We start from the raw sequence: 72,089 nt of genomic DNA, 5'->3' as shown, positions 1-72,089 counted from the left end.
AATCATTTAGCCGGAATTAGCACTCATACGATTCAACGGAGTCTCTGTCATCAAAAATGGCACTTGTCAGGATAAGATGATACTGATCTTGGACATAGAATAGATGATTCAAGGAATATATGACTCTGCAGAGTTTGTACAAAAATTTCCCACAGCCAACGGATTTCCGTAGTCACGAAGGACTAGTTCCATTTACGGTATTTCGGAAGAAACACAGCTAACCAGTACACACCCATCCTACCTCTCGATGCTAGGAATCACCCTAGACATCGTCCAAGAAAAACTTTTGAGACGGGGAGATCACAATCTCGAATGGCATGGGATCAAATTTATATACGCGCGCTCTAAGGGGTGCCCCCCTCTCGATCCCAACCGGAAACACCCATGCCCCCTGACCGGATGACTGGCTTTAATCCAGGGCCATGGAACCATCATCCCAGCCTCTCCTTTTGGTGTGTACCAGGAAAGCGATTCGCAACTTACTAAACCATATTCCTTGCGGAAAACATGTGGTAGTACAGGGAAGGAAATGGGAGGAACTGGACCGATACGGCTTGACACTGCAGTCACTTAGCCTGGCATAAGACTGGCATGCTACAACACTGCCATCTTACCCATCCTCATGCCAACACATGGCCATTCATATTCGCATCCATCCACTTAGGGTTCATCGAACTCACTTACCTCGACAATGCATGGAAATAACGTTCATCGGTATGCTCATCAACATGCCATGAGACTAACTAAAATGCAAAACATGCCAAGACACTCATCATATCAAAAGTTCAAACATGCTTGCCTGGTTCGGAGTAGTCGGAGCCTAGCTCGGTGAAGTTCGCGGCTCCGTTACCTCCTTCGGTATCTACGGTATAAAGAAATACATGCGCTATCGTAAATACCAAGAGGTGCACAGAAAGTTATACCAAATATTTTTCAAATAAATATGATAAAAAACTAGACAAAATTTTGAAGAGGACAGAAAAAGAATCAATCAAAAATACTATTCTGTTTAAAAGTTATAAAGGTTTTTGTCCAGGGACTTATCTGTAATGAAACAGAAAGTTTCCAGGGGCTAGCTTATAAAAACAGAAAACGCTTCGGCAGAAACTACGCCAGCCCAGAGGGAAAGCGCATTTGGCAGAAGGCGTTTTTCGAAAACGCTTCGTTTAGAACGGACAGAGAGGCTGACAACGGGTCCCACTTGTCATGTTTAAACTTTCAAATGGGAGGGACGAGGCCCGTCGGCGCCCGAGGGCTGCGGTGGTCGCCGGCGGCGATCCACGGCGAGGTAAGGGGATCGGAGGTTATCAACGTGCTCACCGTGTCCTTCCGCAACGGGGGGTGGTGGTGTTGGTCGCCGGGGAGCACCACGTCGACGGCGGTCTCAACTCCGGCGGACGGTGGTTCGGGCGTGGATGGAGCTCGTCGGAGAGTACTGCAAAGGCCAAATTGATGAGGGGGTTAGAGTACTGGGTGTGAGAGAAGGCTACGGACGAGGTTTGGGCGCCGGAGGTGGCCTCACCGGAGTGAATCAAGCTGAAGGCCGAGGCGGAGCGAGGCGGCCGGAGTCGAGGAAGAAGGGCCCCTCGAGGCTCTTCTAGTTGCTGGTCGGGGTCCAGTGAGGTGCTGGAGGTGTGCAGGGGCGTGAGGGAGCTTGGGGGCGTTATATATAGCCGGCTCGAGGCGGTTGCCGTGAACGGGATAAGTCCGGCGAGCGATTACGGTGGCGCTGCGGTTGGGCAGTGGAATTAGGAGTTTGGGCATCGCCTAGGTGGAGTAGTGGTGCCATTCCAGGGTCCAGCTCAGCACGGGAGGGGGTTTTACGGCCTGTCCCAACGGAACGGCCGTGCGGCACGTCGGCGGCAGGGAGCGCGCCCTGCGCGTGCCAGGCCACGGCGGCGGTGCTGCACGCGTGCGCTAGCAAGGGAGACGGCCACGCGGAGCTACCAGATGGCTTGGGCGGCGCTGAACGGCGTTCTACCGTGGTGTGCCTTCTGTCGGCCGCCACGGGAGGTCCCGACGCCGCAGAAGACGCCGGCGAGGGCGGGCCAGCGCGCCACCGACGCCAGGAAGGCTCCACGCACGCGTGTGAAGCTCCGGACAAGAGGGAGGGGCTGCGAGCATCGAGCCAAGCGTACTGTGAGCTTGTGACTGAACTCTGAAGAAAACGACACTGTAAAACTGAATTTTACTGAACTTTACTGAAAATGCAAAGAACAGTGCAGCTCAGGTGTTCGACAGAATGCTTTTGGCATCTAGGGATTTTTCCTTGAGCTGAAATTTGGTGGAGTGGCTTCTCATTGCTCTAGTAGGCTGCATGATTTTTGGTGGAATTTTTGAAGGAGTGTAGATATGAATTTCACCAAATTTGGCAAATCTGGTCCAAACTTGCAGTGAGTGAAATTTGAAATTTTTGAAAAGAAGAAGAGTGGATCAAGACGGTTCTAGGTTGTGGGTACTAAAGACAATCCAGGGAAGTTGGTTTGGGACAAAAACTCAAAGGCAAAATGGCACTTGCTTTGAAAATCACTTAGGCTCAAAATAATTGGCAGAAATGTTTTGGGAGATAAAATAATTGAAATAAAATCCAAAAACTTGTTTGGACTTGTTGAGACAGAGGATTTAAATTGCTCAAAGGTGGAGAGAGGGGTTTTGAGAAGATTTACTATAGGAGACATGGTAAAACCATGGGTGGTTTCAAAAAGAAAGAAGTCCCAAAACTCCTAGGGTTTCTTTATTTTAAATGAAAATGAAAAAGTTTGAGAGGGTAACAACCAGAAGGAAAAGCTCCCAAAACTTCAACACCAAATTTGAAAGGGAAAAGAAAATCCTTGCCAATGGAAAGGAAGTTTTTAAGAGGAAGGATTTCTGGAAAAGAAATTTTTTTTAAAAGCCCTCTTTTAAAAATCCAACAAAGTTTTTGATGAAAACCAAATTAAAATTTTGGAGTGTCACAACACCTACCCCCTTAGGTAAAATCTCGTCCCCGAGATTTCAGCTGATCCTTAAATAAGTGTGGATGCTCTGTCCGAAGAAAATCCTCTCTCTCCCAAGTTGCTTCACTGTCGGTGTGATTGCTCCATTGGACTTTGAAAAACTTGATGGTGTTCTGTCGGGTCCTCCTTTCAGACTCCTCTAATATTCTTACGGGACGTTCCCGATAAGTGAGGTCTGGCTGTACGTCAATGTTTTCATGGGATACTTGTTTCTCTGGGTTGCTTACGCGCTTCCTCAATTGCGAGACGTGGAACACGTCGTGAATGTCGGACAAGTCTTCGGGTAAGTCTAGCTGGTAGGCTACAGTGCCTCTTCGTGCCACTATGCAGAATGGTCCAATGAATCTGGGTGCTAACTTTCCTTTAATATTAAACCGTTGCAGTCCCCTCATGGGTGATACTCGTAGGTACACAAATTCACCGGGTTCAAAATTGACCCCACGATGTTTCTGATCGTAATAACTCTTTTGTCGGCTTTGAGCGGTCTTGAGTCGGTCCCTGATTAGCTTGACCTTTTCCTCGGCTTCTTTGAGCATGTCCGGGCCGAAGATACGGCTGTCTCCGGTCTCTGACCAATTTAGCGAGGTACGACACCTCCGTCCATATAGGGCTTCAAAAGGTGCCATTCGCAGGCTGGCCTGGTAGCTGTTGTTGTATGCGAACTCGGCATATGGCAGACTTTCCTCCCAACTGGTTCCATAGGTGAGGACACATGCTCTCAGCATGTCTTCTAAAATTTGGTTTACGCGTTCAGTCTGTCCATCAGTCTGAGGATGGTAGGCGGTACTGAAGGCCAATTGAGTTCCCAGAGCCTGTTGTAAATGATCCCAGAATTTCGAGACAAATTGAGTGCCTCGGTCAGATATTATAGTCTTTGGGACTCCATGCAGACAAACTATACGGGAAAGATAAATCCTGGCAAGCTTCTGAGTGTTGAAGGTTGTCTTCACTGGAATAAAATGTGCCACCTTGGTTAATCTATCGGTGATGACCCATATGGCATCATTCCCGTGTCATGACCGAGGTAGTCCGACAATAAAATCCATCCCGATTTCATCCCATTTCCACTCAGGTATTTTGTTTGGTTGCAGTAGTCCGGCTGGTCTCTGATGCTCAGCTTTTATGCGTTGACAGGAATCGCAACATGCAACGAATGTGGCTATGTCCCTCTTCATACCGTGCCACCAAAATCTTTCCTGAATATCCTTATACATTTTGGTTCCTCCAGGGTGGATTGAATATGGAGTGGTGTGTGCTTCAGCTAGGATCTGCTGTTTGAGGTCTTCTATGTCTGGCACACAGAGTCTGTTTTCGTACCGTAATATTCCATCATCGCCTATGATGAACTCCGAGGCCTTGCCCATACTCACCTTTATTTTAATTCCTTCAATACTGGGGTGACCAGGCTGAGCTTCTTTAATCCTCTCCACAAGGTCGGGCTTTATTTCCAAGTTTGATATGGTGCCTTCTGCTACCATCATCAAGTTGAGCTTGGCAAATTCTTGTTGGAATTCGGGCCTCAAGCTGTGCGGTTTGTTTTCGTCGGAGTTGGGATTCCGACTAAGAGCATCGGCCACTACATTTGCCTTCCCTGGATGGTAATGGATACCAACATCATAATCCTTTACCAATTCCAACCAACGTCGTTGCCGTAAGTTTAGTTCTGGCTGTGTGAAAATATATTTGAGACTCTTGTGATCCGTATATATTTCACATCGATTCCCAAGTAAGAAATGCCTCCATTCCTTGAGTGCATGAATAATTGCTGCCATTTCTAAGTCATGAGTGGGGTAATTTTCCTCATGCTTGAGAAGTTGCCGTGAAGCGTATGCGACAACCTTGCCTTCCTGCATCAACACGCATCCGAGACCCTTTCTGGACGCGTCACAATATATTTCAAAATTCTTGTGTATGTCGGGTACAATTAATACCGGTGCTGTCGTTAATTTCCGCTTTAGCTCTTGGAAACTTTTCTTGCAGGCTTCTGTCCATTCAAACTTCTTGTCTTTCTTGAGTAACTGCGTCATTGGCTTGGCTAGGGTGGAGAATCCTTCAATAAATTTGCGGTAATACCCTGCCATTCCCAAGAAAATTCGTACGTCAGTTACGCTGGCTGGTGCCTTCCAGTCAAGTATGGCCCTGACTTTTTCCGGGTCCACTGCGATACCGTCTTGGGTCAGCACGTGGCCCAGAAAGCCTACTTGTCTTAGCCAAAATTCGCACTTGCTGAACTTGGCATACAATTGGTGTTTTTCTGAGTTCTCCTAGCACAATCCTGAGATGTTCCGCGTGCTCTTCTGGTGTCTTGGAGTATACTAGAATATCGTCGATGAATACCACAACGAACTTGTCCATAAACTTCATAAATACCCTGTTCATGAGGTGAACAAAATATGCAGGGGCATTAGTTAGTCCAAAAGGCATAACTGTGAACTCATATAGCCCATATCTGGAGGTGAAGGCAGTTTTGGGGATATCTTCTGTTCGTACTTTTAATTGATGGTATCCTGACCTTAAGTCAATCTTTGAGAATACCTTGGCCTGAGCGAGCTGATCAAATAAATCATTTATTCGTGGCATCGGGTATTTGTTCTTGACTGTGACCATGTTAAGTGCTCGGTAGTCTATGCACAATCTCAGTGTTCCATCTTTCTTTTTGGCAAATAAAATTGGTGATCCCCAAGGTGAGGAGCTGGCTCGAATATATCCCTTGTCCAGTAATTCCTTTATTTGTTTCTTCAATTCAATCAACTCGGATGGTGCCATTCTGTATGGTTTCTTGTATATGGGGGTGGTTCCTGGTGCTAGCTCAATGCTGAATTCTATTTCTCGGTCTGGTGGCATGCCGGGTAGCTCTTCAGGGAATACGTCTGGAAATTCACACACTACTGGAACCTTGTTCAGCTCAGAAATGTCCACCTTATTCAATCTTGGTTGCCGGGGTATTTTTCCTTCCTTGGCTGATACTCTTATTGTCTTCCCTTGGTGGTGTGTGAGAATTACGGTCCTGTTGAAACAGTCGATAAAACCCTTGTTGGTGGTTAGCCAGTCCATCCCTAGGATGACATCCAGTCCTTTATTTTCCAACACAATAAGATTTGCGTGAAACTCCAATCCTTCGAACTCAATGACCACATTCTGACAGTAATTTTGAGTAACTTGCTGAATCCCAGGGGACTTGATGATCATGGATTTCTCCAAAGGAAGCATCGAAAAATTATTTTGCAAAGCAAAACTTTTCGAAATGAAAGAGTGAGAAGCTCCAGAATCAAACAAAACCGTTGCAGGTATTGTGTTGACAGGAAACGTACCGAGTACAATATCCGGAGCATCTTGTGCTTCTTCTTTGGTCACGTGGTTTAGATGACCCTTCCTGTGGTTGTTGTTGGGGTTGAAATTGTTGCGCTTGGGCGCTGAATTATTTCCACCATTGTTTGGCTTCGGGGTCGAGTTCCTTGGCTTGGGGCACTGTTTGGCGTAGTGCCCTTCTTCTCCACAAGCGTAGCAAGTAACGCCTGGGCAATATGTGAACTCTTTGTCCCTTGCATGGAAATTCTTGGTTGAGCGTGAGATGTTTGTCGTAGGCTTGTGTGTCCCACCTTTCTGAAAATCTGTCCTGCTTCGGTGGTTGCGAGCATGGTTAGTCTGGTCCCTTTTCCGCTTGCGGATATCCTCCAGGCTGCGTCTCTCATTTTCCAGAGTGATGGCTTTGTCCACCAGTGTTTTAAAATCAGGAAAAGTGTGCACGACCAGTTGGCATTTAAGCGCGGGTGCTAGACCGTCAAGGAATTTCTCCATCTTCTTGCTTTCAGTCATACGCTCTTCATTGGCGTAGCGGGACAATAGAGTAAATTGATTGTTGTAATCTGACACTGTCATGTTCCTTTGCTTGAGGTCCTCGAACTCTCTCTTCTTGATTTTCATAATACTCTTAGGAATGTGTGCACCACGGAAACCTTCCTTGAAATCATCCCAGGTTAGGTCATTTTCGTTGGGATGCATGTGCAGAAAATTCTCCCACCATGATGCGGCTGCTCCTGTGAGATAGTGCGGAGCATACAGCACCTTTTCGGGGTTTGAACATTTTGCAATAATTAATTTTCTCTCCATATCTCGAAGCCAGTCCTCGACTTCAAGAGGTTTGTCTGTATGAGAAAATGTTTGGGGGCGTGTCTTCTGAAGCTCAGATAACTTGGATTGCTGCTGATACTGTCCATGGTGACTCCCCATGTTGATGACTTGGTTCATCATTTCACGATGTTGTTGCTGACTCTGTTCATAAAGGCGGCACATTTGGGAGAGTGCCGTTTCACTGTTCTGCTGACTTGACTGCCCTTGTGTGAAATTGTTGCCTGGTTGAGTGTCATAATCTCCCTCTGGCGGAGTAGGCATGGAGCGAGTCCAAGGACGAGACATTTTTCACTGTGGGGATATATTTTGCAAAACTCATAAGAAAAACGAAAATGGTCGCAAAACAAATCCAAGAAAATCGCACAAGGATGGCAAATAATTTAAATGACCAAGGTCGCTTAAGAAAACAAATTGATTTGCGCACGGAGAAGGACTGCTCATTACATATCTTACACGAGGGCGATAATTATACAATACATCACTCAGGATATGTGTACATAATCCTGACATGTTATTTAGACTAGTGCACTTCTCCAGTTCCTACATGATGCGCAAACAAGCTACTCCTCACAACCTATGTACATATCTTACAAGCGGTACATCGCATGACGAGCAAATGCACTCAGCCGGAAATGTTGACGATCTCCTTGGCCCTGCCAAGGGTGAGGCGTAGTGAGGCTGGGGACTCGACCTCCTCCTCACTAATAGGCTCCAGACGTGAAGAGCTGCGTCGGGTAGATGGAGCGGGTGCCAGGGGCGGAGCAACACGAATAGGAGTAGGCACAACGGGTGGTGCAGTGCGCGCTGGAGTGGGCGCAATGGCCTGGTTGAACTCTTCGGTGGTAGGCAGGCGACGAGTAGGTGCATAAGATGCTGATGAAGAGACAAAAGTCAGTGGCGGTGCGGCGGGCAGGAGCTCCCTCCTGTTGGCGGCACAGCCATGGATTGAGTCCATGCGGGCAGCTACGAAGTCGTCCACCAGGTTGTCGAAGGCTGCCTCCAGAGCCCAGAGATACTCAATAAGCATCTCAAAAGCCTCATCTCGTTCTCCTCTGGGGCAGGAGAATGCATAGTGACAAGCATAAGGCACATGGCATGGAAGATAGCGGTAGCGACGAGTCTTCATCGCGGGAAGGACATCCCTGAGGCGAGCTATCGCCTCACGGGCTGCCATCTGCATAGCATGCCTCTCCGTAGGCATGGCTCTTCCCACGAACCGGAAGCGGCGTAACTCACCACGCCCTCCCCTGAACTGCACTATGGCCTGGTGCATGGTCAGACTGTCGTTGACCTTGTGCTGGTAGAGTGTGAAGACTGGGCGCACAGACGGCCCCATCGCGACCTGAACGATGAAGGAGAGAAGCTTGACGAACCCATCGGGCACGTTGGCGAAGGTCTGAGACTCGCAGCTGTTGTCGGGCATCTACAAAGGTAAGCAAAAATTCTGAATGGTCAGATCATAAATTTATGCTGACAGTCAGAAAATGACTACAATAGCAAAAATATAAATTTGCTCTATCCTGCTAATAACCAATTAGCGATCGCACCTAGTGGCTTCCTACAGTCAGCCTGGCTCTGATACCAAGCCTGTCACGACCGGTTTTCCAATAAAAATATTTATTGAGAAACCAATCTTTTGTGTCCAGTATGGAAAAAAAATTCTCCTTACCGGTGGACAATCTCTTGATACAATAAGCCAGTAACATAAAATATATTACAGGGTCGAGCTACGGTTGCTCAACCAATTTATTGCAAGCATGCCAATAATTATACATAAAGGCGAACATGACACAGTGGTGTGGAGGCATACTACTGACTCGAGGATAGGGCGGTGGTGGAAAAACACAGCGGGGAGTGAGATACATGACTCTAAAACTGGCCTCTCATCGAGCGTCAAGGTGAGGCTCAATGAATTTATTTGGTAGCGGAAGCGGATATAATATAGTGACCAAATCTAGGGTCGCACGAGACTGACTGGGATTCCTCTAGGCGTCGGACTCGCTATCGAACTCTTCATCCATGAGATCGCCTTTGTCAGCATCTGGCCAAATCAACAAGCCAGTGAGTACTTTGAAAGTACTCGCAAGACAGTTCGGACGTAAGATATAACAAATGCATGCATGAATGCGTCACGATTAATTCACCAATGTAAATTCTAAAATTGGCATAACGAAGTAAGTAAAAAGGGAAACGGCGGTAATCCGCCTGAAATCCCAACAAAACATAAATGAAAACCGATCGGGTGTCTGAAGCGACGCCTCGAAGGGTGAACAAATGTATAGAAGGAACTTTAAAAGAAATGCCACAGTCGGACGTCTAAGCGGCATCACGGAAAGGGCTTTAAAAGAAATGCCACAGTCGGACGTCTGAGCGACATCACACAAAGGGCTTTAAAAGAAATGCCACAGTCGGACGTCTGAGCGACATCACAGAAAGGGCTTTAAAAGAAATGCCACAGTCGGACGTCTAAGCGACATCACGGAAAGGGCTTAAAAAGAAATGCCACAGTCGGACGTCTAAGCGACATCACGGAAAGGGCTTTAAAAGAAATGCCACAGTCGGACGTCTGAGCGACATCACAGAAAGGGCTTTTATTCACAAGTAAATAATACTCATAATCAACATTCAATTCATGAAATTAAACGGGTTAGTCCATCCACAGGAATAATCATTTAGTCGGCATTAGCACTCATACGATTCACCGGAGTCTCTGTCATCAAAAATGGCACTTGTCAGGATAAGATGATACTGATCTTGGACATAGAATAGATGATTCAAGGAATATATGACTCTGCAGAGTTTGTACAAAAATTTCCCACAGCCAACGGATTTCCGTAGTCACGAAGGACTAGTTCCGTTTACGGTATTTCGGAAGAAACACAGCTAACCAGTACACACCCATCCTACCTCTCGATGCTAGGAATCACCCTAGACATCGTCCAAGAAAAACTTTTGAGACGGGGAGATCACAATCTCAAATGGCATGGGATCAAATTTATATACGCGCGCTCTAAGGGGTGCCCCCATCTCGGTCCCAACCGGAAACACCCATGCCCCCTGACCGGATGACTGGCTTTAATCCAGGGCCATGGAACCATCATCCCGGCCTCTCCTTTTGGTGTGTACCAGGAAAGCGATTCGCAACTTACTAAACCATATTCCTTGCGGAAAACATGTGGTAGTACAGGGAAGGAAATGGGAGGAACTGGACCGATACGGCTTGACACTGCAGTCACTTAGCCTGGCATAAGACTGGCATGCTACAACACTGCCATCTTACCCATCCTCATGCCAACACATGGCCATTCATATTCGCATCCATCCACTTAGGGTTCATCGAACTCACTTACCTCGACAATGCATGGAAATAACGTTCATCGGTATGCTCATCAACATGCCATGAGACTAACTAAAATGCAAAACATGCCAAGACACTCATCATATCAAAAGTTCAAACATGCTTGCCTGGTTCGGAGTAGTCGGAGCCTAGCTCGGTGAAGTTCGCGGCTCCGTTACCTCCTTCGGTATCTACGGTATAAAGAAATACATGCGCTATCGTAAATACCAAGAGGTGCACAGAAAGTTATACCAAATATTTTTCAAATAAATATGATAAAAACTAGACAAAATTTTGAAGAGGACAGAAAAAGAATCAATCAAAAATACTATTCTGTTTAAAAGTTATAAAGGTTTTTGTCCAGGGACTTATCTGTAATGAAATAGAAAGTTTCCAGGGGCTAGCTTATAAAAACAGAAAACGCTTCGGCAGAAACTACGCCAGCCCAGAGGGAAAGCGCATTTGGCAGAAGGCGTTTTCAGAAAACGCTTCGTTTAGAACGGACAGAGAGGCTGACAACGGGTCCCACTTGTCATGTTTAAACTTTCAAATGGGAGGGACGAGGCTCGTCGGCGCCCGAGGGCTGCGGTGGTCGCCGGCGGCGATCCACGGCGAGGTAAGGGGATCGGAGGTTATCAACGTGCTCACCGTGTCCTTCCGGAACGGGGGGTGGTGGTGTTGGTCGCCGGGGAGCACCACGTCGACGGCGGTCTCAACTCCGGCGGACGGTGGTTCGGGCGTGGATGGAGCTCGTCGGAGAGTACTGCAAAGGCCAAATTGATGAGGGGGTTAGAGTACTGGGTGTGAGAGAAGGCTACGGACGAGGTTTGGGCGCCGGAGGTGGCCTCACCGGAGTGAATCAAGCTGAAGGCCGAGGCGGAGCGAGGCGGCCGAAGTCGAGGAAGAAGGGCCCCTCGAGGCTCTTCTAGTTGCTGGTCGGGGTCCAGTGAGGTGCTGGAGGTGTGCAGGGGCGTGAGGGAGCTTGGGGGCGTTATATATAGCCGGCTCGAGGCGGTTGCCGTGAACGGGATAAGTCCGGCGAGCGATTACGGTGGCGCTGCGGTTGGGCAGTGGAATTAGGAGTTTGGGCATCGCCTAGGTGGAGTAGTGGTGCCATTCCAGGGTCCAGCTCAGCACGGGAGGGGGTTTTACGGCCTGTCCCAACGGAACGGCCGTGCGGCACGTCGGCGGCAGGGAGCGCGCCCTGCGCGTGCCAGGCCACGGCGGCGGTGCTGCACGCGTGCGCTGGCAAGGGAGACGGCCACGCGGAGCTACCAGATGGCTTGGGCGGCGCTGAACGGCGTTCTGCCGTGGTGTGCCTTCTGTCGGCCGCCACGGGAGGTCCCGACGCCGCAGAAGACGCCGGCAAGGGCGGGCCAGCGCGCCACCGACGCCAGGAAGGCTCCACGCACGCGTCTGAAGCTCCGGACAAGAGGGAGGGGCTGCGAGCATCGAGCCAAGCGTACTGTGAGCTTGTGACTGAACTCTGAAGAAAACGACACTGTAAAACTGAATTTTACTGAACTTTACTGAAAATGCAAAGAACAGTGCAGCTCAGGTGTTCGACAGAATGCTTTCGGCATCTAGGGATTTTTCCTTGAGCTGAAATTTGGTGGAGTGGCTTCTCATTGCTCTAGTAGGCTGCATGATTTTTGGTGGAATTTTTGAAGGAGTGTAGATATGAATTTCACCAAATTTGGCAAATCTGGTCCAAACTTGCAGTGAGTGAAATTTGAAATTTTTGAAAAGAAGAAGAGTGGATCAAGATGGTTCTAGGTTGTGGGTACTAAAGACAATCCAGGGAAGTTGGTTTGGGACAAAAACTCAAAGGCAAAATGGCACTTGCTTTGAAAATCACTTACGCTCAAAATAATTGGCAGAAATGTTTTGGGAGATAAAATAATTGAAATAAAATCCAAAAACTTGTTTGGACTTGCTGAGACAGAGGATTTAAATTGCTCAAAGGTGGAGAGAGGGGTTTTGAGAAGATTTACTATAGGAGACATGGTAAAACCATGGGTGGTTTCAACAAGAAAGAAGTCCCAAAACTCCTAGGGTTTCTTTATTTTAAATGAAAATGAAAAAGTTTGAGAGGGTAACAACCAGAAGGAAAAGCTCCCAAAACTTCGACACCAAATTTGAAAGGGAAAAGAAAATCCTTGCCAATGGAAAGGAAGTTTTTAAGAGGAAGGATTTCTGGAAAAGAATTTTTTTTTAAAAGCCCTCTTTTAAAAATCCAACAAAGTTTTTGATGAAAACCAAATTAAAATTTTGGAGTGTCACAGTGGATGCATAGCAAAGTCCGTTATGTCCACCGGGTGCCCTTGTTCTATAAGCATGCTTGGATGCGCACCATACATGCCGATGTTTCTTTTAATCATCCTTATCCCCTTGTCCAATAGGCAATGCCAAAACTGGGCATTGAGATTTCTTCTCAACAAATCTGTGTAAGCATTTGTTGTGACAAGTGAACCTTGTGTGTGAAACTGCCTGGCAACTTCATCTGCTATTTTGAGTAGACGTGGATGTTCTGCCGGGTCTACGCTCCTGAATGCTAGTGTCTTGAATAGGTACCTCCACTCGTCATAAGACATAACACTAAGAAAAATTGGTTTTACGGATCCAAAGCGGGCTAATCTTTGAATTCTACTTATGATGATGATATGGCTTCCTCTGCCCATTGTTAAGAGAAATGAGTGGAAGTTTTTCCAGTCATCATCACTTACATCAGAAGCAAACTCAATAACTACAAGCATCTTCATCCTAGACATGGTCTTTCCATGCCTCAAAAAACTATTGCCACTCAAGTGCAAAACAGAAGAGAAGCACGAGCAAACCCTTTCATCGCCACACACATGAGCAACCAAACTTTTCTTCCCAACTTTGGCACCACCTATGATCGGAAGAATGGCTGGTGCATCACCAGCAGGTCTGTGCTGCAACAAAAAGCACAAGAGTTTTTGCTTTTCAGCATGCCGGCCGAACATAAAGTTGTCGGTGTAAAGATAGATGTCGTATGGCCTACGAGACATGCGCTCGCATCCACCCAGAAATGTTTGTGACCATGTAAATGATAAATGTGCATCATTTATTTGAAGAATGTTCACTGTGTATCAAAAAATGTTTCATGTGCACACTAAAAATTATATTGTGTATTGATAAAAATTAGACCTGTGTTAAAGCAGAGAAAATCATTGAAATCCGACAAAGAAAAAAATGAATAATATAAATAAATAAATAAAAGACCAGTGAAAACAAAGAAAGGACAGAGAAAATCAATGAAAAAGCTAAAAGAAACAGTGAAAACCCAGAAACATACAAAGAAAACCTGTGAAGAAAACTGAAAAACCAGGGAACTTGTGAAAATAAAAGAAAAAACACAAAAAAGGGAGAAAACAAATGAAGATAACTAGCAAGGAAACAAGGAAAACCCGAAAAAAGAAAAAGAAGGAAGAAAACAGAAAATATATAGGGAAGGAAACCGAGCTAATGAAAAAATTCTGAAACAATAGGCCGGCCCAGTAGCTAAACCACGGTGAAAAGGCTTCAGGCAAGACGGTAGGTGCACTCGCCCATAAGCTAGATATAGGTTTTGTAACCTTGCGTCAAGGATGTACCGGTGGGCCAGTCCTGTAATGCCACTTGGAATTACTGGATGGTCCAACTTTTTGGTATTTTCCTTTTTAAGGTTGCTTCATTCTTTTGTTTAATTTTTCTAAAAAAAAGTTTAAAATATTTAATATACATGTTTTCAAAACATGCATTACTTCAAAAAAATATATCATCGAGAAACAGAATTTGTTTTAACCCAACGCAATTGTTTTAGTTAGCAAAAGTTAAAATAAATGTTGATAGCTTTCAAAACTTATGCTTCCTACATTTAAAAAATGCTCATATATATCAAAAAATGTACATGGGATGTTTATAAAATCTAAAAAAATGTCCGTGTAATTCGAAAGAAGTGAAATAAAAATGCTTCAGATGTATAAGAAAAATGTACGATTTGATAGTAAGAAAGTGACTTTGAAAAATATATTTTCAATTTTTTATCATGTATACAATATATAAAAACGTTTTACATGTATACCAAGAATGTACAATGTGTATGAAAACAATAGACATAAAAAACATATATTTAAAAAAGTGTTAATCATAATTAACAATGTTATATCTGTATGGAAAATATTAAGCATGTATAAAAATGTTTCAGATGTATAAGAAAAATGTACGATGTGTACCAAGAAAAATAGACATCAGAACATATATTTGAAACAATATTCTTGTACATGAAAATTTTAAACCTGTATAAAAGAATGTTTTAGACATAATCCAAAAATGTACAATGTGTACAAAACAATAGGCATCTAAACATAAATTTGGCAAAACATGTTGATCATGTATTCAAAAAACAATTAACATATATTAGTTTTTTTACATATATGATAAATGTGGACACGTGTAAGAAAAAACAAAGAATATCAGTAAATTTAGTGCGAAAGAATGGAAATCAATGAAAACTGAGAAAGAAAGAAAGTATGATGAAACAAACGAAAACAAAGAAAATGAAATATAAGTAAGGAAAAAAATGAAAGACCGAAGAAAACCCAGTAAAACATAGAAAGAAACAAAACAAAATCGGAGAAAAACAAAATAAAAAATAAAAAACCATTAAAACCGAGAATGAAATGTAGAAAATCAGTGAAAAACAAATAGAAAACAAAGAAACCGGTGAAGAAAGAAAAAAACTCGAAACTAGGAAGGAATGGAAACGGAATAAGGTTGTACTGCAAACGAGCGCTCGGAATGGGCCGGCCCAGTATTGTTCAGCCACATGATTACACGAATAAGGTTTAAGCAAGACATATGCTACTCTCGCCGTAAGCAAGATATAGCACACGCGTATAAGAGACCTCTTTGGCGCCTCTGGGGTCGGGAAGCCTACCTAGCTGTCTGGGCTGGCCAAACAAAGGAAGAAAGATCGCTCTTGTCGGGTGGGTCGCATAGTAGATCAATCAGTTAATGGTTGACCAGTCAACCGTTCACGGGATAGCCATTGACCATTTGTCTTTCTTTAAATGGAGCGAAATTTTGTAAAAAACTTGGATTTTCAAAAAGTTCATAGACTTGAAAAATGGAAAAAGTCCAAAATATCATAAAATAAGCTCATCAATTTGAAAAAAGTACATCATTTTTGTAACATAGTTCATGAATTTTAAAAAAGTTCATCAATTTTGGAAAAAAAAGTCCAAAACTTTTAAAACAAAACTCGCCGACTTTGAAAGAAAAGTTGATCGTGCATTTTGAAAAAAAGTCCAAAAAAATGAAAAGAAAACTCACTGACATGTAAAAAGATCATGCATTTTGAAAAGAATTAACTTTGAAAAAATTTCACCCATTTTGAAAAAAAATCATGGATTTGAGAAAAAGCTCATGAATTTATGAAAAGAAAAGAAAATAAAAAGGTAAAAATAATAAGGAAAGACCAAATTAAACCGTTCGGAAAACCAGAAAAAGAAAAACCCCTATCAAAACCTTCTAGAAGCTTCACAAATAAATCAGAAGGTTCTAGAAGATTTACAGAACGGGTTGGGTCTTTTGACGAGAAAATAAACAACGTTGCTGGTCTATTTCACCTGTATGTGGTCAAGAAAGAAAAAGCTATGTCGACGGACCCTGTTAGCTAGCTGTGTCGGAGGGGGTGGGCACCCGTTTGCTGAAACTCCTTTAAACGGTGCTACGGGCGCCAAATAGATTTCGGGTAGGATCTGCCTATGTTAACTAGTCGCCTGAAGTTCTTCTTTAGGTCCTCTCGGGCCTGTTCATTTAGAGCCGATCACAAGCAGTCTTCTTCCCAAATTGACCGGCTGAAAGACGAAACGGTAGCACAAGCGTATGGGATTTCCTGCCTATCTCTTGATTCGATTGAAATTGATGATCTGTCTCGTCTATAGATCGACAATCTGTAGGCAACCGGTAGCACACCGGAACTGCACAAAAAGTTGTAAGCACCGGCTCACGCCATTGCGTCGGCTGACATGGCTGCATTGTCCCGAACTGAAGACCATCGTTCAAGTAATTGGTGCCCTACAGGCTAAAACTCCTCCCTCTTTAATTTTTTTACTGATATAATATATAAAGCCCTACCGCTGCTATCCGAGTTTAGTAAAAAGTTGGAACAAATTAGGATTGTTTGGGGAATATAATGTCATGCACCCAAGATTTTCAGTGGTTGATCGTTTAAAATCAAGGATCATTCTATTTCTATTGTACTATCTTGTCAAGTCTATAATACATGGAGTTCCAATGCATTGATTCTATTTTTGTTTGGTTCAAATGCATTAATTTTTCATGGCCGCTAATCATGAGGACGCACTTAAGAGTGGAGAACATAGAGATTGTTGGACCTCAATTGTGTTGCAAGTTATTTCTCATCATCTAGGGATCACTTAAGGATTATATGAGCCCACTTGATATTCTTGAGTTTATGAAGGAGTGCCCCTTCTATCCTAACAATGCTATAATTGCACACATAATTTTGTTAACCATTCCTATGAGTGACAGTTGCATTTGCGGAAATAAGCTTTTCTAAACTCAAGTTGTTGAAATCATACTTGCATTCTACTATGACAGAAGAAAGATCCAATGGATTGGCAACAATAGCACATGAAAATGATGTCTTCGAGAATATTAATTATGAACACTAGTCATCAGCCCGTACTACAGCACGGTCTAGCATCTAAAATAATCGGATGACTTTGTCTTGTAAAAACACTACTTGTAAAAAGAAGGTTGTTAGGAATACCAAAACTCAAGGCCCTGTAGGCTGTAAGGGACTTTTGAATGAGAAATGGGGGATTGCAATCGGAAACGGTATTTCACGAACATCATAGGATATAATTTTTCTCCTCCAAGTTTTGGAGGAATCGGGAGATGAAATCGAATGTCATGCAATGTTTTCTATAAGAGTGTGAATATAACTTCTCTCTTTATCTGTTTTCTCTTTTAGCAGGTAGCACATATTTTCGAGGTAATTCATGTCTTTTTTCCTACGCAAAATTTAAACACTAATTTCAAAGCAATGCATGTGTTTGATATTCTTGTATTGTTCGACTGGCCATGTAATTGTAATTCAGTTTGCCAGTTAAAAAAATGTGTTCCAAAGTGGCCCTGTATATTGATTACGGTATATTATGGTAGATTAGAAAATATATTGTTTGCCTTGGTTTACTTTTGACACTTTAGTTAGTTTTTTATTAGACTTTTCATGTATTTATTGTTATTAGATTGACCTACAATATTTTTGGGGACTGTTTGACTAAAATATGCATTATCCTAATTTTGTGTGACCTAATTAAATATAAACTATATTTAACATTCTAAATGAAATATCTTTTTTGTGTGTTCTAAGTGACATCTTTGTATTTTATTTTGGTTCCTAGTTACACCAAACACAACTTGTGGATATTACATATGGTTGTGTTTTTTTATATCACATGCAGATTTTTTTAGAATAATCACGTAAGGCTGTTGGAAGGTAGAGGCCAAACAGCTTATAGGATGTTCAGATCACGTGGTGCTGTTGGAAGGGTGTCTCGGACGTACATATGGAAATAGCTAAGACTCTTTTTCTGTCACATAAGTAGAGGAATAGGACTCCTTTTCTACCACTTCCGTATAGAAATAGGACTCTTTTTCTGTCATATTATCTCAGCTGCATAATTATGATCCGAAAGCTATTATTAGGCCTTTTCTAGAATTAACGTGGAGGCTTCAATGGCGCCTCCAATTAGTAAATATAAGATATAGTTGAAGATTTCATTTTAAGGAACACAAGAAGAAAGACACTTTTCGGTCGAACATCAATTTATTGACTTAGTTATACTTTAGTCTTTTGCATTAATATTTGATAAATTTTAGAAGTTATATAGAATAATGCTTGAGTAAAAAAGATTACAAATTTTATTACCATTTGCTTTTCCCAATGGCCCCCCGAATTTCTAGAGACTGCCCTGTCACTTAAGATTTGAGGCTTAAATAGCTAACTAAATATGAATCAATGTACCTGTAATTGTTATGTCTATCAATAAAGTTACAGGTGTTTCTCAAAAAATATACAAGAAGGAAAGGATAAATGACGAGTGGAATCATGCCACCCGATGCACATGGTCACTGTTGGCCGGTAGAGTGAAAGGAGCAAAGAGAATAATGTGTTACTCCTGTTTTGGCAAGCTTCATATTTTTTTAGTATGTTCGGAATGTTCAGAAGTTTCGGAGTCCTTAATAGATAATACTTAAACAAATATTCTTTTTCTTATTTCATTCAAGGATTAATGCAATTTTGCGAGATGATGGTATTTGTTATCTAGACAGTGCCCCGCAACAGGGGGGGGGGGGAGGTGGAGGGGGTATATAAAGTTCTGATCTCCAATACATTTAATTGAATGCATTATCACTCCTTAAATTTGTATGTCCGTGGACACATAAACACATATGTTTTGAAAATACATCAAAGTGCTACATTATTCAAGTTGCTGAAGCACAATTAAATTGGCACACCTCGTCGCTTCCTCCCTGGCAAGGCACTCGCTTCATCTGTGTCCTGAGCACGACTTATAACAAAATTAGAAAATAAATTATGAGGGGGTATCCTTGATTCCCAGGAAATAAGAATGAAGTCTTCTTTCGGTCTAACACTAGGATCCGCGAGCAACTCCCCAAATGTCACACTTGGTGATTCCTTCTTGATTAAAACATTAGTCGTATAAGGTATCATGCTAAGTGGATGCATAGCAAAGTCCGTTATGTCCACCGGGTGCCCTTCTTCTATAAGAATGCTTGGATGCACACCATACATGGCGATGTTTCTTTTAATCATCCTTATCCCCTTGTCCAATAGGCAATGCCAAAACTGGGCATTGGGATTTCTTCTCAACAAATCTGCGTAAGCATTTGTTGCGACAAGTGAACCTTGTGTGTGACTGCCTGGCAACTTCATCTGCTATTTTGAGTAGACGTGGATGTTCTGCGGGGTCTACGCTCCCAAATGCTAGTGTCTTGAATAGGTACCTCCACTCGTCATAAGAGAGAACACTAAGAAAAATCGGTTTCACGGATCCAAATCGGGCTAATCTTTGAATTCTACTTATGATGATGATATGGCTTCCTCTGCCCATTGTTAAGAGAAATGAGTGGAAGTTTTTCCAGTCATCATCACTTACATCAGAAGCAAACTCAATAACTACAAGCATCTTCATCCCAGACATGGTCCTTCCATGCCTCAAAAAACTATCACCACTCAAGTGCAAAACAGAAGAGAAGCACGAGCGAACCCTTTCGTCGCCACACACATGAGCAACCAAAGTTTTTTCCCAACTTTGGCACCGCCTATGATCGTAAGAATGGCTGGTGCATCACCAGCAGGTCTGTGCTGCAACAAGAAGCTCAAGAGTTTTTGCTTTTCAGCATGTCGGCCGAACATAAAAGTGTCGGTGTAAAGATAGATGTCGTATGGCCTATGAGACATGCGCTCGCATCCACCCAGAAGCAGAACAAATTCTTTCATGTGAGCAATAGCGATTTCTAAGCTTTCCAAGGCACCTAGTGACTCGAGGCACATGGCCTTGTCATCCTTCTCGGTTGTTGTTCGAGAACGCTTGAGGGGAATTGCTAAATACATGCTGCTACTAGATGAGTCTTTGATGCTAACCTCATCGAAGCATGCACTGTCTTGGAGGGTTCGGTACCTCGAGGTGTCCAAGACGCGGTATCCTCTGTACATGGCCTCTGAGAGGATCTTGAGCTGCAACAACATCCCGGAGTTGGTTATGTACCGCGCATCCGCCTCCTCAACGACCATGCTTACTCTCATCAGGAGGTGCTGCAACCTCTCTATCAGCTCTTCTGCTTCCGAGCGTGAAGGCTTCGGGTGGTACTTGTTCAGCAGGAAGGAGATGAAACGTCTTGCAAGTTCACCTGCAACTGCAGATATGACAACCTCCATGGCCAGGATTGATTAGGTAAAGCTGCTGGTCAGGCCGCCTGGAGAAATAATTTACCTGTGCGGCTTCTGCCAAGTCTTGCAGAGACTCTTGTCTTGGGAAAGTAGTAACAACAGCTCGTTACTTGAGTATAATATATTCTACCGACACTACGTAATGACAGCCACTGCAAACTAGATAATGACAGCCACTGCAAACTAGTCGTAAAGATTCAGTTGGTAGTTGCAACCACTAATCCACTATCGTCGGTGACAGCGATCGGCACCAGCTAACAAAGGGAGACGAGACGACAACTTGTGTCGTTCAACTGTTTCTAGGATATGGAAGCACCGTGTCTGGAGGGGAAGTCTGTGGACGTTGTTTCCAGAAACGTGCAACTCAGGTCTATTTCCACAAACGTGAGGGAAGGGGCAATGCGATACTCCTCAAAAGCTGACAATTTACTGATTTGGAAGGAATGCATCCAGCCATACATCTACCTTGATACTGCAATTTTCATGGGAAAACACCAGCCATCACCCCGGCAGGTTTTCTGCTGCCAAACTGACAATGCACTTCTCTCTCAAAAATAACTGACACTACACTACATTGGCGGGCTTTGGCGATGTGGCAGCCGAAGTCTGGAGGGTCGGGGAATGAATTCCACAAATTTTGATGTTGGGCTAGTATAAATCTCGGACCATCCTAGCTCGTACGAAATGCAGGGTTTGTTTTTTGTTCATGTTAACTGTAATATTTCGTACCGCAGAAAAAAGAGAGTAAATTTCATTGTTTTCTGAAATTGTCACCCCGTCTGCATGTCTACGGTACATTACGTAATTTCTTTTACATTTTTCTTTCCGCTTATATTTTGAAAACTTTCAAATATACATATTTTTCAGAAATTAATGTACTTAAAAATTCAAAATTTCACCGCACACTAAAAAATGTTAAAAGATCATGTATTTTGTATAAAATGTTAATTTCATTCTAAGAAAATTTCATTGCATTTAATTAAACTTTCGCAGTGTAAACAATTATTGGCGCAAGTAAAAATGTTCACACCATTAAAACAATGTTTTACATGTATTAAAAAATATTCAAAATATATCTAGAAAATGTTCAACATGCATTTGAATATGTTTAATATGTACTAAAAATTGTTCATCAGGTTTCTGAAAAATTCCTACATGTATAAAAAATAGTGTCTATTCAAAAAACAATCAACGACTTTTTGAGGAAGCAATCATGTATTTTTTTAAATGTTCAATGTGTAACTGAATTTTTTAACATGTGTTCAAAAAATGTTCAACGTGTATTCAGAAAATCTTTAATGTGTATCTGAGAAATGTTTAACATGTAATCAAAATAATGTTCAAACATGTATTTCAGAAAATGTCCGCCATGTATTTGAAATGTGTGCACGGTGTATACAAAAAGTTAGCATATTTAAAAATAATAAAAGAACTAGAAAAAGAAAAAATTAATAAAAAATAAAATAAAATGGAAAATAGCAATGAAAACTAACAATGGAAACATATAGAAAATAAAAAACAGAAGGAAACTATTAAAAAACAGAATAAGAAAAATATAGTGCACGAAGTGTGCTAGAACCAATCCATGCTGATCTATAAAACTGTCATGAAAACTTTCTAATGAGTTGACCTACTAATGTGATCACACACGAAATGCTGAGGCAAGACGGTGATACATCACGCTATGGCTATAAGTTGTCCATACCGATTCCTAATAGGAATTGCCTACGTGCGATGTCTAGCGGCTGACCAGTAGCGAGGTTCCCTTCGTTGCGCGCTGTAGGTTCTTGTAGGGTTTCGTATTTATTATTTATTTATTCGTTTGTCTATCTGTTTTCTTCAGAGTTCCTTCATTTCCTTTATTTTGCTATGGTTTTTCTTTCTTCATTATACTTCGGTTTTCTTTTTTTATTTCTTGGTTTTCTTTGTTTTGTACGATCCTTTTGCTTTTATTTTGTTTCTTTCTCATTTTTTATTGGTTCACTTTGTTTCCACACATGTCCTCTTTTTCCTCAGTATACAATGTACATATTTAGAGCACACATGAAACAATTTTATGATACACTTTGGAAATATTTCAAATGCATGATGTACATTTTTTACAAATGCATGTTTGTAAACATTTTTTTGAATACACAATAACATTTTTTACAAATTCAATTTGTGCATTTTAATGGAAATAACATTTTTCTAACCTATGGAAACATGTTTTACATTGTAGAAATATTTTATAAATGTCACAAACATTTTTGAATCCCCGATTTTTTTCTTCAAAATGTCACGTACATAGTTCTAATGGTTCAAAACCTTTTTTATGGTACAAAATATAAACATTTCGAAATATAAACAATAAAACAAAAATTTTAAAAAGGAAAAAAATGTACGGGAAAAAAAATGGAAATGCATGGATGACTTCAATGTCACGTCAGCAGGTGGGGTCACTGGGCTGACCCTGTGATAGGTATTGCTGCGGGGGGCACATAGCCACATCCGATACATCACACTGTAAGCGAGATATATCCCTAGCGCACCTGGGTTGCAGAGCTCTGCAATATGCTAGTTTTTTTGTGTCACAAATGCCTTCTGCATGTCTAGTTTCACCGCATAATGATAATTCTTTTTGCCTCTTTCTTCTCATATAATTCAAACACTCATAGGTCGCAATGACACTGTCAACAATAAGTTTATCCGGCACAAAGGTCGATGTTGTTCATAGATAATTTCGGGAAGAACCTGCTTAAGTAGGTTTGCGAGTACTTTTGAATCGACTTTATAAATCACACTAAGCAAGCTAATAGGGCAGGACTGCGAAAAAAGTATTGTTTGTACCTTAGGATTAATAACAATGAGCATCCTGTTAATCTCCTACACATAATCTCCTCCCTTCAATATCCTAATCACAACATTAGTAATGTCTGTCTTCTCACCTTGCAAGTGCCAATAATTTTGAAAAACTTGCGCTAGGAATTAATCCGAGCCTGGTGCTTTTGTCGAGAACATTTGGGAATAGGGCCACACTAGTTGTTTTGTATGATCCTTTTGCTTTTATTTTTGTTTATTTTGCTGTGGTTTTGTCGAGAACATTTTCTTTATTTTGCTATGGTTTTTCTTTCTTTTTTATACTTTGGTTTTCTATTTTTATTTCTTGGTTTTCTTTGTTTTGTATGATCCTTTTGCTTTTATTTTTGTTTCTTTCTCATTTTTAATTTGTTCACTTTGTTTCCACACATGTCCTCTTTTTCCTCAGTATACAATGTACGTATTTAGAGCACACATGAAACAATTTTATGATACACTTTGGAAATATTTCAAATGCATGATGTACATTGTTTACAAATGCATGTTTGTAAACATTTTTTGAATACACAGTAACATTTTTTACAAATTCAATTTGTGCATTTTTAATGGAAATAAACATTTTTCTAACCTATGGAAACATGTTTTACATTGTATAAATATTTTTTAAATGTCACAAACATTTTTGAATCCCCGGATTTTTTCTTGAAAATGTCACGTACATAGTTCTAATGGTTCAAAACATTTTTATGGTACAAAATATAAACATTTCGAAATATAAACAATAAAATAAAAATGCTAAAAAGGAAAACAAAAATGTACGGGGAAAAAATGGAAATGCATGGGTGACTTCAATGTCACGTCAGCAGGTGGGGTCACTGGGCTGACCCTAGGTATTGCTGCGGGGGGCACATAGCCACATCCGATACATCACACTGTAAGCGAGATATATCCCTAGCGCACCTGGGTTGCAGAGCTCTGCAATATGCTAGTTTTTTTTGTCTCAAATGCCTTCTACATGTCTAGTTTCACCGCATAATGATAATTATTTTTGCCTCTTTCTTCTCGTATAATTCAAACACTCATAGGTCGCATGACACTGTCAACAATAAGTTTATCCGGCACAAAGGTCAATGTTGTTCATAGATAATTTCGGGGAGAACCTGCTTAAGTAGGTTTGCGAGTACTTTTGAATCGACTTTATAAATCACACTAAGCAAGCTAATAGGGCAGGACTGCGAAAAAAGTATTGTTTGTACCTTAGGATTAATAACAATGAGCATCCTGTTAATCTCCTCTGCATAATCTCCTCCCTTCAATATCCTAATCACGACATTGGTAACTTCTGTCCTCTCACCTTGCAAGTGCCAATAATTTTGAAAAACTTGAGCTAGGAATTAATCCGGGCCCAGTGTTTTTGTCGAGAACATTTGGGAATAAGGCCACACTAGTTCAAAAATGCCTACTAGCAGTGTTCGGAGAACGTTGTTAGTGGCGCCGCATGCCGACGCCATTAGTATGATGCCAGTGCTAGGCTGGTATTACTTCCAACGCCACTCGTATATGTCTCATCAGTTGTATCAACTAGATGACCCGTTGCGCCAATGGCGCAAAGGCCAAGTGCAAGCCAAGTATTGGAAGATTATGCATTAAAATATGTAAACACAAAATGAAAGCATATATTTCTTTCATCATGGTTGTTTCGAAGGCATACCACACATCAGTCTAAGCAGGAAATAACCGATATTTAAATGCACAGGATGGTCTTAGGGGATTACATAAGATCCAAACGGATGATAAACATAGAAGTCTTGGTAGGCATCTATACTAATGCTAAGTTATATAACAAGGGGGCTCTTGCAATTTGCTTACAATGAGTAGACGATCAGGCGCAGTCCCTTGGAAGTGCATTTGAAGACGAACGCATATGCTTTCCTTCAAGACGAAAAAAGAGTGAAAGCATCATTAATCTTGGAATAAAACTAAATATTAGAAAGAAAACATTGTCTAGAAAAAATGGAAAGAACATGATGATGGTCACCTCCAGCTCATACAAAATTAGCAACATCGAGAGACAACAAATTATAACTCAAATTAAATATTCGCACAATTCAAATATTTGCACAAAAATATTTAGAGACCAATCATAAAACTCTTGAAGCATTGGGAAATAGAAACTTAGATACGTTATAAGAAAGGCTTCAGATTGGTCCATGATAGCTTATTTACATTGCACATAAAAGGCAAGCTACATAGGCAGTGATGCATCATGTAGATAGCTCTTTTCATTCTATTTAGAGCCACTAAGGTACGGGATGGTTAACAGCAATCTTTTAAGTACTATCATGTATGCTTTGATCAATCTTTTCCCATCCAAACCGCAATTTTGTTTTTGACAAAAGACACAAGGATGCAAGCAACACAGTCCTGCAGCAAGAAAGGTGACGGAGAGAGATGCATCTTGTTACAGGTGAAGTCAAATAAGCATTTTGGCATCTTGGTACAGGTGAAATCAAATAAGCATTTTGGTATAAGCCTACAGGATAAACTCACCCTAAGGCAGACAACAATCTTCCGAGAATCACATTTGGCAATCCTTTACAATATATTCAAACCCGTTCATCAATCAAAAAGAAGCTCAACCATCGGCAAACACCCCTCAGGAAAGAAAGAAACCTTGAACATAATGGAACGGGGAAGAAATGATGTAGTACATCTTTTAGCAGAATATCACCATAATGCCATGATGAATAGCATCTTCCGTCCCTATAGTCCCTATAGACTTCACAAAGGCACTGCTCAGCGTTGGACTGTAAATCATAACCACAAGTTATTACATGTAAGTTTGTGCCACTGAGAAATAAGTGGTAAGACTTGTGGATAGATATACAACCCTCTGCCAAGGATTTCTAAAACTAATAAGAAAAGCCTACGCACCATGGGCTCTTGTATGAGCTCACCTTATATTTCCTATATGAAACCATCATCAAAATTATGACATGTTTCGCACTGCTTCTTACCAAAGCTAAAAATAGTTTTAAACAATTGTTTTGGACTGAGAAAATAGATAACTACAGATATTTTGTATCCCCTGGAACCATGTTAATTCGGTATCAGGCAACATATAATGGATGATAAATTGAGAGACAAGAAAGATTGGATGCTCAAGTGCTCATGTGTAACGCCCTCGATGCGGCTATAGCTCCCACGTGTCGAGGCACGACTTAGAGACATAACCGCATTGAAAGCAATGTCGCAAGTTAGGCAATCATTACAACATCCCATGTAATATATAATAAAAGGGGAAGACGAGATCCGAAATGGAGGGGGTATTTATAGGCATAAGTGGAGCTAGGAGACTCCAAATTGAGCATGGTTTTCGGCCACGCGTTCGTGATCGAACGATCTAGATGATGGAGCAAAGATAGGTGGGTTTTGGGCCAAATTGGAGGGGTGTTGGGCTGCAACACACACGAGACCTTTTCGGTCCCTCGGTTAACCGTTGGAGTATCAAACGAAGTCCAAATGATACGAAACTTGACAGGCAGTCTACCGGTAGTAAACCAAGGCCGCATGACAAGTCTCGGTCCAATCCGGAAATGTTTAATCCCCACACACGAAAGAAAGCTAGAATTGACCACCGGAGGAGAACGAAGCGCCGGAATGCAAAACGGACAACGGGGAAAATGCTCGAATGCATGAGATGAACACGTATGCGAATGCAATGCACATGATGACATGATATGAGATGCATGAAAACGAGAACAACACACGGAGGCAAAGACCCGAACCCGAGAAATAAATATAACTTAACGCCGGAAACGGCAAGAGTTAGAGTACAAATTGGGAAAGTTATATCCGGGGTGTTACAACACTCCACCACTACGAAAATATCTCGTCCCGAGATCTAGGACTGAAAGAACGCCGGGTACTCAGAACGGAGGTGATCCTCGCGTTCCCAGGTAGCTTCACGGTCGGAATGGTGAGACCACTTGACTTTGAGAAATTTGATTGACTTGTTGCGGGTCTTGCGTTCAGTCTCTTCAAGAATAGCAACTGGGTGCTCACTATACGAGAGATCTTCTTGGAGCTCAATGTCCTTGAAGATGACCGTGCGGTCAGGAGTCTTGAAGCACTTTCGAAGCTGAGAGACATGGAACACATCATGAACATTTGCAAAGTTTGAAGGAAGCTCGAGTTGATAGGCGAGGTCGCCTCTCTTGCTGACAATCTTGAAAGGTCCCACGTATCTAGGGGCAAGCTTTCCTTTGATACCGAAGCGACGAGTACCTTTCATAGGAGAGACGCGGAGGTAAACATGATCTCCGATCTCGAAAGCCAAATCACGGTGCTTACTATCATAGTAGCTCTTCTGGCGGGATTGGGTTGCTTTGAGGTTGTCACGAATGACTTTGCACATTTCTTCTGCCTCTGTGATTAAGTCATTACCCAGCAGCTGAAGTTCACCGGTTTCAGACCAATTGAGAGGGGTACGGCACTTCCTGCCATACAGAATTTCAAAAGGGGCCTTGCCCGAACTTGCTTGAAAACTGTTGTTGTACGAGAATTCAGCATAAGGAAGACAATCCTCCCACTTCATGTCGAAGGAGATCACACAAGCCCTGAGCATATCTTCAAGAATCTGGTTGACACGCTCGACTTGACCGCTTGTTTAAGGATGGAAAGCAGTGCTGAAGCGGATGTTGGTGCCCATGGCCTTCTGAAAAGAATCCCAAAACTTGGAGGTAAAGATGCTGCCACGGTCTGAAGATATCACTTGAGGAATACCGTGCAGAGAGACAATTCGAGAGGTATAGAGTTCCGCCAATTGAGCTGCAGTGATCGACTCTTTGATAAGAAGAAAATGAGCCACTTTGGTAAGCTTGTCAATGACAACGAATATAGAATCATTGCCACGCTTGGACTTTGGAAACCCAGTCACGAAGTCCATTTGAATGTGGTCAAACTTCCATTCTGGAATGGCAAGAGGTTGGAAGAGACCTGCTGGCCTTTGGTGTTCTGCCTTCACTCTTCTGCAGACATCACATTCGTTCACGAATTGAGCGATCTCGCGCTTCATTCGAGTCCACCAATAAGCTTGCTTGAGATCCTGATACATCTTCGTACTCCTAGGGTGGATGGAGAGGAGAGAATTGTGAGCCTCGTTCATGATCACTTTACGAAGTTCACCTTTGGGTACAACAATTCGATCCTCGAAGAAGAGAGTGTCCTTGTGATCAAGGCGGTAGCACTTGTACTTGGACTGACTCTTGGCAATCCCAATCTTCACCTTTTTCACCATAGCATCAAGAAGCTGGGCTTGGCGAATCTGGTCTTCTAAGGTAGGAGAGACTTGAAGGTTGGCGAGGAAACCTTGAGGAACAACTTGCAGATTCAGTTTGCGGAAAGCTTCACAAAGCTCGGGTTGATAAGGCTTAAGAATCAGACTGTTACAATACGCTTTCCTGCTCAAAGCGTCAGCAATCACATTTGCCTTGCCTGGAGTATACTCGATACTCGGATTATACTCTTGAATCATTTCGACCCATCGAGTTTTCCTGAGGTTGAGATTAGGCTGAGTAAAGATGTACTTGAGACTCTTGTGATCAGTGAAAATGTCCACTTTTCTTCCCAATAGAAGATGTCTCCAAGTCAACAGAGCATGCACAACTGCCGCCAACTCGAGATCATGAGTGGGGTAGTTCTTCTCATTAGGCTTCAACTGGCGAGAGGTATAAGCAACAACTTTCTTCTCTTGCATCAAAACTGCGCCAAGACCTTGGAGAGAGGCATCACAAAAGATCTCGTACGGCTTGGATTCATCAGGCGGAGTCAAAACTGGAGCAGTGATCAACTTCTCTTTCAAAGTGTTGAAAGCAATATCACACTCCGGAGACCAAACGTATTTGACGTGCTTCTGAAGAAGATTTGAGAGAGGCTTCGTGATCTTAGAAAAGTTTTCAACGAATCTTCGGCAATAGCTTGCGAGACCGAGGAAACTGCGGAGTTGCTTCACGTTCTGAGGAGGTTCCCAATTCACAATTGCAGACACCTTCTCAGGATTGACGGCAATGCCCTTGGCAGAGATGATATGACCAAGATAAAGAACCTCATCGAGCCAAAATTCACACTTGGAGAACTTGGCGTAGAACTGATGTTCCCTGAGCTTATCAAGCACCAAACGCAAATGCTTGGCATGATCTTCCTTGTTCTTGGAGAAACCAGAATGTCATCGAGATAGACCAAAACGAAGTCATTGGTGTAGGGGTTGAAGATGAAGTTCATCATGCGAGAGAACGTCGGAGGAGCGTTGACGAGGCCAAAAGACATGACAGTGTATTCATATGAGCCAAAGCTTGTCCTGAACACCGTCTTGGGAATATCTTGCTCACGGATACGAATCTGATGATAACCCATACGGAGATCAAGCTTGGAGAATACTTGAGCACCTTTGAGTTGTTCGAACAGCTCATTGATGTTGGGAAGTGGGTACTTGTTCTTGATGGTCTTCTTGTTCACTGGACGGTAAGCAACACAAAGTCGTTCCGAACCATCCTTCTTCTTCACAAAAAGAACACCACAACCCCACGGAGAAGAACTAGGCCGGATGAGACCCAATCTTTCTTGCTCATCGAGTTGTTTCTTCAGCTCCTTCAACTCTTCAGGGCCGAGCTTGTACGGACGCTTGCACACAGGTTCCGTGCCGGCTCAAGATCAATAACGAATTCCACTGGCCGGTGCGGAGGCATGCCTGGGACCTCTTCTGGAAAGACGTCTTGATACTCGCAAACGACTGGAATTTGCGAGATAGCATCGAGTTCACCCTTCTCATTGAGAGAAAACAGACGGATGGTATCATCACGAGTGGCAAAGACAATCACATCCTCAGACGAATGAGTCAATTGAATCTGCCTGGCTGCACAATCGAGCTGAGCCTTGTGCTTAGAAAGCCAATCCATTCCGAGAATAAGATCGATATCCGAGTCGCCAAGAACCGTAGGAGAAGATAGAAACTTGTAGTCACCCAAAGTGATAGTAACATCCGGAGCAATGGAGTTAGCATGCATGTGTCTACCAGGAGAAACAACTGCCAATGGACTAGGCAAAATTTGCTGAGCCAAACCATGCTTAGATGTAAACGGTCTCGAGATGAAGCAATGCGATGCACCAGTGTCAAAAAGAACTCTTGCGGGAATATCGTTAACAGGAAGGTTACCCATGATGACATCTGAAGAATCCTCTGCCTGAGCTGCGTTTAGCAAGTTGACCTTGGCGGACTTGGGATTATGCTTGACCACTGCTGTACTTTCCGATCTCACTGGAGGAGGAGGAGGAAGACGCCTCTAGTTGGTACACTTGTTGGCATAGTGACCCTTCTGTTGGCACTTGTTGCACGTGACCTCTGAAAGCGGACGGTGATACGGAGCACTCGGTCTTGGAGGTTGATACGAAGACTTGTTCTGAAAGCCTGGGTTGGGTGGGTGGGAAGAACCACTGCCACCTTTGCTCTTCTGCTGATACGGCTGACGGAACGGAGGAGGAGGAAGCCAAAACTTCTGCTGCTTGGCCACTTGAGTAGAGGAAGAAGGAGTAGCATCTCTGGCTCGCTTCCTGGAAGCATCACACCTCAACTGAGCAGCCTCTTGCTTCAGTGCCATGTTGTAGAACTCATCGTATCTCAACGGCTCAAAGAGGACAAGAGCGAGCTGAATTTCTTCTCGGAGACCACCCCTGAACTGATATATCATGCTCTTCTCATCAGGTACGTCCTGCTTGGCAAAACGGGCGAGCTTCTGGAACAGCTTGTTGTAGTCATAGACAGACAAAGAGCCTTGCTTCAGATTGCGGAATTCCTCACGCTTACTTTCAACCACACTTTGAGGGATGTGATGAGCGCGAAAATCACGACGGAAATCATCCCAAGTGATCAAACGTCCACCTCTGGAATCCTTGTACTGCTGGAACCATTCTGCAGCCTGATCTTTGAGTTGGAAAGAAGCGAACTTGACGAAATCTTCAGGCCTGACGTTGCTGCATTCAAAATGCTTGCCCAGATCCACAAGCCAATCGTTAGCATCGGAAGCCTCAACACAACTGCTGAACGTCTTTGGGCCATTCACGAGGAACTGGTTCAGTGTAGCAAAGTGGTGTTGATTGTTGCCTTAATTCCCTTGACTGCCTTGATTGCACTCTTGGAGAATTTGCATGATCAACTGTGTGTTTGCATTAGTGGCGGCCATCACAGCTTGCCATGCTTCCGGAGGAGGAGGAGGAGGCGGATCTTGATTCTGGTTCTGACTGGTGTTCTTAGCGGGAGCCATCCTGAAGAGGTTGACCACCGTTAACACATAGACAGATAAAATATTGAAGCTGAATCCAACGGAATGAAAATTTGCAACATAAAGTCTTCACATCCGAACAAAATGAACGAATGTATTTCTCTTGAAGTGGTCACATATCCCTAAATTGCAAAGCCACGTAGAATGACGGGAGATAATTAAATCAACAAGGTACGGATCAAGAACGAATAATCGGTAAGAAATCCCAATCTCAAACCAATATCCGTGGAAGAAGAACTAGAGCTACGAGAATTCCCACCTATGAAACTCCCGAAATTTTCCGGTTATGCAATCAGGTGTTGGGGATACAGGGGAAGCATAATATCTCACCCAAACTAGCAATTCCTACATCCAGTTGTATCCATCCTTCAACACATAACCAAGAAACCTTCGGAAACCATCTACCTCAACCTTCGAAAAGCATCCGTTATACAAGTTATGGCGATACTCCCGAACTCGCGCCCCAGTACTGGGTGGCGTCGAGGTTATCTCACCAACGAACTGCATAAAAGAGATTTTTGATGTCGGCGAACATATCTCAAGTATTTCAGAATTGCAACGATAAAATTGTGACGACAACACCTCGGAGCTCAACTCCCCGGGACACTGCCACAACCCCTAAAGACAGGAGGCACCAAGAACAATGTTCTCGTCACAAAACCATCGGAACAAATCCAAGATACTCGCGTGATCCTAAAATTTTTTTTAGTGAAATTTGAGAAGAGAAGAGTCAAAACTCTACGTCAGGATGCCTTACCAGAGCGATGAGGAGACTGGGAAGAAAAAAAGAATTCCTAAGCTCTCCGATATATAATTCCTAAATGACTCAAAACATTTTTCTAGACACAACTCGGCTGCTAAAAACGATCAAGCAATGGGGCTCCTAAGGTCGGGGAAGGCTCTGATTACCAACTTGTAACGCCCTTGATGCGGCTATAGCTCCCACGTGTTGAGGCACGACTTAGAGACATAACCGCATTGAAAGCAATGTCGCAAGTTAGACAATCATTACAACATCCCATGTAATATATAATAAAAGGGGAAGACGAGATCCGAAATGGAGGGGGTATTTATAGGCATAAGTGGAGCTAGGAGACTCCAAATTGAGCATGGTTTTCGGCCACGCGTTCGTGATCGAACGATCTAGATGATGGAGCAAAGATAGGTGGGTTTTGGGCCAAATTGGAGGGGTGTTGGGCTGCAACACACACGAGGCCTTTTCGGTCCCTCGGTTAACCGTTGGAGTATCAAACGAAGTCCAAATGATACGAAACTTGACAGGCGGTCTACCGGTAGTAAACCAAGGCCGCATGACAAGTCTCGGTCCAATCCGGAAATGTTTAATCCCCACACACGAAAGAAAGCTAGAATTGACCACCGGAGGAGAACGAAGTGCCGGAATACAAAACGGACAACGGGGAAAATGCACGAATGCATGAGATGAACACGTATGCGAATGCAATGCACATGATGACATGATATGAGATGCATGAAAACGAGAACAACACACGGAGGCAAAGACCCGAACCCGAGAAATAAATATAACTTAACGCCGGAAACGGCAAGAGTTAGAGTACAAATTGGGAAAGTTATATCCGGGATGTTACATCATGCTGCATACCTCTGTCTCCAATGCTCTCTTTTCTTTCTTTGCTAAGTGCTCAAGTCAACTCAATGGCATATCATTATGGTGTGCGTTATTTATTCCTGTAATAAGGCACGTACACACACCAAATCGTAAACGTCAGAAATTCATTTTTTTTAAATGATACATGTTAATTCTAAAGGGAATAAAAAAGGTAAAACTATAAAATATAAGCGTTGTCATCATCAGATAGCTTAATTCATAAATCATGGCACCTCCACCAAGCGTCAATAAAAAAATGATTGACGTGGGCATCCGGGGCGCAATGTATGGCTTCGACGGCGCTGTCTCCATGGCTTCTCCTCCTAATCCGGCCTTGTCCTGCACCCCACTTGCCGATCCTCTAGGCGCATAGGTGGGAGGTACGTTGATTCGGTCCGGCCTGGAGTTGTGGTTGTGCGATGATGGTGCTCGGCGTCGGTCGTGACGCGGTCTAGATGCCTTGTATCTCGTCTCTTTGCCTGTCGGCTGGAGCTCGAGCTAGGAGAGCTTTGTGCTGTGTGTATCTCTCTTTGTTTTTCCCACACCTTGTGTGGTGCCCTTCTTATTTTCCCATGTATGTCTCTGTTTGTTCTCTTCTACCTATCAATGAATGATACGCAAGCTTTGCGTATCCGCGAAAAAAATGATTATTTAAATCACAGGGTTTGCTCTGTCGTCCATCAACATAAACAGTGAAAGAAAATTAGAACAAAACACCTTTTTATGTAGAAGAGGCGAGCAGACTATTGAAAAACATGGCATATATTTCTGCATATAATTGAATGTGAAGTGGAGTACCGGCTGACCTTGCAAAGACTCCTTTTCTTGAGGGAGTTAAGCCATACATATTAGAGGCGAGTAGAGAGCGGCCGTACTTGTCACCGGCTTCCACGCAGCCGCACCATAAGCACGAAGCTGAGAGGCCATAAACATGCAGAGGCTGCTTTCAAAGATTACACAGGTTACTCTCCAGGAAGAAAATATATAATTCATAGAATTATATCGACATAGCAAAATCTTTTGATCTCCATGATTCCACTGAGATTGCTTTGCCTGGGGCTGGGGACCCATTCAGGACTATAGGACAGCAACATCAACGAATCAAACAAACTGCAAGGCAATGGGAAATTTCGAACTTGTGATGGCAATGGAATGGTGGATTCAGTTGGGGGTGATGAATCCCGAGCTCTCCGTCGCCAAAGAGTCCCTCTTTTGCCACCATCCTATGAAATTACTCTCAGTTAGATCAAGATAGTCAGAGATTCTCAAGCCTGTGCAAAATTTCTAATCCCTCACACGCGTCTGTAGATAAGTTATTCTACAAGCGACTATCAGATCGAAAGATTCTGCAGCTCGTCACATACTCGCACGGGAAACTACAAACGCCAGCAACCCGAAGCAGAGGTGCGCCCGGTGAGAGGGGGCGTACCTGGAGGTGGATGCCCCATAGGCAGCGTACAGCGTCGGAGGAAACAGTCGGAGGTGCGGGCGCCGCGCCGGCGTCCATGGCGACGCCGCACACCAGCAGTCCGAGCGGCTAGGGTTAGCCGTGGATGACGTTGGAGGACCTGCAGGCCGAATTAGTGCAGTGGAGGTGGTAGAGCAATGATAGGAGAGCACGGGAAGGTGCTAGATGGCCGCCGGGATCGCCGGAGTGGGTCGGCGGCTGCTCCCCTTCTCCAGATCGAGGCCACACTCCTGGCCTCTCCTTCTCCAGATCGAGGCCGTGCTCCTGGCGCCCTGAGGAAGAGAGGAGGAGGAGGTGAGGCGAGGAGGCGGAGCAGCTCTTCTCTGGTGCCAGGCAGGGAGGCAGAGCTGCGAGCAGCGGCGGCGGAATGTAGAGAAGAAGACGAGAGGAGTGGCTGCGTGGGATGGAAGGGGATTGGGCTAGGTTCCTTTTACCCAGACCACGATTGGCGAGCACGCGACGCACACTTCACGTACCAAAAACTTCAGAAAACTCACGTCGGTTGCACAACCCCACAGCCAACGAGCCCCTGCAGTCATCCTCTCTAGAAGCGGCCGTGAACGTGAGAAAAAGCCGACGGTTGACCAGCCGCCAGCAGCCAAATGAACACTGTGGTGAATCGATCGAGCGGTGGAAAACGCAGTGCGCGCGTGATGGCCTCAGAACAGCGGGTAGTCTAGCGTCCTTTAACTTGTCCATATGTGCAATGCCACTAACCGACAAATTATCAGCAAGATGCATGATAGACAACAGTAATAGAAGTCATGCGTCATTTGGTTGACGCTCGCTTTGCCCCATGCGTCCCCATTGTCAGTAAATCCCTACTATGTAATAACCCCTAGCTACACAAATTGAGTTAACACATTAATTAAAATAAATCTTACTTAAACATTAATGTTAAACTAGTTTGTATCCATATATTACACAGATTTGAACAACACTGTTCAAATAATCAAATCACAAAAAAATCTCATTAAAACTAAACAACGAGTCTGATTCCACGCTGACGGGCTGTCTCCGTCGCAACCGCTACCGCCGGACCTTCTACGCATTGTCGTCCGAGATGAAGATGACGCCCTCGTGTCTGTAGCCAGAGTCAGAGGCCTCCACGATGTCGGATGCAGGAGGTTGGTTTGCAACGCTAGGATCTCCCCTTGCTCATCGGGAGGAAGCGACGAAAATATCATGCGAACCTCAAGAAGCGTGTCCACCGTTCACAAGTCCTCCACGTCATGGCATGCAGGAGGCGGAGGTAAAGCCGGAGGAGGTTCCATCTCCTGCCTCCGTATCTCCTCCCTCTTCTCCTCATCCTCTTGGAGGGACTCGAAGGAGTAGTTGATGGCGGGCTGCTCCTCCTCAAATTCCGGGTCAGCACGGTACAGAGCCATGCTGTCAGCGTCAGCGAGCCGCGGCGCAGCCACTAGATGCTCTCTGAAAGCCACCTCACCCACCATGTTGATGCCCCAGGGTGCTGACGGAGGCGGCATCCGTGTCGGGAAAGGTGGCGGTGAACCAGCCGGAGAAGGGGTTGGGGACAAATCTGGCGACGCATCCATCGGGAATCCAGCAGCGTGCATCTCAGCTACTTGCGCGACACCGGCAATTAGCTGGGTCAATGGCAGCATGGCCAGGACCTTCTTCAGCTCGTGAAACATGCATGAAGGAGGATGGCGACGTCGGGTGTAAGGACGGACAGAGAGGTGAAATGGTGGGCACCGACGCAAGAGGGACGGTTTGTGGGGGCGTGGGGGGGGAGTGGATAAGATTAATCCACTCCCACCAGGTGGATAAGACCCCTCCCCCTCCTTTATTTATGCTGGACCACCTTAGCAGTGTTGGTTGTGCACACAACGCCACTATCTGTGTGTAGGTGTGCGGCCAAAGGTGGAGACGTAAGTCATATGTTGTCAAAAAATCATTTTTGGTGGGGTGGGTTTTACAATTTTTCAGTTAACAAAGTCTATAAAAGTTGAATCTTGTAGTGGTGTGTTGGTATTACCTTTCTAGGATAAGGTTAGAATTTGATATTGTTAGACACAAGTTTTCACATACATACATATAGATTGAATATTTTGGTTGGTACGCATGATGTTGCTAAATTGTGTGTTCATGCAAAAATTTCACATACATACATATAGCGGGAGGCGGAGCAGCAAAAGGCTGTGGCCGCACGGGCAGAGAAGGAGCTTGTCGAAGAGAAGATAGCTAGCTAGGGGCAAGGACCAGGCCCGGGTCCTCCAGGTGGACGACACCCTCAAGGGCGTGTACCTCGAATGTGACGCCCTTCAGGAGAAGGAGAAGGAGAAGGAGGCGACCGCGGAGCTCAAGAAGCTGAGCTCGGCACACGCCGAGGTCTAGACCTAGGCCTGGGTGGACCGCATAGTGCTCCAGCAAGTGAGGCAGATCACTGCTGGTAAGACATTTTTGCTTCAGTGTGTTTTTGGCCGCAAGGGGTTCGTCGAGCTCACTCGACTATGGTGATCCGCAGAGGCCTTCGTGAATCACCCGAGGAGCGCCGCAGACGCCGGCCGTTACTTCGGCGCGTCGGAGGGCCATGCCAAGGAGAGAGCATTCTGGCAACAATTCCAGGCGCCGTCGCATCCCGAGTTGTTGAATCACCAGATGAAGCAGCTAATGGAGCTCTTCCATATGGCGAAAACAACGCCGCAAGATCTCTACATCCCACTCTGGCCCACGAAGGCTATATGCCGACCAGTTTCTTCGGACTGGTGTCCCGTCTGCAAGAGGCCGGCCCTCAAGTGATGCTGGAAGCGGCCCACATGCTTGGAGGGCGTCCAACGGGTGTATGCTTGCATGAAGACACACTATCCGCGTCTTGATGCGACGGTCGTGGCCTCGGGACCCCCCGAAGGGAAGGACCGGACGGCGGAGCAGTTCTTGGCCGGGGTGATGGAGGGAGCTCGGATAACCGAGGACTAGTGTCCCAAGGACACTTTGTATTTTTAGATTATACTTTGGAATGTCGAATTTGCAAGATGTAAAGACATGCTTTTGTTTAGAATGGATGCAGCTTTAAATTTTGATGTGTCAGCGTGTATTATATTTTATTTTTACTCCCGTGTGACCGATTTAAAACTAAAAGCGGCCAGTCGTCAGCTTCGGCCCCTTTTTACAAGATACGAAGGGTGTCTCATATGCAGTCTTGACCCTTGGCCGATGTCTCGGTTCTCGAAGGCGGTCCGTGCATATGAAACAAGGCAATTATACTATATTGGTTCTATAGCTTTCACTTAGTCATAGAAGCTTAATTGTGAGGGCTGGTGACAAGCCCCCGGTGTGTGAAGTGCTCGGTGGTTGCCGGGGTTCAGACCACTAGTCACTTTGGCTTATTTGAATATAAAAAAGCCCTTCGTTTGTCACATGGGATCTCTAACGATCCTTTGTTTGACATTGTCATCGGCTAGCCGACCAGTTTAAGCTTACCATAATAGTCAGTTTTCAACTTTCTCCACTGAGGCATTTTGCCATATGAGTTGGAAGCGCAATCGCAGTGGTTCTTCCTTTACACGCTTAGTCGAATAGATTGGGAACATAATGAAGTAAATATGCCCTAGAGGCAATAATAAAGTTGTTATTTTATATTTCCTTATATCATGATAAATGTTTATTATTCATGCTAGAATTATATTAACCGGAAACTTGATACATGTGTGATACATAGACAAAACTCCGTGTCCCTAGTAAGCCTCTACTAGACTAGATCGTTAATCAAAGATGGTTAAGTTTCCTAACCATAGAAATGTGTTGTCATTTGATGAACGGGATAACATCATTAGGAGAATGATGTGATGGACAAGACCCATCCGTTAGCTTAGCATAATGATCGTTCAGTTTATTGCTATTGCTTTCTTCATGTCAAATACATATACATATTCCTTCGACTATGAGATTATGCAACTCCCGGATACCGGAGGAATGCCTTGTGTGCTATCAAACGTCACAACGTAACTGGGTGATTATAAAGATGCTCTATAGGTATCTCCGAAGGTGTTTGTTCAGTTGGCATAGATCAAGATTAGGATTTGTCAGTCCGAGTATCGGAGAGGTATCTTTGGGCCCTCTCGGTAATGCACATCATAATAAGCCTTGCAAGCAATGTGAGTAATGAGTTAGTTTTTACGTAACGAGTAAAGAGACTTGCCGGTAACGAGAAGGTATGAAGATACCGACAATCGAATCTCGGGCAAGTAACATACCGATAGACAAATGGGATAACGTATGTTGTCATAACGGTTCGACCGATAAAGATCTTCGTAGAATATGTAAGAGCCAATATGAGCATCCAAGTTCCTCTGTTGGTTATTGACCGGAGAAGTGTCTCGGTCATGACTACATAATTCCCGAACCCGCAGGGTCGCACGCTTAACCTTCGTTGACGCTAGAGTAGTATTGGGATATTTGATGAGTTGTAACCAAATGTTGTTCGGAGTCCCGGATGAGATCCCAGACGTCACGAGGAGTCTCGGAATGGTCGAGAGGTAAAGATTTATATATGGGAAGTCATATTCTGGGTTCCGGAAAAAGATGCAGTTTTTTCGGCGAGAAGCTTCTAGAAGGTTCCGGAGGATTCCGGAGGGGTCCGGAAGTCCAAAAGTGGTCCCACCACGACCCAAGGGCTAGAATGTGCTGCGGCGAGGCGCCCTGGCCTTGGGCTAGGCGCACCAAGTCCTCAAAAGCCCATGTGGCTAGGGAAGGCAAAAAAGGAAGGAGTCCTAGTAGGAATAGGATTGGACTTGGAGTCCAAGTCCTCTCCCCCTTAGCTGCGCCCTAGGGCTTGGAGGGGCTATTTACCAATATATAGAGGGGAAGGGGTGCCCCAAGAGAACACACCAAGCCCTTGGCACCCCTCTCTCTCCCGTTACTCCGTAGTTCCACCGCCTCGTCCCGGCGACGCTTAGCGAAGCGATGTCGGTGTTCCACCACCATGCCATCGTGTTGGTTGTGATCCCATCTACTTCTCCTCTCCTGCTTGCTGGATCAAGAAGGACGAGATGTCATCGAGCCGCACGTGTGCTAAACTCGGAGGTGCCGTACGTTCGGCACTAGATCGGTTGGACCGTGATCGGATCGCGAAGAGTACGACTACATCAACCGCGTGATAAACGCTTCCGCTTAACAGTCTACGAGGGTACGTAGACACACTCTCCCCTCTCGTTGCTATGCATCTCCTAGATAGATCTTGCGTGAGCGTAGGAAATTTTTGAAATTGCATGCTACGTTCCCCAATAGTGGCATCTGAGACAGGTCTATGCATAGATGATATGCACGAGTAGAGCACAAAGATTTGTTGGCGGTGATCGTCATACTGCTTACCACCAATTTCTTATTTTGATTCGGCGGTACTGTTGGATGAAGCGGCCCGGATGCTTCATCCCGGACAAACCTTACATGACCATATTCATGAGACCGGTTCCACCAACAGACATGCAGCTAGTTTTGCATAAAGGTGGCTGGCGGGTGTCTGTTTCTCCTACTTTAGTTGAATTGAATTTGACTGCGGACGGTCCTTGTTGAAGGTTAAAACAACAAACTTGATAAATCACCATTGTGGTTTTGATGCGTAGGTAAGAACGGTTCTTGCTAGAAGCCCATAGCAGCCACATAAAACTTGCAACAACAAAGTAGAGGATGTCTAACTTGTTTTTGCACGGCATGTTGTGATGTGATATGGTCAAGACATGATGTGATATACGTTGCTGTATGAGATGATCATGTTTTGTAGAAGTTATCGGCAACTGGCAGGAGCCTTATGGTTGTCGCTTTATTGTATGAAATGCAAACGCCATGTAATTGCTTTACTTTATCACTATGCGTTAGCGATAGTTGTAGGAGCAATAGTTGGCGAGACGACCATGACGCTACGATGGAGATCAAGGTGCAAAGCCGGTGATGATGGAGATCGACAGTGCTTTGGAGATGGAGATCAAAGACACAAGATGATGATGGCCATATCATGTCACATATTTTGATTGCATGTGATGTTTATATTTTATGCATCTTATTTTGCTTAGTACGGTGGTAGCATTATAAGATGATCCCTTAACTAAATTTCAAGGTATAAGTGTTCTCCCTGAGTATGCACCATTGCGAAAGTTCATCGTGCTGAGACACCACGTGATGACCGGGTGTGATAGGCTCTATGTTCACATACAACGGGTGCAAGACAGTTTTGCACATGCAGAATACTTGGGTTAAACTTGACCGGCCTAGCATGTATAGACATGGCCTCGGAACATTGAAGACCAAAAGGTCGAACGTGAGTCATATAATAGATATGATCAACATAGAGATGTTCACCATTGAAGACTACTCCATCTCACGTGATGATCGGACATGGTTTAGTTGATTTGAATCACGTGATCATTTAGATGACTCGAGGGATGTCTATCTAAGTGGGAGTTCTTAAGTAATATGATTAATTGAACTTAATTTATCATGAACTTAGTCCTGATAGTATTTGCATATCTATGTTGCAGATCAATAGCTTGCGATGTAGCTCCTCGTTTATTTTTTATATGTTCCTAGAGAAAAATAAGTTGAAAGATGATAGTAACAATGATGCGGACTGGGTCCGTGGTCTGAGGATTATCCTCATTGTTGCACAGAAGAATTATGTCCTTGATGAACCGCTAGGTGATGGACCTATTGCAGGAGCAGATGCAGATGTTATGAACGTTTGGCAAGCTCAGTATGATGGCTACTTGATAGTTTAGTGCGCCATGCTTTACGGCTTAGAACCGCGACTTCAAAAATGTTTTGAATGCCACAGAGCATATAAGATGTTCCAAGAGCTGAAATTGGTATTTCAGACTCATGCCCGAGTCAAGAGGTATGAGACCTCTGACAAGTACTTTGCCTACAAGATGGAGGAGAATAGCTCAACCAGTGAGCATGCACTCAGAATGTCTGAGTACTACAATCGCTTGAATCTAGTGGGAGTTAATCTTCTAGATAAGATAGTGATTGACAAAGTTCTCTAGTCACTATCACCAAATTACTGGAACTTCGTGATGAACTATAATATGCAAGGGATGACAAAAACGATTCCTGAGCTCTTCGCAATGCTAAAATCGGCAAAGGTAGAAATCAAGAAAGAGCATCAAGTGTTGATGGTTAACAAGACCACTAGTTTCAAGAAAAAGGGCAAAGGAAAAGAAAGGGAACTTCAAGAAGAATGAAAAGCAAGTTGCCACTCCCGTGAAGAAGCCCAAAGCTAGACCTAAGCCTGAAACTAAGTGCTTCTATTCCAAAGGGAATGGTCACTGGAAGCGGAACTACCCCAAATAATTGGCGAATAAGAAGGATGGCAAAGTGAACAAAGGTATATTTGATATACATGTTATTGATGTGTACTTTACTAGTGTTCATAGTAACCCCAGGGTATTTGATGCTGGTTGTTGGGGATATGACTATCAGGCATAACCCGCCAGGAGGGCCGGGTCATCCTTATGACGGTTCATTTTAATGAAGCCCAAAAGTATGAATCATAATGGCGGTTCATCGATAGGCTGAGTAGAGGGCCCAAGCCCAAGGCAGCTTAAGGCCCACGGTTATAAACCGCCATGTATATATAGACTTGTGTTGTAAGGCATGAAAGAGAAGTCACCGAGCCGGACACGTTGTATGAGCCGTCCGGGACTCTGGAGACCTCCGGGGCATCAACCCGTGTATATAAGGGGACGACCCGGCGACGGCTTAGGGCAAGAAACAACAACTCGAGAGCCAGGCAAAGCGTATTCGCTCCCTGGTCATCGAAACCCCAACAATACCACCTCAAACTGGATTAGGCTTTTACCTTCACCTAAAGGGGCCGAACCAGTATAAACTCCCCGTGTCCCTTGTCCTGTTTAACCCCTTTAAGCTAATCTCGTTGCGATGGCTCCATGACTAAGTCCTCACACTAGGACGTCTACCGTGACAATTCCACGACAGTTGGCGGCCACCATGGGGCTATCACACGATGGTTTCGGGTTCTTAGAGGGCAACTTTGAAGGGCTCAAGGGATACGCGATGGGCCGGATGACCAAGAGTCGTCGCGACAAGCTCTACATCGGCAACGCAGGCTGGGGCCCCGAGGCCGGCTCAATTGAGTACGGGTACGGGGTCCCCTTTGGCGGAATTCACGTCTTTATTGGCAAAATCGGCGAGCCGGGCCCTGAGCCGGACATCTGCACCGACATCATCGAGACGGCTCAGCGTGTTCGACCCGCCCGTGTTCAGCCCTCCATGAAACGTGCCTTCATGGGATTCATCCATGGAGCAGAATCTGAGGATAGATCGGTGTCTGGCGGTGAGACGGTCATTTACTCTGATGGTGAATCGTCCACCGGCGAGACTGAGTTATTGTACCAACTGCAAGACGGCCGGCTTGGGGGCTGTTCTGATGGCGACAGTATTCCGGACCCCTGTGAGCCGCCGAACCGGGTTGCGATCTTCATGGTCGGTACGCAGCCGGTGCAGCACTCGTCGACTGTAGCTGCAATGATTTTCGGGTCAGCGGCAGCAACGGCTGCCGGGGCAGGAGGCCCTGTGCGCCCGCCGACTCAGGTCGTAACTTACTTGCTGGATAAGCTGACAGCATTGTTGCCAACAGTGGTTAACCCGGCAGATCAGGATCAGCACAATGTGGCAGTTGCAAAGTTGCATGATGAGATAGCGCAGGCTATGGAGGAGCTAAACGCGAAAAACACGAGGATGGCTGAGGAGCGGGCTGCTTTGGATGCTCAGGCGCAGCGGATTCAGTCGGAGTCATACTGGCTCATGCTAGATCAGAATGCTTCAAATGACGTCAAGAGAAGGAGGTATCAGAGTCGCTTACCACCAGTTTACGATGCAAGGAATCTCTTTAACACGCCAGGAGCAGGAACTAGTAACCCGCCAGTGGTAAACCAGGTTGAAGCGCCTAGGATGGGAGCACCAGTTCAGCCACGCACAACGGATCCACCTCGACAGAACAATATCCTACCACAACACGTGCCAACACCACCGGGTCATTATTCTAACCCCTTGGATAACATGGTCGCTGCGGAATCACGATTAGCGGCTATCCTAGTTGAAGGCGAGTCGGCGGTCGAGACCCGGAGGGCTAGAGAGCTCCTTCAGACAGCATTGACTTAGCAGCAGGCATATTCTTACAGTCGTGAAAGGATTCATTCCACCCCTCGCCCAAGCCAAGGTTACAGCAGGCATATTGATTAGCCGGCTGTGTCAAGCAGTGGGCGGAACTGTAACCCGCCTCGTGGACATAACCCGGCGGGCGGTGGTGCTGATGCTTAGGATGTAGTAGATCAAGGTAGAGCACGTCGAGCCCGAGCTGGCGGCACAGTATGCGGCCCGTCAACCTTCTCCGGTTCGTCCCACGATGTCGGTGGAGCCGGGTGTCAGTTTAAGGAGTTTGGGTGTGCCGTGTTTGGCTCCGGCTCTGCGTAATGTACGGTTGCCCAAGGATTTCAAAGGTCCCCATAAGGTGCCCAACTACACTGCCGATTTATCCCCCGAAGCATGGGTTGAAAGTTATGAGATGGCGATGGAATCGCTGGATGTTGACGATGCTGCATGTGCTAAGTACTTCACCATGATGTTGGAAGGGAAGACTCGTACTTGGTTGAAAGGGCTACCGGCTAACTCCATTGGGTCATGGGCTGAGTTAAAAGCCCGGTTTATCCAGAATTTTAAGGATACATGCAAGCAACCTATGTAAATTGTGGATTTAGCTTCCTGTGTCCAAGAAGAGGGTGAATCAACAACCCATTGGGTGAGCCGGGTCTCCACAATTATGCACTCATCGGATAGCATCAATGCCGATTCAGCGGTTTTGACATTGGAAAACAATTGTCGGTTCACACCCCTGAAGCAGAAGTTAAGGCGGCTTAAACATCACTGCAATGACATGGGGACACTTATGGTGGCTCTGGTTAAGTATGCTGACTCTGATGGTACCAAGGACCCCGAGTCTGACGATGATAAGCCGGGAAAGGGAAAGAAGAGCAACAGCACCAGAGGGCAGCAGCCTAACCCGGCAGGTCATGGAAACAGCGGTAAGCGCAAGGCTGACAATAGTTTGGACTTTGTGGCTAACACCAATATGCAGAATAATGGCCAACATCGTAAGGGTAAACCGCCCCCACAGACTGGAGGATCAGGCATCAACCTTGAGCAGCTGTTAAATCAGCCCTGCCCAAAGCACGGGACGCGGGAGAGGGCATCTTCGCACCTCTGGAAGGATTGCTTCATTATGAAGGAGTTCAAAAATTCAAATTTTTACCAAGGCGGTCATGGACCGGACGGCGGTTCAGGATACGACTTTCACGGTCCGGGTTATGGCGGAGGCGGCTCTAGCTCTGGGTTCCAAGGAAATCAAGGCAGTCACGGTAACCAGGGTGGTTACAATCAGCAGAATAATCAGGGGAATCAACAACAGCAATAGTCTGGTTATCAGAGCAACCCGAAGCAGTTGAATGGTGGACAGTATCATGTATTTACCACTAGCTTATGTAAGCGCAACCAGAAGCTTCATAAGAGGGCAGTCAATGCTGTTGAGTCGGCGGTTCCCCGTTACTTGTGCTGGTCTGAGCAGCCCATTGTGTGGAGCCAGGGCCCCGGGTTGACAATCCGGGTCACTTGGCTTTGGTAGTTGCACGTCAGGTCGGAGGATATAAGTTCACTATGGTACTCATAGATGGAGGGAGCATTATCAATATCCTTTATTATGAAACCTCCCGCCGCATGGGGTTGACTAATAAAAACCTTAAGCCGTCAAACACCGTTTTCCATGGCGTGGTGCCTAGTAAGTCAGCTTATCCGGTTGGTAAGATAGCTCTGGAGGTTGCCTTTGGAGATGATCATGACTCTAGATCGGAGACATTGACCTTTGAAGTGGTTAAAATCCACAGCCCATATCACGCTCTGTTTGGACGACCGACTTACGCCAAATTCATGGCACGGCCTTGTTATGTGTATCTGCAACTCAAGATGCCGGGTTACAAGGGAACCATCATGGTGCATGGAAGCCGGAAGATAGCCTTGGAGTGTGAGAAAGGAGACGCTGCTTATGCTGAGTCTGCTTGTGCAACGGAGGAGCTGAAATTTTATAAGGATAATGTTGACCCGGCGGACATGACGTCTCTCAAGAAGCCAACCACAGAGCAGGATCCTTCACTCAAATTTAAGTCGGCAGATGATACTAAGATGGTTTACTTCGTTCCTGGTGATTCATCGAGGCAGTTCAGTATCAGTGCCAATCTGGATCCGAAATAGGAAAGCGCGCTCATCGAGTTCATCCATGAGAACCGGGACATCTTTGCATGGAAATCTTCAGACATGCCGGGTGTACCGAGGGAACTCGCTGAGCACACTCTTAATATTGATCCAAAGTTTAAGCCAGTCAAACAGTTTCTTTGCTGATTCAATGAGGAGAGGCGGAAGGCCATCGGAGAGGAAGTGGCCCGGCTCCTGGCAGCTGGATTTATCGTTGAAGTTTTCCATCCTGAATGGTTAGCTAACCCGGTGCTGATACTCAAGAAGAATGGCACTTGGCGGATGTGTGTGGATTACACGGATTTGAACAAGGCTTGTTCGGCTGATCCGTTTGCTCTCCCTCGTATTGATCAAATCATTGATGCTACGGCGGGTTGTGAGCGTCTGAGTTTTTTGGATGCTTATTCTAGTTATCATCAGATCAAGATGGCAGTTAAGGACCAGGAGAAGACAATTTTCATTACTCCGTTTGTAGCCTTCTGCTATGTGTCTATGCCTTTTGGGCTCAAGAGTGCCCAGGCGACTTATCGGTGGTGTGTGCAAAATTGCCTTCACAATCAGATTGGGCGCAATGTTCATGCTTATGTCGATGACATTGTGGTAAAGTCAAGAAAGAAGGAGACCCTGATTGATGATTTGAAGGAGACATTTGATAATCTCCGGGTCTACAAGATGATGCTTAACCCAGCTAAATGTGTCTTTGGTGTAACTGCAGGCAAGCTCTTGGGTTTTTTGGTTTCTAACAGAGGCATTGAAGCTAACCTGGAGAAAATCAAAGCTATTACTTCTCTGGTTAAACCGGTGTGCGTTAATGATGTTCAGTGCCTGGCGGGTTGTATTGCGGCTTTGAGCCGGTTCATAAGCCGGCTAGGTGAGAAGGCTATCCCCCTCTATCAAATGATGAAGAAGACAGATCATTTTGTTTGGAGTGATGCTGCTAACCAAGCATTTGAGGATCTAAAGAAACAATTGGCTGAGCCGCCCGTGCTTGCTGCCCCTGTTGATAAAGAGCCATTATTATTGTATGTGGCTGCTAATAGCCGAGCCGTCAGTGTGGCCATCGTGGTGGAAAGGAAGGAGGCAGGCAAGGAGTATCTAGTTCAGCGACCGGTTTATTATATCAATGAGGTGCTCATTGAGTCCAAGCAGAGGTATCCACATTGGCAGAAACTGGTGTATGGAGTCTTTATGGCAAGCCAGAAGCTCAAGCAATATTTTTTGGGTCATCCTATTACTGTGGTCAGCTCTGTGAGATATCATCCAAAACAGGGAGGCCACAGGACGGGTTGCTAAATGGGCCATTGAACTTGGACCTCACGGTTTGAAGTATGTGCCTCGTACGGCTATCAAGTCTCAAGCACTTGTGGATTTCATCAATGATTGGACAGAGTTGCAGGCACCAGAGGAAAAACTAGATAGCACGTATTGGACTATTCACTTTGACGGGTCTAGACAGCTGGAGGGCTCGGGGGCTAGAGTTGTCTTGACTTCCCCACGAGGTGATAAATTTTCTTATGTCCTCCGGTTAATGTTCCCTTGTACTAACAATGCAGCTGAGTATGAAGCCCTGCTTCATGGTCTCCGGATGGCTAAGGAAATGAATTTAAGCCGGGTGTGATGCTTTGGCGATTCAAATTTGGTGGCCCAACAGATCTCGGGTACTTAGGATTCCAAGGATCTGCTCATGGCGGCTTATCGTCGAGAGGTCGATGACATTGCAGGTTACTTCAAGGGTTACCAAGTTGAACATATCGATCGAAGGAAGAATGAGGCGGCTGATAACTTAAGCTGGCTATGCTCTCAGCGTAAGCCGGTGCCGCCAAACATGTTCCTGGATGTTCTAGTCAATCCTTTAGTCAAGTTTCCTACGGAGGAGGACCTTGCTATTCCTAACCCGGAGGCACAATTGGTGGCGGCTCTTCATGTTATTCCTGATTGGACAGTTCCCTATTTGGCTTACATGACCCGGGGCGAGTTGCCTGAGGATGAGACCTTGGCCCGGCAGATAACCCGACGGTCTAAGTCAATGACAATTGTCAATGGGGAGCTGCACCATTGCAGTGTTATAGGGGCGTTTCAGCGTTGCATCTCTCCTGAAGAAGGTTGTGAGATTCTGCGTGAGATCCACGAAGGAGATTGTGGTCATCATGCTGGTTCTAAATCTATAGTAGCCAAGGCTTTTCGTCACGGTTTCTATTGGCTGACGGCTCATGCTGATGCTGAGGACTTGGTCAGAAAATGTGACAGTTGTCAAAAGTTTTCACGTCGAGCTCATGTTCCGGCTCAGGAGTTGAGGATGATTCCAATCACTTGGCTGTTTGCAACTTGGGGGCTTGATATGGTTGGGCCTTTTAAGAGGTCCAAGGATAAGAAGACCCACCTTTTGGTGGCGGTTGATAAGTTCACTAAGTGGGTAGAGGCGGAGCCAGTCAGTAAGTGTGATGCAGCAACGGCGATTCAATTCATAAAGAAGGTGATCTTCCGTTTTGGCTTTCCACACAACATTTATAACAGACCATGGCACAAACCTCTCCAAGGGTGCAATGAAGGACTTTTGTCAACATGAGCACATCCGGCTTGATGTGTCGTCAGTGGCTCACCCTCAATCTAATGGTCAAGTTGAGAGAGCTAATCAAGAGATCCTGAGAGGCATCAAGCCCCGGCTTATGGTTCCTTTGCAGAGGACGCCGGGCTGTTGGGTGGAAGAGTTACCTTCCGTGTTATGGAGCATTAATACTACCCCCAACAGGTCTATGGGTTACATGCCTTTCTTCATGGTTTACGGAGCAGAGGCGGTTCTCCCTAGTGACATCCGTCATGACTCACCTCGTGTGGCGGCTTATGTTGAAGCGGACAATGAGCAAGCACGTCAAGAGGCACTGGACCTGCTAGATGAGAAGCGGGACATAGGGGCGGCTCGTTCGGCAATTTACCAGCAAGATCTGCGTCGTTACCACAGCCGCCGGGTTAAAACCAGAACTTCCCAAGAAGGCGATCTAGTCCTCTGGCTCATCCAGGATCAGACTAATATGCACAAGTTATCCCCACCTTGGGAAGGACCCTTTGTGGTCAGCAAGAATCTGAACAATGGGTCATACTACCTTATCGATGTTCGAGAGCACAAAGACTCACGTAAGTCAGAGGAGGAGACCCACCGGCCCTGGAATATTGCTCACCATTGGCCTTATTACACTTGAGCCACCGGCTCTTCTGATGTACATATTATGATAATGTATATATTATGATCAATATAATAAACCGGCATCCCTGCTAAAGCAGGGCCTTTGTCGTTTTTTCTTAATGAGCTTTTGTACATTTAGGGGCTTATGCTTTATAGAGCAAAGTTATGATTACCCTTTGGTCCGGCTTATAGGCCGCAAAAAAACTTGGGGGCTTGTTACCCATGTTAAAGGGACCAAAGAGAGTCTGTTGCAAAAGCAAAACTCAAACATAGGTGCCCATTGAACATAGCTCAGAAATATTGCTTGGGGGATCTTTTGTTCTAAAGAACAAGAGTTGCTATAACCCTCGTGATAGGCTTAAAAGCCAGGCTTGGAAGCCAGGTGTATTCACCTAAAACCCCGGGTTATCCTACCTGTATGCCAGATGCTTCTCCATCAGGTAATCCTGATTAACCCGGCGAACTCTTAACAGTCAATCTTTTCATCAGGACCCTGAACTGGTTAAGGTTAAAACATCGGTTTGTCATGTGAGAGCACGACTTACGGATAGCAAGGAGAAGCTCAGGCTGATAAATCCGCCTTCCTTAAAATTTGGATAAATCAGCCTGTGATGCATGATGCTACTCTGACCCCGCGTACTCTGGATAAGTCTATCTTTAAATAAGAACTGAACTTATCTGGGTTAAAATGTCGATTGGGTAATGTGAGTGCCGACTCACTGAAAGCGCGTACCTTCCAGTGGCTAATGCTAGTTTCATTGAAGAAGATATTTTGGCTTGGCGGCCTATGAAAGCCTTTGATTTTTCTGTTGATTTGATTTGATCGTCTTTTTGCGATTTTTCCCTTATGACATAGTAGTACATGGTTAAAAGCCAATAAGGCTTATAATGCCTTATGAGTCATATATGATATTAACCGGTGTTCATTAACCCAGCCTGGCTTTTGACTATAAGTTGCCAGTATGACAAAAAATAGTATCCGGTGTTTTTTAACCCGGCCTGGCTATATTCATAAGCCGACAACGTATGATGATTACTAATGCTCAATTTTTGGGTTATCGCCCTTATTCTATTGGTTTGGTAAACCACCAGTGTGATCAAATATCACAGGAACAGATTCAAAGGCTGATATTATAAACATTAGTGGAAGATATTCAATTGGCAGTTTCATGCAAAGCGGAACGTGCACGATGGCATGGCAGATTCAAAGTTTTACTACTTTATTACAAGCCTCCATGGGTCAAATGAGATCAAAGTGTTTTTCACAAGCTCAAGGGTTTAGAGCCGCCCGGTGGTTCAGTCTTCTTGACCTTTCCGCTCAGAGTCTTCTGCGTCATCCTTTGCCGGCTCTTCGTCTTCTTCCGCTGGCTGAAAAGTTGGTGATGACCAATCGATGCCAGACAAAGCTTCAAATTTAGCTTCATCATCTATAAGCTCAGACGGATCGACTTCAGGAGCAAAGGTGTAACGCCCTCGATGCGGCTATAGCTCCCACGTGTCGAGGCACGACTTAGAGACATAACCGCATTGAAAGCAATGTCGCAAGTTAGGCAATCATCACAACATCCCATGTAATATATAGAATAAAAGGGGGGATACATAGTTGGCTTACACTCTCCACGTCAATCAAAGTACATAAATAACATACATCATCCAAACACTCATGGCCCGACTACGACGCCAAAATAGAAGATAAACCCAACATGCGACACGGTCCCGATCACCCCAACTGGGCACCACTACTGATCATCAGGAAAAGAGACATAGTAACGCTGAGAGTCCTCGTCGAACTCCCACTTGAGCTCGTATGCGTCACCTAGAGCGGAATCACCTGGACCTGCATCTGGTATAGTAGGAATCTGTGAGCCACAGGGACTCAGCAATCTCGCACCCTCGCGATCAAGACTATTTAAGCTTATAGGAAGGGTAAGGCAAATATATGTGGAGCTGCAGCAAGCGACTAGCATATATGGTGGCTAACTTATTCGCAAAAGAGAGCGAGAAGAGGAGGCAAAGCGCGAGCGAGAAGCTAGAGGAACAACCTGCGCAAGCATTACTCCAACACCGTGTCCACTTCCCGGACCCCGCCGAGAAGGGGCCATCACGGTAACACACTCAGTTGATTCATTTTAATTAAGTTTATGTTTAAGTTATCTACAACCGGACATTAACAAATTCCCATCTTCCCATAACCGCGGGCACGGCTTTCGAAAGTTCAATCCCTGCAGGGGACTCCCAACTTAGCCCATGAGAAGCTCTCACGGTCAACGAAGGAATAGACCTCCACCCGAGACATTCCGATCAGACTCGGTATCCCAGTACAACAAGACATTTCGACAGGTTAAAACAAGACCAGCAACACCGCCCGAATGTGCCGACAAATCCCGATAGGAGCTGCAGATATCTCTTTCTCAGGGCACACTCAGATTGTCCTAGGTACGGGTAGGCCAGCCCAGAGTTTCCCCTGGTGGCCACCGGCAGCTGACAGGTGGACCAACACTCAGAGGGGCACTGGCCCGGGGGGTTTAAATAAGATGACCCTCGGGCTCCGGAAACCCAAGGGGAAAAGAGGCTAGGTGGCAAATGGTAAAACCAATGTTGGGCATGGCTGGAAAAGCTTTAATCAAGGCGAACTATCAAGGGGTTCCCATTATAACCCAACCGCGTAAGGAACGCAAAAATCCGGGAACATAATACCGTTATGACGGAAACTAGGGCGGCAAGAGTGGAACAAATCACTAGGCGAGAGGCCGAGCCTTCCACCCTTTACCAAGTATATAGATGCATTAAGATAACATAGCTATATAATGATATCCCAACAAGTAAATAAATGTTCCAACAAGGAACGGCCTTCAATCTTCACCTGCAACTAGCAACGCTATAAGAAGGGCTGAGCAAAGCGGTAACATAGCCAATCAACGGTTTGCTAGGACATGGTGGGTTAGAGGGTTGAGATGGCAATTGGGAGGCTGACAAGCAAATGGTAGGCATCGTAGCATTGGCATAGCAAAAGAGCGAGCAAACTAGCATAGCAAAGATAGTAGTGATTTCGAGGGTATGATCATCTTGCCTGCAAAGCTGTCAGAGTTGACTGGATCCTCAAAAGCAAACTCAACGGGCTCCTCGTTAGCGAACTCGTCTCCCGGCTCTACCCAAACAAGACAAACAAGCAACAAGGATACAATCAACCACGTGCAAGCTCAAACAATACGATGCAATGATGGTATGCTATGCGGGATGCGATGCGGGATGCAAAATGCAAGATATGACAGGAAATGCATGAACCTGGCCTCAACTTGGAAAACCAAGTGTGCCACTGGAAAGATGGGATGAAATCGCTTGAAAACGATATAAAGAACGCCGGAATCGGAGTTACAGTTTGGAAATGGCAAGCGATTCAAAAATGACACCGGTCTGCGATTTACAGCAAGTAGGCCTCTAAATGCAACAAAATGAACATGCTACAGCACTCAAACATGGCAACAAAATACATGGCAGGGAAGCATTCAAGATGCTTAACAAAAGACTAGCATTGAGCCACGGCCAATTCATCCATTAACAGGTTCAAACAAGCATGGAAAAAACGCAAACGGTAAACAGATCTCAGACTTAGTGAAATTAACACTTGCCTGAAATTTCAGATCATGAAGCCCTCTTCGGAGAAACAAAACAACATGCTACAGGACCTGATTAAGACAAAGAAGAACATGTCATGGAGCTACTCAACAAGCTTAACAAAAGACCCTTAGTGACCTTGAGCCAAAAGGGATCACAAAATATACTAACAAGCATACGAACATAGCTAAAACATAATCAGTTTTCAGACTTAGTGAAAACTGACACATGCTGGAATTTAACTCACGAAGGCATGTTAACGAGCTCGATGCTCTCACTAAGGTGCAAGTCATGGCAAGGAAAGCATACATCCATTAAGAAGGCATAAAATGCAAGCTAGACATGGCAAGAACAACAACATAGCATGCACGGATCAACTACAATAACATCGGCAAAATCGCAAACAAGTTGACGATCTGCCCAGATTCACAATGAAGCAAAAGTAGAGCTCGATTGACTCAAGCTAGGGTGCTCCATAATTGCAAACAAAGGCATGGATGGAAATAGCACTACAATATTAACAAAACTCCTTTACTGATCATCCTCAAAAGAGGCACGGATCACTAGGAAACAGCATGAACATATGGCATCATGAACTAAATAATCCCAGGACTTAGTGAAAATCCTAAGTCCCTGAAAACAGATTTACCGGGTGCCTCACTTTGCAAGCTTGCACAAGAAACCACACACATCACAAAAATGCATGGGTTGCACCTCTGGAAAGATAACAAAACCCTTAACAAAACATATGTAGGGCTCATGGGCATAACATGCACACAATAATCATGGCAAAAATGACAAATTTCTAAGATGAACTAGCAGATCTGACAATTAACTCACGAAGCCCTCTTATAGCAGCATTTCGGGCATCAAGATGAACTCAAATGAAAATGATGCAATGGAATGAAATGATGTACTCATCGAGACGAACATTTTGATATGCTATATGCCCAAAACGGAGCTACGGATGCGGAGATATAGCCGGTCAAAGTTTGCATAAAAATTAGGGTTCCGGGGATAAAAAGTCAACCGTCGAATTTCAGATCTAGATCGGCACGGTTCCCGAGGCTTGCCAGCGCGCGCACTGTTCACCGTAGTTCGTCGGCCGGAGATGGTGGTGGTGGCCGGAGATGGAGGTTGCCGAGGGGAGGAGAGGCCGGGGTGGCCAGATCCTCGCCGGAGGAGGGAGCGGGCGGCGGGGGCGGCGATCCGCGCGGCGGCAGGGGCGGCGATCCGCGCGGCGGCGGCGGCGACGGTGGCCGGAGGCGGCGGCTGGGCGAGGCGGCGGCAGCAGCCGGGCGGGGCGGCGGCGCGGGGCACGGCGCGAGGCGGCGGAGGACGGCGGCGCGGGGCGCGGCCCGGGTGCGCGGAGGCGGGGGCCGGCCTTGGGCCCTCGCGGGCCGACGGCGGTGGAGGGTGGCGCTGCCACGTGTCGGCTCGGGAGAGGGCGGCGGCGGTGTCCGGCCGGGTCGGACAATGTCCGGCGCGGCGCGGAGGCGATTTAGGGTTTAGGAGAGGGAGAGAGATCCGAAAAATGGGGGGTGTATTTATAGGCATAGAGGGAGCTAGGAGAGTCCAAATGAGGTGCGGTTTTCGGCCACACGATCGTGATCGAACGCTCTAGGTGATGGAGCAGAGTTTGGTGGGTTTTGGGCCAAATTGGAGGGGTGTTGGGCTGCAACACACAAGAGGCCTTTTCGGTCCCTCGGTTAACCGTTGGAGTATCAAACGAAGTCCAAATGATACGAAACTTGACAGGCGGTCTACCGGTAGTAAACCCAGGCCGCATGACAAGTCTCGGTCCAATCCGGAAATGTTTAATCCCCACACACGAAAGAAAGCTAGAAATGACCACTGGAGGAGAACGAAGCGCCAGAATGCAAAACGGACAACGGGAAAATGCTCGAATGCATGAGATGAACAAGTATGCAAATGCGATGCACATGATGACATGATATGAGATGCATGACAATGAAAACAACACACGGAGACAAAGACCCGAACCTGAGAAAATAAATATAACTTAACGCCGGAAACGGCAAGAGTTGGAGTACAAATTGGGAAATTTATATCCGGGGTGTTACAACACTCCACCACTACGAAAGGATCTCGTCCCGAGATTTAGGACTGAAAGAACGCCGGGTACTCAGAACGGAGGTGATCCTCGCATTCCCAGGTAGCTTCACGGTCGGAATGGTGTGACCACTTGACTTTGAGAAATTTGATTGACTTGTTGCGAGTCTTGCGTTCGGATTGCGGAATTCCTGACGCTTACTCTCAACCACACTTTGAGGGATGTGATGAGCTCGGAAATCTCGACGGAAATCATCCCAAGTGATCAGACGTCCACCTCTGGAATCCTTGTACTGCTGGAACCATTCTGCAGCCTGATCTTTGAGTTGGAAGGAAGCGAACTTGACGAAATCTTCAGGCCTGACGTTGCTGCACTCAAAATGCTTACCCAGATCCACAAGCCAATCGTTAGCATCGAAAGCCTCAACACAATTGCTGAACGTCTTTGGACCATTAGCAAGGAACTGGTTCAGTGTAGAAAAATGATTCTGATTGCTGCCTTGATTCCCTTGACTGCCTTGATTGCGCTCTTGGAGGATTTGCATGATCAACTGCGTGTTTGCATTGGTTGCGGCCATCACAGCTTGCCATGCCTCTGAAGGAGGTGGAGGTGGTGGTGGATCAGGATTCGGAGTCGTGCGCGTTGGAGGAGCCATCCTGAAGAGGTTGACATCCATTAGCACATTGATAGACAAATGAAGCTGAATCCAACGAAATGAAAATTGCAACATAAAGTCTTCACATCCGAACAAAATGAACGAATGCACTTCTCTTGAAGTGGTCACATATCCATAAATTGAGAAGCCACGTAGAATGAAGGTAGATAAATAAATCAACAAGGTACGGCTCAAGAATGAATAATCGGTAAGAAACCCCAATCTCAAACCAATATCCGTGGAAGAAGAACTAGAGCTATGAGAATTCCCATCTATGAAACTCCCGAAACTTTCCGGTTATGCAATCAGGTGTTTGGCCAGAGCTATTGGATTCCCTGGCTCTACAAAGCCGGTGCTAGTAATCCACACATCATCATCTTGAGGCTCTAATGGCTTAGGCGATGGGGCAGAAGTTGAAGGATTAATGGTAGTGCCATCAACAATGGGATCTGGAACTTCAGACGGAGTGACAGTAACAAGTTCATCCGGTTGTTTGTCAGAAGCTTCAGGAACGGAGACTTGTGGCTCCAGCTCAACAATTTCAGGCGCCTTAGTTGGCTTGGTCACCTTCGCCTTTTTGTTAGGCTTTGCTTGTCCACTGCATGGATTATGACAAGTTAGTATAATTATCAGAACATAGCAAGATGCAGAAAAAGAAGTGATTATCGTTACTCAGGGGCAGTCTTGAAAGCCGGCAGCTCGGTTTGTGATGAGTCGCTAGAGGAGGAACGGGTAAGTTCCTGATTAATTGAATCAACAGCATTAGACAAAAGATGAATAAGACTTACAAATGAAAAGGAAAGGGGTTTAAGTTAAAAGGCACCTCATTTCGACGTTTCCGAGGAGCAGGGGTGCTCGGTAAGCCGGAGGATAATTCTTCACCTTTACTGGTCCGGGTCTGACGACGACTCTCATGTTGCTGTTGCTTCAAAAGAAAGTGAGGATCTAAATAAGCCAAGGGATGTGAAAACCTTACTTTCCGGGTTACTTGTTGAAGTTTCTGTCTTGGCAAAGAGTCTGAGCCAGAGAAAATAATAGTTACCTCTTCTTCAATTGCTTGGCTGGCTCCCATGTCATCCTGAGAGTAATCAATGTAAATAAGATAAATGAAAAAATAGCCAAGGGAGTCAAGGGCTACCTCCGACTCAGAGGTGTCATCCAGCTTAAGCAGATCAGAGGCGCTTGGTTTCTTTTTCTTTTTGGCGGCTTTCTTAGCAGCCCTGGCCTTCTTAGCAGCTTCATGATCATATTCTGTTTTCCAAAATTCAGACTTGGCTTGCAAAGGTTGTTAAGGGTTGAGTTAATAAGGTATTTGAATGATGAGGTCAAAAACAAGTAAATTCAGATACTCACATCTGGTGGCGGATTAAGCTTGCAGAAGGGGGGCAGACCCACTTTTACATAATCTTCTGGATCTTCTTTCAGAAGAGACTTAACCATTTCATTCACTTGCTCATTAGTTAAAGGTGCAGAGCTATGGCGCAGAGAATCTTCTACATCACCAGTATAAGTGCACATTAAGCCGGTGTGGCGGCTTAAGGGTATGACCCGCCAAGATACCCAGCACCTGACCAGATCAATGCCAGTTAGCCCATTTCCTAGCAGAGCTTTGACCTTCACAATAGTAGGAGCAATTTTCTTCCGTTCAACAGCGGTAAGTTTTTCAGGAAGGTTATGCTTTGGATCCAGGCATTCAACACGATAACCCGGCAGTGGATTCTCGTCAGCCGGAGAAGTATCTTTGCAATAAAACCACATCTTGTTCCAATCTTTTGGGTGACTCAGCAAGCAAGAATAAGGAAAGATGGCGTCTCTTCTGCGTTGAAATGATATCCCACCAAGTTCCAAGCTGGGACCGTTTGTGAATTCAGTCTGGCGGTTCAAGTAAAAATATTCTCTGAAGAGGTCAATACTGGGCTCCTCTTGGAGGTATACTTCATAAAAGACTTGAAAGTTGCAGATGTTTGACACGGAATTGGGTCCGATGTCTTGAGGGTGGAGCTGAAAAAAGTGCAGAACGTCTCGAAAGAATTTAGAGTCGGGCAGTGAGAAGCTCGGGTTCATGTGATTAGTGAAAATGATGACTTCGCCGTCTTTCGGTTGAGGTTTTTCTTCGCCCGGGTCAGGAGCACAGTAATGCATCACACTCTTGGTGGGTAGATACCCGACTTTAACAAAATCTTTGAAAGTGCCCTCGGTGACGATGGAAGGGACCCAATTGCATGTGTACACTATTTTGGGCGGCATTGTGAAAGAAAGCCTAAGGGAAAGAAAAATTGCCGGTTCAAGTTAATTGGTGAAATCACAGTTTAAGCGCTGACAGTATACATTCAGAGTGGCGGCTTAAGGGCTAATGATATATGAATAATGGTAAGCCGGAAGTGTAAGCCGCCATGAAGGGTACAGGTATTCAAAATCAGACAGAGGGTAAAAATTCTACTAAGTATTGGACGAACAGGTTTCATAGATTACAGTCATGGTTTCAGATCTGAAACTACACAGAAAAAAGGGAATAAATTCGAGACCTACAGAGGCGACAATGGAAGAACAACAGTGCTCTAGAAGGGATCTGTAGCGATGAGGGTATGTTCTAATATCAAAAATATGTGCAAAAGCTACTGCCGCACCAGATTCATGTGGCTTTTGGATTTAATCTGCGAATCTAGACAAAGAATAAAGATGGGCGGTGATGAACACTGACAAGCACTAACGAACACCAAAACCCTAATGCCAGATCTGTGGCGGAGGAAAGAAGGGTTTACCGGTGCTGATAAGATGGCGGTGCCGCAGTTCTATGGTCCGTTCAGGGTGATGTAGCGGCCAGAGTTGAAGACGAAGGCGGAGGTCGATGGCGGCGGAGCTCATGCAGGTCAGTGCGTCGCAAGGAGGAAGAAGAAAATGGGAAGGAAAAAGGGGGGAATGAGAGGAGAGCCCGAGGTCTTATTTATAAAGCCTGGAAGTACAAACGACGGGTGCGAAAATCGAGGAGGCAAAAAATGGATAAGTAATGATGCGGGCGCCTCGATTTCCGGAAAGATAGTAAAGTAAGAGATTTATTAAGATTTGGGTTCTGTGAAGCATTAATGATAGGTGACATCATGGCGGGTTACCGTAAATTCAAGTGATGACATCATGGCGGGTTACAATATTTCACGGTCAAGATGAGGAAGGATTTTTCTAAATATTGAAGATTGACATGAACAAGTTCAAATCAACCTAGGGCCTAATGTTGGGGATATGACTATCAGGCATAACCCGACAGGAGGGCCGGGTCATCCTTATGACGGTTCATTTTAATGAAGCCCAAGAGTATGAATCATAATGGCGGTTCATAGATAGGCTGAGTAGAGGGCCCAAGCCCAAGGCGGCTTAAGGCCCACGGTTATAAGCCGCCATGTATATATAGACTTGTGTTGTAAGGCACGAAAGAGAAGTCACCGAGCCGGACACGTTGTATGAGCCGGCTGGGACTCTGGAGACTGCCAGGGCGTCAACCCGTGTATATAAGGGGACGAATCGACGACGGCTTAGGGCAAGAAACAACAACTCGAGAGCCAGGCAAAGCGTATTCGCTCCCTGGTCAACGAAACCCCAGCAATACCACCTCAAACTGGATTAGGCTTTTACCTTCACCGCAAGGGGCCGAACCAGTATAAACTCCCCGTGTCCCTTGTCCTGTTTAACTCCTTTAAGCTAATATCGTTGCGATCGCTCCACGACTAAGTCCTCACACTAGGACATCTGCCGTGACAATTCCATGACACCGGTTCAGTTGGTAAGATTAGTAACTCGAAATAGGAGTTGCAAAATGAATAGAGACTAGTTGAGGGCAAGGTAACGATGTGTGTTGGAAGTGATTCCAAGGTTGATAAGATCACCATTGCATACTCCTTCTACCTTCGGGATTAGTGTTGAACCTAAACAAATGTTATTTGGTGTTTGCGTTGAGCATGAATATGATTGGATCATGTATATTGCAATACGGTTATTCATTTAAGTTAGAGAATAATTGTTGTTCTGTTTACATGAATAAAACCTTCTATGTGGTCATACACCCAATGTAAATGGTTTATTGAATCTCGATCGTAGTAATACACATATTCATAATATTGATGCTAAAAGATGCAAAGTTGATGATGATAGTGCAACATACTTGTGGCACTACCGTTTAGGTCATATTGGTGTAAAGCGCATGAAGAAACTCCATATGGATGGATTTTTGGAATCACTTGATTATGAATCATTTGATACTTGTGAACCATGCCTCATGGGCAAGATGACTAAAACTCCGTTCTCCGGAACAATGGAGTGAGCCAATGACTTACTGGAAATAATACATACCGATGTATGCGGTCTGATGAGTGTTGAGGCGCGCGACAAGTATCGTTATTTTCTGACCTTCACAAATGATTTGAGAAGATATGGGCATATCTACTTAATGAAACACAAATCTGAAATATTTGAAAAGTACAAGGAATTTCAGAGTCAAGTGGAGAATCATCGTAACAAGAAAATAAAATTTCTACGATCTGATCGCGGAGGTTAATATTTGGGTTACGAGTTTGGCCTTCATTTAAAACAATGTGGAATAGTTTCACAACTCACGCCACCTGGAACACCAAGGCGTAATGGTGTGTCCGAACATCATAACCGTACTTTATTAGATATGGTGCGATCTATGATGTCTCTTACTGATTTACCACTATCATTTTGGGTTTATGCATTAGAGACAGCTGCATTCAAGTTAAATAGGGCACCGTCTAAATCCATTGAGATGACATCGTATGAACTGTGGTTTGGCAAGAAACCTGAGCTATCATTTCTTAAAGTTTGGGGTTGCGACACTTATGTCAAAAGGCTTCAACCGGATAAGCTTGAGCCCAAATCGGAGAAGTGTGTCTTCATAGGATACCCAAAAGAAACTGTTGGGTACACCTTCTATCACATATCCTAAGGCAAGATCTTTGTTGCTAAGAATGGATCCTTTCTAGAGAAGGAGTTTATCTCTAAAGAAGTGAGTGGGAGGAAAGTGTAACTTGATGAGGTAATTGTACCTTCTCTCGAAATGGAAAGTAGCTCATCACAGAAAACCATTCCCGTGATGCCTACACCAACTAGAGAGGAAGCTAATGATAACGATCATGAAACTTTAGATCAAGTTACTACCGAACCTCGTAGGTCAACCAGAGCATGTTCCGCACCAGAGTGGTACGGTAATACTGTTCTGGAAGTCATGTTACTAGACCATGATGAACCTACAAACTATGAGGAAGCGATGATGAGCCCAAATTCCGCAAAATGGCTTGAGGCCATGAAATATGAGATAGGATCCATGTATGAGAACAAAGTATGGACTTTGGTGGACTTGCCCAATGATCGGCAAGCCATTGAGAATAAATGGATCTTCAAGAGGAAGACAGAAGTTGATGGTAGTGTTACTATCTACAAAGCTTGACTTGTCGCAAAAGGTTTTCAACAAGTTCAAGGTGTTGACTACGATGAGATTTTCTCACTCGTAGCGATGCTTAAGTCTGTCTGAATAATGTTAGCAATTGCCGCATTTTATGAAATCTGGCAAATGGATGTCAAAACTGTATTCCTTCATGGATTTCTTAAAGAAGAGTTGTATATGATGCAACGAAAAGGTTTTGTCGATCCTAAAGGTGCTAACAAAGTGTGCAAACTCCAGCGATCTATCTATGGACCGGTGCAAGCATCTCGGAGTTGGAGTATACGCTTTGATAAGTTGATCAAAGCATATAGTTTTATACAGACTTGCAGTGAAGCCTGTATTTACAAGAAAGTGAGTGGGAGCACTACAACCTTTCTGATAAGTATATGTGAATGACATATTGTTGATCGGAAATGATGTAGAATTTTCTGGAAACCATAAAGGAGTGTTTGAAAGGAGTTTTTCAAAGAAAGACCTCGGTGAAGCTACTTACATATTGGGCATCAAGATCTATAGAGATAGATCAAGACGCTTGATAAGACTTTCGATGAGTACATACCTTGATAAGATTTTGAAGGAGTTCAAAATGGACCAGTCAAAGAAGGAGTTCGTGCCTGAGTTGTAAGGTATGAAGTTGAGTAAGACTCAAAACCCGACCACGACAGAAGATAGAGAGAATGAAAGTCATTCCCTATGCCTCAGCCATATGTTCTATAAAGTATGCCATGCTGTATACCAAACCAATTGTGTATCTTGCCATGAGTTTAGCAAGGGGATACAATAGTGGTCCAGAAGTAGATCACTGGACAGCGGTCAAAATTATCCTTAGGTAACTAAAGAGGACTAAGGAAATGTTTCTTGATTATGGAGGTGACAAAGAGTTCGTCGTAAAGGGTTACGTCGATACAAGCTTTGACACTGATCCAGATGACTCCGAGTCTCAATCTAGATACATATTGAAAGTCGGAGCAATTAGCTAGAGTAGCTCCATGCAGAGCATTGTAGACATAGAAATTTGCAAAATACATACGGATCTGAATATGGTAGACCTGTTGACTAAACTTCTCTCACAAGCAAAACATGATCACACCTTACTACTTTTTGGGTGTTAATCACATAACGATGTGAACTAGATTATTGACTCTAGTAAAAACTTTGAGTGTTTGTCACATGGAGATGTGAACTATGGGTGTTAATCACATAAAGATATGAACTATTGGTGTTAAATCACATGGCGATGTGAACTAGATTATTGACTCTAGTGCAAGTGGGAGACTGAAGGAAATATGCCCTAGAGGAAATAATAAAGTTGTTATTTTATATTTCCTTATATCATGATAAATGTTTATTATTCATGCTAGAATTGTATTAACCGGAAACTTGATACATGTGTGGATACATAGACAAAACACCGGGTCCCTAGTAAGCCTCTACTAGACTAGCTCGTTAATCAAAGGTGGTTAAGTTTCCTAACCATAGACATGTGTTGTCATTTGATGAACGGGATTACATCATTAGGAGAATGATGTGATGGACAAGAACCATCCGTTAGCTTAGCATAATGATCGTTCAGTTTATTGTTATTGCTTTCTTCATGTCAAATACATATTCCTTCGACTATGAGATTATGCAACTCCCGGATACCGGAGGAATGCCTTGTGTGCTATCAAACATCACAACATAACTGGGTGATTATAAAGATGCTCTACAGGTATCTCCGAAGGTGTTTGTTGGGTTGGCATAGATCAAGATTAGGATTTGTCACTCCGAGTATCGGAGAGGTATCTATGGGCCCTCTCCGTAATGCACATCATAATAAGCCTTGCAAGCAATGTGACTATTGATTTAGTTGCGGGATGATGTATTACGTAACGAGTAAAGAGACTTGGCGGTAACAAGATTGAACTAGGTATGAAGATACCGACGATCGAATCTCGGGCAAGTAACATACCAATAGACAAAGGGAAGAACATATGTTGTCATAATGGTTCGACCGATAAAGATCTTCGTAGAATATGTAGGATCCAATATGAGCATCCTGGTTCCACTGTTGGTTATTGACCGGAGAAGTGTCTCGGTCATGACTACATAATTACCGAACCCGCAGGGTCGCACGCTTAACGTTCGTTGACGCTAGAGTAGTATTGGGATATTTGATGAGTGGTAACAAAATGTTGTTCGGAGTCCCGGATGAGATCTCGGATGCCACGAGGAGTCTTGGAATGTTCGAGAGGTAAAGATTTATATATGGTAAGTCATATTTTGGGTTCCGGAAAAAGATGCAGTTTTTTCGGTATTGTACCGGGACGCTTCTAGAAGGTTCCAGAGGATTTCAGAGGGGTCCAAAAGTGGTTCCACCACGACCCAAGGGCTAGCATGGGCTGTGGGAGGCGCCTTGTCCTTATTGGGCTAGGCGCACTAAGTCCTCAAAAGCCCATGTGGCAAGGGAAGGCAAAAGAGGAAGGAGTCCTAGTAGGAATAGGATTGGACTTGGAGTCGAAGTCCTCTCCCCTTAGCTGCGCGCCTGCGCCCTAGGGCTTGGAGGGGCTGTTTACCACGCCCCTCCACCTATATATAGAGGGGAGGGGTGCCCCAAGAGAACACACCAAGCCCTTGGCACCCCTCTCTCTCCCGTTACTCCATAGTTCCACCGCCTCGTCCCGGTGACGCTTAGCGAAGCACTATCGGTGTTCCACCACCACCATCACCACCATGCCGTCATGTTGGTTGTGTCCCATCTACTTCTCCTCTCCTGCTTGATGGATCAAGAAGGAGGAGACGTCATTGAGCCACACGTGTGCTAAACTCGGAGGTGCCGTCCGTTCGGCACTAGATCGGTTGGACCGTGATCGGATCATGAAGAGTACGACTACATCAACTGCGTGATAAACACTTCCACTTAACGGTCTACGAGGGTACGTAGACACACTCTCCCCTCTCGTTGCTTTGCATCTCCTAGATAGATCTTGCGTGAGCGTAGGAAATTTTTGAAATTGCATGCTACGTTCCCCAACACTGATTCATATAACACAACATCCGAGACACCGAATAGACACTTTAGATTTGTAATTTGGGCATTGGTGTTAAAGCTGAGCCCATAAGGAAGTCTCTTAACTCAAAGGCAGTCAATGAAAGGAACATAAGAATATGCGTGGTGACCTCGAAGGGTCTATTCTCCTTTATTTCATATGGTCAAGCCATACATGCTGAGGTTTATCAAAAGAGACTTATAAAAGATACAATGTGGTGAGGAAAGGAGATAAAAAAGAAATGGAGTAAGAACAGGGTGGACGCTGCCGGGTTAGTTAATCTGGATCCTTTCCTGCCGCATGTCTGCACCTCCTTGTTGTTGACCAGCTTAACCTCGTTTAAGGCGAGGCTGGTCTGTGCGGCCTGCCACCTCGACCGTTCATTTTCTTGATGCTGTTGATGCTCGGGTCCTTCAAAAAGGCCTGCAGCTGCCGCTTGATGGTTGAAGCCATGTAGTCATGTCGCTCCCGTTTAGGCCTTTTACAATGCCTTATTGGTGTGTGAGTCTTTAATTTTTCGTTGCTTGGTTGAGCCAAGAACGACGTGTCATGTGTTTCGGCTCCTCGGACTCCCATGGGATTTTGAGTGCAAAATTATGCACCCTAGGGATGTAGTGCCCTTCCATAGGGAGGCAAAGGAGGAGCCCGTACCCCTATTTGGGGTGGGTGGATGGTTGTCCAAGGTCGGCCAGTGTGGCCCGTGTATGCTTCGATGAGCCGGGTGTGCTTTTCATTGCATGAGTCGCCTCCTCAGTTGCCTGGACCTCAATTGCGAAAGTAGCAGTTTGCTCCTCTATGCGGAGGGAGCGTTCGGTGTTACCATTCACTATGATAACACCGTTTGGTCCCGACATCTTTAGCTTTAAATATGTGTAGTGCAGGACTGCGTTAAAGCGAGCGAATGCAGTGCGCCCTAGCAGTGCATGGTAGCCGCTTCGAAAGGGGACGGTATCTCTTCGCTCCGAAAGCTTTTGGGTGAGCCGAAGACTACTTCCAGCCTGATTGCTCCCATGCAGCGAGCTTCGACACCAGGTATGACAACTTTAAAGGTGGTTGTGATGGGCTTGATCCAATATGAGTCAATGTCCATCTTTCTGACCATATCCACATAAATCGATTTGAGGTTGCTGCCTCCGTCCATGAGGGCGCGTGTTAAATGGAATTCGTCAACGATGGGATCCAAGACTATGGTTGTCGATCCTTCGTGTCATATGTTGGTCGGATGATCGCGCTTGTCAAACATGATCAAGTAGGTAGACCATGGGTTATACTTCGGGGCGACAGGCTCTAAAGTGTAAACATCCCGAAGTGCTTGTTTCCGCGCATGTTTGGGGATGTGAGTGACGTAAATCATGTTCACATCCTTTACCACAAGCAAAGCGTGAGCAGCACCAGATATCCATTGGTGTTAAAGAAGCTATGTAACTAGATTATTGACTCTAATGTAAGTGGGAGTATTTAGAAGAGATGCCCCAAAGGTATTTATTATTATTATTATTTATCTCCCACATTGTAACTGATGTTTATGTTCTATGCTATAATTGCAATGATTCATGAGTCTGCAATAACTACGAGGGTCTTAAGGAATATCATGTGCACGTGTGAAATAATTAATGGATAAATAGATTCCTAGTCCCGCCTTTAATACTAACTCAAGTGTTGCATGATGGTTATGTTTTCCTGATCATGGGCATGACTATGGCGGCAAATTTGAGGACACAATGTTAGAACAACACTTGTGTTGAACTAACCCAATTGATGTTATGCTATGAGATACATTCTGTCACAATTAATGGTTATAACAAAGATAAAGTTAAATGTTTGCATAATTCCTTATACCATGATAGTATCGAGTTCCTTCATACTTGTTTCGTGAACTTTGGTGTGTGTTAAACATCATCTGTAATAGGGTGGCTATTACGGCGACTTATGGGCTCACAAAAAAGGTATGACAAGAGACTAGACAGTTCAAGATCAGGATTTGCTCCTCCGAAGATGGAGACATATTCTTGGGGCCCTCTTGGTTTGATGGTATCCATCATCGTCTGGTCAGACACAATGTGATTTGATCACATGGATGCCAGAACATGCGGATGAGAAAAGAGGACAAAACCTGCAATGAGGAAACTAGCATAGTGAACAAGTTGTTGATTCACGGGGATGCCGATAAATGTCACCTCAGGTTTTTGTAACGTATATCAAAGCAACAAGACAACACACGGTAACTAAAGGTTCACTCGAATATTCATTCGTGTGGGTATAGGGGTCAATAAAGGATGTCTGATGTTCCGCTATTGATTATTGATCGGAAAGAGTTTCGGTCATGTGTATATTTCACCCAATCCAGTGTCACACGCTTAAGGGTCATATATACGCCGACTACTAGGAGGTTAGGAGCTTGAGGGAAATTCACTTGAAAAGTTTCGGAGACAATGAAAATGTTTCGGAGAGAAAACTAGAAGTGTTTCGGAGTAAGGGGAAAGTTTTGGTGAAAACCAACATACCATGCAGCCTGAAATGTTTCAAAGTGTGTCCAGAATTTCTCGGAGGATTCCGAAAATGTTTGCGGGATGTACCGGAATTTTCCGGACAGGCCCAAGGGGTAGCAAACACAAAAGGACCAAGTGTTGGGAGGCACTACTAGGGAAAACCTTATACACAGAATATTACCAATAGCGCGGTTTAAAATAAGGCGCTGCTGCTACTTAGCAGTAGCGCATGTGGATAAACAACGCTACTGCTATACAAATAGCAGCAGCGCGCTAGGTACAAAACGCGCTACCATTAAAAATGCCACGAGGTTGCCACCCTATTAGGTATAGTAGTAGCACATGTATTGCAGGCGCGCTACTGCTATTGAATTTAGCAGTAGCGGTTTATCATATAACACGCTACTGCTAAGTTCAACTTTACCTCCCCCACCAATCGACCGCCCCCACTCTCCCTCTCCACTCTCACTCCGCCGCACCCCCCGTCATCCGCCGCAGCCGCCGTTCACCGACCACTGTCGTCGCCCGCCACCGCTGCTCCTCCTCCTCCACTGAGGTAATCCCTCCCCCTCTCTCCTTCCTCCTCCTCCTCCCTCCTCCCTACCGCGCCCCTTCCTCCACCTCCGGTCGCCCCCTCCTCCCTCCTCCTCCGGCCGCCCCCTCCTCCCTCCTCCCTCCTCCTCCGACCGCCCCTCCTCCCTCCTCCTCCTCCCCCCTCCACTCCTCCTCCGGTCGCCCCTCCTCCCTCCTCCCTCCATCTCTCCTAAACCCTAAACTTTTTTGTACTGTTCTTGTATAATGTAGTTTTTACTGTTTTTTAGTAAGAATTTTTTTATAGTAAGTGCTTAGTTGAACTAGTTGAATTAATAGAACTAGTTTGTTTTTAGTAAGAAAATTTAGGTATATGAGATTTGATGATCTAATTAAAATTTTACTATAGACCTAGTTTATTTTAGTAAGAAAATTAATAGATCTAGTTTATTTTTAGTAAGTGCTTAGTTTAACTAGTTGAATTAATAGAACTAGTATGTCATTATCACTTTGTCATCAAAGAATGCTATATGAGATTTGATGATCTAATTAAAATTTTACTTGGTGGAATATGCAGGCTTTGTAGAGTCATGCCTCCTTGGAGTGAACGCCATCCGAGCTACCTCTACTTCCTCTACACCCGAGTCGGTGAGCTAAAAGTCCACCTCCTCCTTGTCCACTCCTCGGTGTTGAATAAAGTAAAACTAGGGTATTTAGTTATGCTTCTTAACCAAATGAAGTGTTCGGGTTATAAGATATATTCAAAAAATTCGTCGATATTGAACCATTGAAATGCAATGAGCATCAGTTTATGCTCATGTGCGAAGTGTTGATTCATTTCCGAGTGGCCTATGTTTTGTCGGAGTGTTGATTCATTTCCATTCCGGCAAATTTCAGGCACTTGATATGTCCTATTTTAGCAAAGGTCATGCCGGATTTTTTCATGAATTTAAGCATGACTTGTGCTAGAATATGTAGGAAATATCGAGTGCCCCGGATTTACTAGTAAGAGAATCAAACGACATTTCGAGTTGACTTTAAGTCTGTCGGGGCTCCATACATGACAGTCAAAAAATTAGTGAGGGAGAGTCTCCACCATATATGAGAGAAGAAGAATGCCGATTGTTGTCGTGGGGGTCACTTATCCTTCTTCTCTTTGTGCTAGACCTTTGTTATGCACTAGGGGAAGGAAGACTTGACAGACCTAAAGTCAACCCGTTGCATATTGAGTAATAGTGATCTGTGTATTGAGTTTCCTGCTTGTTTCCTTCGATCGATTTTCAATTAATGTTTCAACTATGAACATAGGAAATGTCTGATGACGAAAAGGATTTCGGTATGTGCGAATACTGCGAAGACGAGCGTGGCCTGTGCGACAGAAATTTCCTAGTTGATGGTAGGCGCTTCAGCATCAAGCTGGATGAGACCTTCGAAGTGGATACAGTAAGTCACAATGACAAGTCTTTTTTCGTAATTAAGCATGACTTCTTCTTCTTTTGCTTCAACTTATAATTTTAATTTTTTTTACTATTCTACTAGCGTATCCCATGCCATGCAAGAATTTTTGTCTTATTAAGATTGGTGTCAGTCCTATGAAAACTATGGAGGTAAAGAGAGTTAACTTGAAGACCGAGCATGGCTATACTTTCGACGCAAAATTATACAATGCAGACACATACACCTATTTTGAATGGAAAAATTGGCAAGCACTATGCAAGGCTTATGCATTTGAGCCTGATATGGTTATCACCTTTGATATTCGTCCAAAAGATGATATTGAAGGTAATATCAACAGCTGGGTCGATGTGCAGACGCCTCCAGTTCTACCATTATGTCAGTTGCTCAACCATATTTATGTCTTCGATATTGTTTATTCAAAAATAGTTGACAACTAATTTCTATTGACAACTTATTTTCATTCAAGCAAACATGTCCGGCGCTTGGTAGACAGGACCATCCACTGTCCCAGGGCTAAACTAAACTGCAAGGAGATAAGTCATTATGTTTCACGGCTTGAGGATCTTGATGTTGTCAAGAGAAATTATTTTCCTGGACTTCAAAATCTTAGTACTCAAAATGTGCGACCAATAGTGTTCGTATTGAACTACGGTCACATCTATTTAGGAAAGATGGTAAGATTTTTACTATTTGTCCTCAATGCATCTTTTGCATACATTGTTTTTAAGCTAAATTTCATTGCTAAGTATGTTACTACGGTATTCTTCAACATGGACTCCCGATGATAGTTGTGCCTCATTGGATAGAGACTAAAGGTCGCATGTCCATGATTAGCTTACGGCCAAGACATCCTACATTGCACTTCAGTGCATTCAAGATTTCTAAAAGCGAGCAAGTCTTAATAGTCAAAGACTGGAGCAAAATTGTGAAGGGTCGCAGAGAACTACTAGGGGGTAGCAATCAGAAGCGTAGCCCACAATTAGGAGACAGGTTCATCTGCATGCTCCAATATGATGAAGCAGGAGTGCTACACATGTTTTATGCTATTTTACCTGAGAGAGAGCAGCAGGAGTGATTAGCTAGCTAGAATGAGTTTGAAGATGATGATGTGCTACACTATGACTATGATGATTAAATAGCTAGTGTTGGTGGTAATAACTATGATGATTATTATTATTAGCTAGTGTTAGTGGTGATTAGATAGCTACCGTAGCTAGTGTTGGTGGCGATTAGCTAGCTAGAATGAGTTTTAAGATGATAATGTGCTACACTATGACTATGATGATTAAATAGCTAGTGTTGGTGGTAATGACTATGATGATGATTAAATAGCTTGTGTTGGCGGATTAGATTTAAGTGGAGGCAACATGTGATGCACATCGAAAGTACTACTAATCCAAACTAGATCAAGTTTGGATTAGTAGTATAGTTTCGAGATGCACCACATGCTGCCTCCACTTGAACCTAATCCACCTTTATCTCACACACTGTTATGGACATAATGATATAACAACCTCGTAATTGGTATTGTACCAAAATTTGTATAACAGCATATAAATACACAAAAAATGAAAAAAAAGTATACTAGTAGCGCTGGATAGGAAACACGCTACTACTAGTTAGATTACCAGTAGCGCTGGAAGCAACACACACTGCGGCTATTTGTCTTAGCAGTAGCGTGTGTGGCACGCGCTACTACTAAGGAATAGCTGAAGCGCCTTACTAGTAGTGCGGTGACACGCGCTACTAGTAGGCTCTAAACCCGCGCTACTACTAGGCTTTTCCCTAGTAGTGAGGTGTTCCCACTAGGGGGGCTGTCTTCCCCTTTTGTGGTCTAGTTCTTAAGAGGCGCCCCCCCTTTTTTGGTGGGAACATATTGGGGGAGCGGAGCCCCCCTAATGGTGGAGGAGTGTTGGGAGGGGGCCCCCTTGGGGGCAGCCTCCTCCATGGAATTTCGTCCAAGGTGGGCGCCCCCTTTGGGGACATGCTCCCTCCTTTTGTGTTGCTATGTTGGTGGCAGGGGGTGGGGGCTTTTGGGCAGCCATTTCTTGCCTCCTCCTTCTCCTAGAAATAGCCTTTGAACTATCATCAAATGGTATGCAATGATCTGCCTTCTCTCCCTCTCTAGCTACTGCACGAAATAGTTTTGTAGCGCTGGAAGACCGCCTGTTCTCCGTTAGCGATTAGTACTGGACGGCGAAGCGCCGCTGGATATGTGACACCGTATGCGTGCAACCAGGTAGAGAGATAATATGTTCGATCTTCTGGTCAAGGGACTATCTGAGGGGTTGTCCGAGGAAGAAAATCCTCCTGATTAGGAGGTTGTAAATTCCTAACTATGGGGATCTGCACCAATGATATTCACCGACTCTCCTTCCATTGCTATGAGTTTAATGATCAGATCAAACCTTGTATGCATCTTCATAGTGGATCTTGACGTGTACATGGAACCTTTTTTTCTACTGTGTTTCCCTACAGGTATTATCTCGCCGACGGTATCTATCCTTTCGTGGGCAGCATTTGTGAAGACCGTCAGTAAGCCAGAAACTAGGAAACACACACTATTTTTGCCAAAGCTCAAGAAGCTTGCTGGAAGGAGATTGAGAGGACATTTGGTCTGTTGCAAGCTCAGTTTGCCATTGTTCAAGGCCCCACTCGCTACTGGGATAAGAAATCCCTCTCAACTATTATGACTGCATGCGTAATTTTTCACAACATGATCATCGAGGATGAGATTTAAACTTAGAGTTTTACTATATTGGTAGCCGTGTCAAGCATGACAGGGACCAAATGAGATCATTGTATTTCTTGCGACCCATAGAAAGATCTAGGACAATGCGACACATAGCTAGCTTTGTGATGATCTCATTGAGCACTAGTGACAACTGTTTGGGAGATAAACTCTCATTTTAGTCATTTGATTTTATTTGTATTCATGTGTGATTTGAACAATCACCAGTGCAGAACCAGGCAATAGCACCGGCTCGTAAGGCCCTTTAGTGTCGGTTCGGTAACCGGCACTAAATTGTGGGCACTAAAGCCCCCCCCCCCTTTAGTACCGGTTCAGCACGAACCAGTGCTAAAGGGCAACCACGTGGCACGAGCCAGCTTCGGGGGCAGGGAGCCCTTTAGTACCGGTTGGTGACACCAACCGGTATTAAAAGGTTGGGGGGGGAGGTTGGGGTTTATGATTTCTTTTTCATTTAATTTTGTGTTTTCTATTTAATTCTTTTTCGTTTGCTGGTACTTTACGATACTACATATTGTACACGTTATGCATATGTATAAATAGAATTTCTAGTAGAACCGATCATAATATATATGGTGGGTCTATTATGATAACACCCCTTAAGACCTTATTCTGCACACCAAAACGCCTTATTCTGCACACCACCAAGATCGCGCCGCCGCCCCTCCCCTCCCGGCCTTCTACCGCGGCAGCGGCCTGGGCGAGCCGCCGCCCCTCCCCTTCCCGCTTTCTCCCGTGGCGGCGGCCTGGGAGCGACGCTGCCCTTCCCCTCCTGGCCTTCTTCCGCGGCAGTGACGCCGCCCCTCCCCTCCCGGCCTTCTTCCGCGGCGGCGGCCAGGCAGCGACGCCGCCCGTCGCCTCTCGGCCTTCTTC

The 72,089-nt window shown here is 44.7% G+C and overlaps 1 protein-coding gene, 1 long non-coding RNA gene and 1 pseudogene across 3 annotated transcripts; 1 reads left to right on the top strand and 2 right to left on the bottom strand.

Annotated features, from left to right (window-relative positions):
- Positions 1-18,892: 18,892 nt before the first annotated feature.
- On the bottom strand, positions 18,893-20,550 carry LOC125540615 (putative disease resistance RPP13-like protein 1; annotated as a pseudogene).
- Positions 20,551-24,998: 4,448 nt separating this feature from the next.
- Positions 24,999-35,146, bottom strand: LOC125535042 (uncharacterized). 2 transcript variants are annotated; one of them, XR_015617638.1, is made up of 6 exons: positions 34,668-35,146; positions 34,045-34,461; positions 33,472-33,860; positions 33,233-33,318; positions 25,987-26,082; positions 24,999-25,207 (listed from the first exon to the last, which is right to left on the bottom strand). It is a non-coding gene; the product is annotated as an uncharacterized LOC125535042 (long non-coding RNA). The 2 variants fall into 2 exon arrangements; XR_007294576.2 differs by having other exon boundaries at positions 33,233-33,860.
- Positions 35,147-68,601: 33,455 nt separating this feature from the next.
- Positions 68,602-69,542, top strand: LOC147987382 (uncharacterized). The gene is made up of 3 exons (XM_087540328.1): positions 68,602-68,840; positions 68,916-69,141; positions 69,240-69,542. Exons 1-3 carry the CDS (start codon positions 68,602-68,604, stop codon positions 69,540-69,542), a joined length of 768 nt encoding a protein of 255 aa, XP_087396454.1.
- The last annotated feature ends 2,547 nt before the right edge of the window (positions 69,543-72,089 follow it).

Source organism: Triticum urartu, chromosome 2A (genome assembly GCF_056163025.1).
Source record: "Triticum urartu cultivar PI428250 chromosome 2A, HENAU_Tu73, whole genome shotgun sequence".
NCBI lineage: Eukaryota > Viridiplantae > Streptophyta > Magnoliopsida > Poales > Poaceae > Triticum > Triticum urartu.
This window is presented reverse-complemented; position numbering and strand designations above follow the sequence as displayed.

Excerpts from the sequence above, each read along its gene's own strand:
- LOC147987382 (XM_087540328.1), top strand. The coding sequence starts at position 68,602 with ATGAAAACTATGGAGGTAAAGAGAGTTAACTTGAAGACCGAGCATGGC. Across the intron at positions 68,841-68,915 it reads ACGCCTCCAGTTCTACCATT|AACTTATTTTCATTCAAGCA; the intron begins ATGTCAGTTGCT and ends ATTTCTATTGAC. Across the intron at positions 69,142-69,239 it reads ACATCTATTTAGGAAAGATG|GGACTCCCGATGATAGTTGT; the intron begins GTAAGATTTTTA and ends ATTCTTCAACAT.